The sequence below is a fragment of the Primulina tabacum genome, chromosome 9 (assembly GCF_025594145.1).
Source record: "Primulina tabacum isolate GXHZ01 chromosome 9, ASM2559414v2, whole genome shotgun sequence".
Classification (NCBI taxonomy): domain Eukaryota; kingdom Viridiplantae; phylum Streptophyta; class Magnoliopsida; order Lamiales; family Gesneriaceae; genus Primulina; species Primulina tabacum.
In genome coordinates this window covers 19105636-19177724 of record NC_134558.1, presented here as the reverse complement: position 1 = coordinate 19177724, position 72089 = coordinate 19105636, and the positions used below count along the sequence as shown (strand labels likewise).

The 72089-nt window shown below is 37.0% G+C and overlaps 3 protein-coding genes and 1 non-coding gene across 4 annotated transcripts; 2 read left to right on the top strand and 2 right to left on the bottom strand.

Annotated features, from left to right (window-relative positions):
* Positions 1–8494: 8494 nt before the first annotated feature.
* LOC142504692 (small nucleolar RNA R71) lies at positions 8495–8603 on the bottom strand. The gene has a single exon (XR_012804316.1). It is a non-coding gene; the product is annotated as a small nucleolar RNA R71 (small nucleolar RNA).
* Positions 8604–42037: 33434 nt separating this feature from the next.
* LOC142554957 (protein ANTAGONIST OF LIKE HETEROCHROMATIN PROTEIN 1-like) lies at positions 42038–44133 on the bottom strand. Its single transcript, XM_075665568.1, has one exon. The coding sequence runs from the start codon at positions 43908–43910 to the stop codon at positions 42549–42551; it is 1362 nt and encodes a 453-aa protein (XP_075521683.1). The 5' UTR covers positions 43911–44133; the 3' UTR covers positions 42038–42548.
* Positions 44134–44414: 281 nt separating this feature from the next.
* On the top strand, positions 44415–45616 carry LOC142554958 (uncharacterized). Its single transcript, XM_075665569.1, has 2 exons — positions 44415–44733; positions 44822–45616. The coding sequence occupies exons 1-2, from the start codon at positions 44437–44439 to the stop codon at positions 45452–45454; spliced, it is 930 nt and encodes a 309-aa protein (XP_075521684.1). The 5' UTR covers positions 44415–44436; the 3' UTR covers positions 45455–45616.
* A 23863-nt stretch (positions 45617–69479) lies between these two features.
* Positions 69480–70427, top strand: LOC142556969 (uncharacterized). The gene has a single exon (XM_075668451.1). The coding sequence runs from the start codon at positions 69480–69482 to the stop codon at positions 70425–70427; it is 948 nt and encodes a 315-aa protein (XP_075524566.1).
* The last annotated feature ends 1662 nt before the right edge of the window (positions 70428–72089 follow it).

Genomic DNA, 72089 nt, shown 5'->3' with positions numbered 1-72089 from the left:
AAGGCTCAGTTGACGGGTGAGAGTGTCAGCCGATGTCCCCGCCTCCCCAGTACTGTGGTTACACGTCGATGGATCCATCGACCTTCAATTAAGAAAGTCACAATTAACGATCTGAATTCAACGAAATGAAAAATGTGTACGTATATGATGAAATGGAATATGTTTATGATAAAAGAAAAATGTTTATGTTTATGCATGTTCATGTTATGTTATGTTAAGTAAAAGTATTTTCACTGTTGCATGTGGATGTATATGTAGTACTTGTTATCATGGTTAAGGTTTGCTGAGTCAATAGACTTACTAGGTGTGATCGATACTGGTGAGCTTGATGTTAATGGAGGACATGATGGTTGAACTAGCTGGACTGAATGTGCACACAACCCGAAGACCAGCGCTAGTTTTCTGCAATTTAAGTTAAAGTTATAATTTAAGTTTACGTTAATGTTAGAGTTAGTTTTATTTTGAGTTAGTGTTAGTTTTATTTTGAAATATTGCTGAGTTTAGGTTGAGGTACCTGATAATGATGAATTTAGGTTGAGGTATTTTGGTGGAAGAGGCAGTATATGTTTGGGGGATTTGATAGTTAAAATGGATGACTATGAGAATAAGTTGGGTGAAGAGATAGACTTGGAGAAGTTGAAATTGGTCAGTCTTTTTTTCGTTACAGGTGTATTGGGTCGACAACGAAAAGATAAAATTGATACACTGGACCAAGAGTGGATTAGATTAGCTAATAATTTTGATAGTTTTACTAACTATCCATGAGGTAGAATAGCTTTTGAAGAAATACTTTATGGATTAAGAAACGATCTCAAAGCTAAGTTTAGAAGCTATGAAAATTTGGTTACACGTAGTGGGAATTATCTAGACTTTAGTGGGTGGGTAGCTTCCACATAAGAAGATTTATTCATCCTTTGCAGGTAACTAAATATTGTTCATTTTATAAATATTGTTGTTATTTGATATCATACTAATAAATGTTTTTAACTTTTTTGTGATAGATTATAGCGTATGAATATTTTCCAGCAATTGCTAAAGCATTTGCTAGACACCAGGAAGATCCTAATGTACCGATACCTCAGATGTGTCATTGGTTGACTCGGAAATGAAGTAAAAATTATGCTCCTTCCATTGATGATGTGAATAAAGCATTTAAAAATGAATATACCAAGGTATATACAAAAAATCAATTTATTTAGTTTGTATTATCTAATATATTTTTGGTTAATTGTTAACTAATTTTCATTATAATGTTTAATGTTAATAATTAATTTAGGATATTTTAGGGATGCTTATTCCCACCACGGAGGAGCTGTTGTCTGTGCATTATATGACTGACTATTTTGTTGATTCTAATCCTAATGTGGTAGTCAATCGCATTACGGAATTGATTAGCCAAACTATCAAAGTAGTGTGCAGTCAAGATCCATTGGACGACCCAAAGAATGAAGTTGGTATACAGACTGAGGATCAACGGTCTCTCCGGCCATTCGCATATACATATTCCGTGTCATCCCGAGATAAAGTCCGAAAATCTCCTCGGCCATCCACAGATGGCGGTCCTTCACACAGGAATCAACTGTCTCCTCCATTAACTGACATGGGACATACATCTATGCATATGGATCATACATCTCTAGCAGATATGTATGAAGTTCGTTAGAAAAGTTTGGAGGATAAAATTACGAGAATGCAAAAGGACCAAGCCGAAGGATTTTATCATATCATGGATGAATTGAAACATATAAAGAAAGATATCTCTAGCTCGAAAGATATGTTTGGGATATTGCCTTCAGTGAGTGCCAATATTGGTAATTTTTATCGATATTTATTTGATTCAACTATCTTGTTAGCTTAAAAAATGACAAAATTGTATGTAATATTCTCTCATTTTATGGAGAGACAACAAGAAGAACACCTGAAGAGACGCCATTTATGAGATGGAGGAGGTGGATCCAAATACACCACTTAGAGAGATGCGTCTTTGACTTGTGCTTTTGAAAAGACTTCAGGCTATAAGTTAAGATTATTCACTATTGACGAAGAGCCTATGACAGATGAGGAACTGCGTCAACTTCTTATAAATGATATGACGTCTATGTATTTTGAGAAGAGAGTTAGAATGTTCGCCAGTAGATCGTGGAATCGAGTAAGCGCTGAGATTAATTCTTACACGGAAAATACGAGGATATCTGGGATGTACTCTCTTACGAAAGAAAGTGGTTTCTTGAACTAGGGACACCTGCTTCTTGGTTGAATGAGACCGTTAGTTTTTTCTTATTTTCTTTTTTGTTTATTACATTGAGTTAGTAATTAACATATTTCACTTTATGATTTTCAGCATATTCAAGAATGTTGTCGAGGGTTACTTAAATTACAAAGGACGTACTCACATTTTTTAAGGTCTAGAAAATTCGAACGACGTAACCTGACTTCATGCAATCTAGAGTTTTGCTAAAATATGTGTTTAATTATTTTTAATGCATTAAATGTATGATTATTACATGGATGTGTTTTTTTTTCATGGTTGTTAAGATTTCATTGATTAGGGCTTTTAGCAGTATTCCGCTCTCGAACAAGGAACGGAGAACGGTGACAGTTAAGGAAAAATATTTTTATTAAATTTTTATTTTTAATTATTTAATGATATATACGTGAGAGATTTTCGAAAATGGGCTTGTAGGGTATTTTTACTCATCGAGTCATATTTTAACCGGTACGCAAATTTTAGGAAGTCAGAAGACTTTTTGAGGGTTCGGCAATATTTTCAAAAACGTACGTAAACGAATTATTTTTCGGGAGTGTTTTTGGGCTTGATAGGACTATTTTATTTCATAATGGGCCTAAAATATTTTTAATCTAATTATTTTTAATTAAGGGTCCATTAGCAATAAATATTATAATTAACCCTAAACCTTCCCAAACCCTAAACCCTACCTCCATAGCTTCGGCCGCCCCTCCTCCCCATTCCAGCAGCATTTTTGAAATCCCAGCAACCACATTCCTTGGTTTTTCTCAAGTTTCTTTCAAAAGATTTCATCCGGTGCACGTTCTACACGATTATCTTAAAGTTTTCGAGCATAAATACGCAAAGACACGCCTATATCTCGTTTTTCTCATCATCAACATCAGTATATATTGATTTGTATGTTTTTTCATGATAAATTCTTAGACCTATCATGTTGAATTGGATTTACATTGTGAGGCCCGGGGCCGAAGAGGGCGGGGGGTGATCGCCGGTGCCATGAGGTTGCATGGACAATGAGCGGCTCCTGTCAGGCTTCTAGGTGGAGGGAACATGAATGAACCGATTCCACACCGGAATGAGAGGGATTCCGAGACTGTTCAATGTAATGGACTGTACAGTTGAAGATGGCTTAAAAGATTTGATTTGTACTACTCATATCACGAAGGTGCATTTTCTTTTCGGTAGCTCATCACATAAGAACTCCAAAGTTAAGCGTGCTTGACTTAGGGATAATTTTGGGATGGGTGACCTCCTGGGAAGTTTCCCAGGGTGCGTGTGAGTGAGGACATAAGCACGCTGGAAAGACTCGTCTTGATACAGTGAGGACAGTCGTCTAATCTGGGGCGTTACAGTTGGTATCAGAGCCGACCTCTCTTAGTACGGTGTGGTTCGGAGACGAACCAAGCGGAAGCTGGTGGACATGTGAGGCCCGGGGCCGAAGAGGACGGGGGGTGATCGCCGGTGCCATGAGGTTGCACGGACAATGAGCGGCTCCTGGCAGGCTTCTAGGTAGAGGGAACATGAATGAACCGATTCCACACCGAAATGAGAGGGATTCCGAGACTGTTCAATGTAATGGACTGTACAGTTAAAGAGGGCTTAAAAGATTTGATTTGTACTACTCATATCTCGAAGGTGCATCTTCATTTCGGTAGCTCTTCACATAAGAACTCCAAAGTTAACCGTGCTTGACTTGGCACAATTTTGGGATGGGTAACCTCCTGGGAAGTTTCCCAGGGTGCGTGTGAGTGAGGACATAAGCACGCTGGAAAGACTCGTCTTGATACAGTGAGAACAGTCGTCGAATCTGGGGCGTTACATACATGGTTTTGACACGAAATATGCATACATTTTGACATGTACTCACGTTTTTTATATGTTGCCTAAGGGGATACATGGATCGAAAGCCGTAGGACTCAATTTGTGGCTAGCAGGTGGTCTTCGAAGGTTAAGATCAGATCGAGACTGGTTTGAGTGATGGTGCGGTCAGGTTCTTCCTTGTTCTAAGGCAGGTAATGGTTCAGTCGTGCGTTGTGGGAGGTGTAGTGGTGCAAGGTTTGTTCCGATATGTGGTTCATGCCCTGGTGGGTCTGACACGTGGCTTGGAGTGGTTCAAGCACGCCTGATTGTGGGCTAAGGGTAGATCAAAATGGGTAGACATGGTTAGGGCTCGGTTTTGTGGAATTCGGGTAAAACATGCTCAACAGCGTGCATGGGGATATGGTCCTTGGCTAGGTCCATGCAGGATGATCTAAAGGTGGTCTAGGAGAGGTTGGTTCGAGTCTAGTCCGGGTTGGTTGAGAGTAGGGTAGAGTTTGGCTTCGGAATTTGATTGGGGTTTTGGTTGAAGGGGGTGGCGCTGCGGCGCTGCTCACTAGGCACCGCAGCGCCCGGTCTTAGGCCCTTGTAGCACCGCAGCGCTGCTGCATGACAGTAACGCTACATTGCCAGTGCCTAAGCGCTAGTCCAGTATTTGAGGGGTATTAGGTTTTAACGCTATTGTATCGTTTGGGTATTCATATGTCGTTATGATCGAGATTAGTGAGGGTTAAATTGCGTCATACGAGGTTTGATTAGGAGTCTTTGAAATATGGTTTAAGTTTGGTTGGCTTCGGGTCGAAATTTTGAGTTCCAGGGTAAAATTGTCATTTTACACATGGGTCGAGTTAGCAGTCCTGGCAGTACCCTGAGAACCAAAACTACATGTTTTAAAATGTATATGTTAATATGAACATGAATTTGTATGAAAATACGAAAAAATACGTTGCATACTTGGATTTAAGAAAATGTACGTATATGCATGTTTTTTTTTATAGGTGATGAATACGATGACATGTTTTGAAGGAGGGGAGTTGGTTGTGACTAATACGAACACGAATACGAACATGTAAGTCCAAGGTTTAGTGGATGGGTGATATTGTCGCTGATATCATCTGTCATCGGGTACCACGATTATATGTAGATGGATCCATCATCTAGAGCTGATACGAAAGTCACAACTAATGATCTGAATTCAGTAAAAATAAATGAACAGTATACCTTGATATGATGAGATATGTTATGGATGCGTTTTTGCTTGTACAGGTTATGTTTAGCTCATGCTTTTCAGATCATGAAATGTATTTTAATTACAATACTTTTCACTGTTGCATATTATGTCTATGTACTTGTTATCACGGTTCTGGTATGTTGAGTCTTTAGACTCACTAGGTGTGAATGATGCAGGTGAGCATGATGATGTGGAGACTGGAGGCACCGAAGACTGAGTAAGCAGAACTGGGTGTGTGCACGTTAACCCGAGGGCCATACTTTTTCCGCACATTATATGTTTATGAGTCAGGAGTAAAACATTGTCATTTTTAAGCATTTTACATCATTTTGTATGCTGATGGTTTGACTGGGTTTTGATTGTTACATTTAAGTCCTTTTAAAACCATAATCTATTGATTTGACGAGATTAAAATTATTTAACTGCAGTATTTTCATTTAGTAGTAAATGATCTTTTTTAATATGCATGTGTTGATTGTAATTTTCGAAAATAGCTTAAAAAAATTCTAATAGTCTTTTAGTAGCAAAATTACAGTTGGTATCAGAGCAAAGGTCCTGTAAAGGGTTGTGCCACCGCCAGCTTCAGAAGCTCAGTCGTCAAATCTCAAGTCTGTAAGTTTGTATGTTTTAATTGTTTTGAATAGTCTAGTGCTATCATGTGCATGTTTACATGATATATGTTTTCTAGTGTATTACAGTATATGTTGAGCTGTTTATATGCTCTAAGGATTAAATTTTTTGAAAACTAGATTAAATTGTATGATGGTTTACGTTTATAATTGGACTATATTGCCTCCTAGACGAGCCCCTAAAACGGACAGGCGGGATGATAATCCTGGAGGTGATAGAGGCTTTCCACCTACCACCACCTCCAGGAGACGCAGCTACCCGAGTCCTTGAGGGTATTGCGAGGTTGATGGATCAGGGGCAGCAGGCTCGAGACCCCAGACTAACATCTATGAGCAGTTCAGACGGCTCAAACCGAAGGAGTTCGGCGGTACTTGATAAACATAAAAATTGTACATTAATTAAATGTTTTATAATATAAATATATAGTTTTTTTTATATTAAATGTTTAAATATTATATGTTTTATAATAAATTGTATAAAATATAAGTTGTTGTGTAATTACAAGTTTTTGCTATTTTTTACAGGTTCGATAAAACAAGAATAAACTTGGCGTTGCAAATGAGATTAAGATGATTCTTGGACCTGTAGAAAGTTGATGTTAATATCTACAATATTGGTGTCAAGCATGAGATAAAAATCCTCTCACAATTGGGATCAAATTAAGCAACAAATAAAGTTACCAAAGGAGTGACAGTTTTACCATGCTCTAGTATTTTGACCATATCTCTCAAATTACTTGGTCAAATGATTTGAAAAAAATACCACAACTAGACAACTCAATTATCCACATGTTTCTTTTTATGTGAAGAAGCAAATTCCAAGAAGAAGATTTTCAAAAGTGATGTGTAATATAATATAATATCTTGGAACACCAATGAAGACTTTTGTGTAAAAAAATTATATTTTATTTGTGGTTGTCCCCCCAAATTTGGCTATAAATAGGGGTTCATTGTAATGTATTGAGATATCCCTCATTCTATGAACAAACCTTTGAGTTCATAATATTTCTCTCTATATTTTTCCTTTATTTCTTCATTTAAATATAATTAGCATGTTAATTTCATATTCAAAGTTTTACACTTTGAATAATGAATAGCTAACTTCCTAAAGTTGAGATGAAAAGGTAAAACTCTTGGCATGATAATAAGGTTACTAAAAGGTAAGAATCTATGTTTTATATTATTTAATCATTATTTATTGTTTATGTTATATTTATTTCTTTAAGCATTTTTATACCCTACTTATAAGTGGGAGTTTTGATTTATTGTTGCTATATGTTACACTAAATTCTTGAAACCATTTAAATGTTAGTTTGGTGTTACCAACCATTTAAAGTGGATGCCTTGATTTATTATATATGAATATATTATAATATTGAATTCTTGGAACCATTTAAATGTTTGTTTGGTTTTACCAACCATTTAAAGTGGGAACCTTGATTTACTATATATAAATATATCATAATATTAATTTCTTGGTACCATTTAAATGTTAGTTTGGTTTTACCAATCATTTAAAGTGGGAACCTTGATTCAGTGTTTACAAATTTATATAGCACAATAAATACTTGACCACATTTATAAGTTTTGGTATATATTATATACTTATAAGATAATAATATATAACATAATATAAATATGATTATTTAATATATTGGAACCATTTTATTAAGTGGATTTCAATAATGTTCGTTAATGTTAACTTTATTAAAATACCAAGAGTGGATCCTTTAATCTCAACTACTTAAATTAAAATTTGAACAATTAAAATTTACCCATTAAAGATTCAAACAATTAAAATTAAAAAGAAACAAAAACAAAAACAAAACAAAAAGACATTGTAGTGGACTTGTAATTATCTTAGCTTCCCTGTGGAAACGATATTCGGACTCACCGAATTATACTACTTGTGGACAACCTGCTCTTGGGAGTGCAACAATCAAAGTCGCAACAAGTTTTTGGCGCCGTTGCCAGGGAAGTATAATTTAATTTCAAGTCTATTTAATTTTGTTTATAGTTTATTTTTCTTTATTTAAATTTTTATTGCTTTTGTGTGTTTTTATTTTTTTTGCATTTGCATTTGAATGAGCATTTGGTGACGTACACTTAGTGGTCGACTCATTCGAAATAACCCTTTATTTTTACAAAACATGGCGGAAGAACCCATCCAAGAAAATGAAGATGAAATTCAATCTCAACATGATCATGATAGACGAAGAACACTTAGAGATCACATGAATTCTACACGTACTAGTGCACCTTCATGTCTAGTTTTTCCCCCTGGTGCATCTCATTTCAATTTTAAGCCTGGTATTATCCAACTTTTACCCAATTTTCATGGCTTAGATTCTGAAAATCCATACATGCATTTACGAGAGTTTGAAGAAGTGTGCAACACATATAATGATCTAAATTGTAGCATGAACACCATTCGACTTAAGCTTTTTCCTTTTTCTTTAAAAGATAAAGCTAAAACTTGGCTACAAAATCTTAGATCGGGATCCATTCGAACTTGGGATGAATTGCAACAACAATTTTTGAAAATGTTTTTTCCATCTCATAGAACAAATTCTTTCAAAAGGCAAATCATTACTTTCACTCAAAAACAAGGAGAAACTTTTTATCAGTGTTGGGATAGATACAAAGAATTGCTTAATCTTTGTCCACATCATGGTTTTGAAATTTGGAGAGTTGTTTCTCAATTTTATGAAGGCTTAACACCTAAAGATAGGCAAATGGTTGAATTTATGTGTAATGGAACATTTGAAGATAAAGATCCAAATGAGGCAATTGAGTATCTCGATTCATTAGCTGAAAATGCTCAAAATTGGGACACTATAGGTACAATCGAACCATCAAACAAGATTCAATCTCCTACATCTGGTGGAGGTATGTACACTCTCAAAGATGAACATGATCTTCAAGCTAGATTTACCTCTTTGGCAAGAAAAGTTGAGGCACTTGAATTGAAAAAGAATGGTCAATTAAAATATGTTCAAGAAATTGTGTGTCACATCTGTGATACAAGTGATCATTTTACAAAAGATTGACCCACTTTTCCCACTTTTAAAGAATGTCTCCATGAACAAGCCAATGTTTTGAACAATTTCAAAAGGCCAAATTTTGAACCATTTTCTCAAAATTACAATCCAGGTTGGCGAAATCATCCAAATTTTAGTTGGAGGAATGATAATGCTGCACAATTTTCACAACCACATTTCCAAAATCAACAAAATTTTCAAAATTATGCACCTTATGTTCCTCCACCTAAAAGAAATTTGGAAGATACATTGAATTCTTTCATTGCAAAGCAAGAGTCTATCAATACTCAAACTGCTCAAACCATGACAGATTTGAAAGATACTCTTGCTAAATTTGCATCTGCACTTAATGTTCATGAAAAAGGTAAATTTCCTTCACAACCTCTGCCTAATCCCAAGGATCATCATTCACAAACTGGAACTTCTGGAACTCAATCGATGAATCAGATAAAATCTGTTATTACCCTTCGAAGTGGTAAGGTTGTGGAAAAATCCATTCTTCAACCTTGTGAAGATGATGATAAATCAACTCCAAAGGGTAAGGAAGTGGAACCCATAACTTGCGAAGAGGAGGTTCAATAGACAGTGTCACCACCATTCCCTCATGCATTGAAAAATACAAAAAAATCAAATTTGAATTCTGATATATATGATATTTTTAAACAAGTAAAAGTTAATATTCCTTTATTAGATGCAATGAAAACAGGTACCTATCATATGCCAAATTTTTGAAAGACTTGTGCACTGTGAAAAGAAAATTGAATGTGAAAAAGAAAGCATTTTTAGCCGAACAAGTAAGTGCAATCATTCAAAATAATAATACTTTGAAATACAAAGACCCTGGTTGTCCTACTATTTCATGTATTATTGGAGAACGAAAGATTAAAAAAGCCTTGCTTGATCTTGGAGCTAGTGTGAATTTAATTCCATATTCAGTTTATCAAGAACTCAATCTAGGCGAGTTAAAATCAACTTCGGTAACACTTTTACTTGCCGATAGATCTGTTAAAGTGCCAAGAGGTATGATAGAAGACGTATTGGTCCAAGTTGATAACTTTGTATATCCTGTCGATTTCATAGTTTTAGATACACAACCTATCGAAGCTTGTAATGCAATTCCTGTAATTCTGGCTCGTCCATTTTTAGCAACTTCTAATGCCCTTATAAATTGCAGGAATGGAATAATGAAGTTGTCATTTGGTAACATGACCTTGGAGTTCAATGTTTTTAATCTTTGTAAGCAACCACATGACAAAAGAGATGAAAGTGAAGATGAAAATCTTGTGGAAGAAAACATTCAAGAAGGGAGTATTCGTGATCAATTAGATATTTGTTCAATTGAAATTGTTAAAGAAAATATTGAAATTGATCTTGATGATTTTATCAGGTATCACTCGTTACCAGGATCAGAGAAAGAATTTGATGCAAAATATGAGAACAAAGACGAACCACCCATATTGGAGTTAAAATCCTTGCCAGAAGAATTGAAGTATGCATTTCTTGGAGAAGATGAAACATATCTGGTGGTAATTTCTTCCAAACTAGAAAGTGATCAAGAAGGTAAATTATTTGATATGCTTAAAAGACATAAAAATGCAATTGGTTGGACACTAAAAGATCTCAAAAGCATTAATCCACTAATTTGCACACACAAAATTCATTTAGAAGAAAATGCTAAAACATCTCAACAACCACAAAGGAGATTAAATCTACACATGAAAGATGTTGTGAAAACTGAAGTTCTCAAACTACTTGATGTTGGGATTATCTACCCTATTTCTGATAGTAAGTGGGTAAGCCCAACACAAGTAGTTCCAAAAAAATCTGGCATCACAGTGATAAAAAATGAAAAAGGTGAATTGTTAACAAGTCGAGTCCCATCTAGTTGGCGGATGTGTATTGATTATAGAAAATTAAATGACGCCACTAGAAAAGATCATTTTCCATTACCATTTTTGGATCAAATTTTAGAAAGAGTAGCAGGTCATCCATACTACTGTTTTCTTGATGGATATTCAGGTTATTATCAAATTTCCATTGCACTCGAAGATCAAGAAAAAACTACATTCACATGTCCTTTTGGAACATTTGCATTCAGAAGGATGCCATTTGGTTTATGCAATGCCCCAGCAACATTTCAAAGATGTATGCTAAGCATTTTTTGTGACATGGTTGAAAATTGTTTGGAAATTTTCATGGATGATTTAACTGTCTTTGGGAATACATTTGATAATTGTCTTGAAAATTTGGAAAAAGTTTTAAAAAGATGCGAGGAAAAAAGTCTTATTTTAAATTGGGAAAAATGTCATTACATGATTTCTTCTGGAATTGTTTTGGGACATGTCGTGTCATCTCATGGAATTGAAGTTGATAAAGCAAAAGTTGATGTCATTGCCAATTTACCCCCTCCAAAAACCATTAAAGAAATTCGCTCATTTTTGGGACATGCTGGATTTTATCGGAGGTTTATAAAGGACTTTAGTTTAATCTCTAAACCCATTTGTAACCTCTTAACAAAAGACACTGCATTTGAGTGGACTCAAGAATGTCAAAATGCTTTTGATAAAATTATTCGACATTTAACATCAGCTCCTATCATGCAACCTCCTGACTGGTCTTTACCATTTGAAATCATGTGCGATGCGAGTGATTATGCAGTCGGTGTAGCACTGGGTCAAAGAAGAAACTGTAAGCCTTATGTGATATATTATGCAAGTAGAACTTTAAACAATGCTCAAATGAATTACTCCACAACTGAAAAAGAACTACTTGCTGTAATATTTGCATTAGATAAATTTCATTCTTATTTGATTGGATCAATGACTATTGTGTTTACTGATCATTCTGCTATTAGATATTTGTTGACCAAACAGGATGCAAAGCCACGACTGATACGATGGATTTTGTTACTCCAAGAATTTGACATTGTGATCAAAGATAAAAAAGGAACCGAGAATGTCGTAGCCGATCATTTATCGAGACTAGTAACAGGATCATCTTGTGAAATGACACCAATTAACGATAATTTTCCTGATGAACATCTATTTTCAGTTACTACTACACCTTGGTTTGCTAACATAGTAAATTTTCTTGTGACAGGAAAAATGCCACCGCAATGGAGTTCCCAAGATAAAAGAAAATTTTTGAATGAGGTAAAAAACTTTTATTGGGATGATCCGTATCTGTTCAAGTATTGTCCAGATCAAATTTTTCGACGTTGCATACCCGACAATGAGGTAAGTAGTGTCATTAAATTTTGTCATTTAGAAGCATGCAGATGAAATTTTTCTTCAAAGAAAACGGCTGCAAAAATCTTGCAGTGTGGATTTTATTGGCCCACTTTGTTTAAAAACACCCACAAAATCTGCAAGATCTGTGAAAATTGTTAAAAATTGGGTGCGATTTCAAAAAGAAACATGATGCCTTTGAATCCTATCATTGAAATTGAAATCTTTGACTGTTGGGGAATTGATTTTATGGGACCTTTTCCATCGTCGTTTGGATACTTGTATATTTTAGTTGCAGTTGATTATGTTTTCAAATGGATAGAGGCAATTCCATGTCGAAAAAATGATCATAAAATCGTCATCAAATTTTTAAAATAAAATATTTTTAGTAGATTTGGAATTTCTCGAGCCATGATAAGTGATGGGGGAACTCACTTTGTTAATAAACCATTTGCTTCATTAATGAAAAAATATGGTATTACTCATAAAGTAACTACTCCTTATCATCCTCAAACAAATGGACAAGTTGAATTAGCTAATAGGGAGATAAAGCAAATTTTGGAAAAAACTCTTAACTCAAATAGAAAAGATTGGTCTCTGCGACTTAATGATGCACTTTGGGCATATCGAACAGCTTTTAAAACATCATTGAATATGTCTCCCTATAGGTTGGTTTATGGAAAACATTGTCATTTGCCTGTGGAATTGGAACATAAAGCTTATTGGGCGATCAAAACTTTAAATTCAAGCATGGATGATGCCAACAAGTTGCGTAAATTGCAACTTAATGAACTTGATGAACTCAGAAATGACGCGTATGAGAATTCAAGGATTTATAAAGCAAAAATCAAATCATTTCATGATAAAACAATTATTAGAAAATCTTTTGAGATTGGTAAAAAAGTTTTGCTTTATAATTCTCGACTTCACATATTCTCAGGAAAATTACGATCAAGATGGACATGCCCATATGTTGTAAAACATGTGTATACTTATGGAGCTGTGGATATTGAAAATCCTAAAAATGGTGATATTTTTAAAGTAAATGGACAAAGGCTTAAACCATTTTTAGAATATGAAATCTTTCAAGAAGAGTTTATTTCCCTTTCTGATCCTTGATTTTTTTTTGTTGCATTTAAGTTTGTTTGTTTTTATTTCAGGTTTTCTTAATATTTTTATTTTCCCGGTTAAATGGCGGATAACGGTACTCCGTGACTCTCATAGTCGGTTAAATCAGTTTCCCACAATTGCTGATACAAAAATAAAAAAAAATAATTTTTTTTCTTTTCAAAATGGATGAAATTCTCTCAAAAATTTGTAAATATTTTCCCTCTGTTTCTGAAAATGTTATAAGAAAAATTTATGCAGGAATGTGTGAAAGATTGAGATTGCTAATGCAAAAAGAAATTCCAGAAGATATTCGTCTTGTAATAGAAGTTAAGGTCCGATTAGGAGGAGAAGTTCCACAATCATTGCTCATTCGGTATTTGCCTGGATTAGGAAAAAGCACTTATGCGAAAAAACGAAGGGCCAAAAGTTTAGGGGTTTGTCATAAGTGTGCAAGATGGACTTGTGACAAACGATGCAGATCTTTGGGATGTGTTTCCAATAACATAGAAGATAAAATTGGTTTCATTAAGAATGGGCTGAGTAAGGAGTCTTTAGATAACATCTTATTGACTCTTGAGACGCATTCTAGTGGATATGTGCATATTGAACTTCTCCGTTTATGGAAACAATTCCAAGATGAGCGTCATAGTCTTGGGAATCCGACTAAAAAAGACCCTGTTTGCCAATTTATAAGAAAATTGGATGGGAAGTATATCCTCGACTCATAGAAGGCGTTGAAGCCGTTTCTGGACGTAAAACCAGAGGAAAATTGTGAGCCACAATCACACTACTGTTTATATGCATGTGTGTCATTATTGTTTTTACTATTTATTCTGTTTACAGCTGTGACCCATAGTTTTGTCATGATAACATATTGCTCCTATAAAATCTCTCATCTTTCTCTCTATTTTCGCATAAAAAAAAAAGAAAGTAAAAACATGGCTGGATCCTCTGCACAAACATTGAAAAATATTTGTGTATTTTGTGGGTCGAGTCCTGGAAAAAATGAAGTGTTTGTAGAAGCAGCGAATAATCTTGAAAAGATATTGGCTGAGAGAAAAATTCACTTGGTATATGGGGGAGGTAATATTGGGTTAATGGGATCTGTTTCAACATCTGCTCATCTTAGAGGTAGTCAGGTTTTGGGTATTATTCCTATAGCTTTAGCTGAAGGAAATATTACAGGTGTTACGATTGGGGAGGAATTAAAAGTTTCTTCTATGTATGAAAAAATCACTCAAATGATTGAAAATTCTAATGCTTTTATTGCACTACCAGGTGGTTTTGGTACATTAGAAGAAATTTTTCACACTGTTTCTTGGCACAACTTAATATCCATAATAAACCTGTGGGCTTGTTGAATATCAATAATTATTTTGACAGTTTGTTGACATTTCTTGATAAAGCTGTGGAACAGAATTTCATTTCAGAAAATTCACGACGGATGCTCATCTGTGCTTCGACGGCCGACCAATTAATTGATGATTTGGAAGCTTTTGTTCATAAGCCTGATCCGATGATAACAAAGATCAATTGGTCGCAATCAAGCAGTAAGAAAAGGAAGTTGGAATCATTGATTCAAAAGTCGCGGATTGGTTTGCGTTTGTTTCAGTTTGTTATCTTCAATAAAATTCCAGGTGATATCTCTTTCATTACGTACTCTTTATTAATAGTTATTTTGACATTAGGGACAATGTCATATTCTGATTAGGGGGAGAACAAACTTATAAAAAAAAAAAGAATTTTAAAAAAAATAAATAAAAATAATAATATATATTATTTTAAAATAAAATCATGTTTATTGTTGTATCTTAGTAATTTTTGCAAAAATTGTCATACATTACATGTTTGAAAGATTTAAATTAGAACATGCATTAATCTATTTAAGAATGTTTAAATTTTTATTTGAAAAAAAAAAGTCAATTTTAATATTCTGATCAATATAAAAATATGATTTATGAAATCTTTTTGAGTGATTAACCATTGTGATAATATCAGGTATTAAAGTATATGGCCCAAGATATACCTTATAAGAGTGCCTATAATTTTAAACTCACACATATTTTGTGAGTGAGTGGAGAGGACTGAGAAAACAGATTTCGAGCCTTTATTGATCATGAGAGAGACTATCTATTGTTTAGATCTTGAGTTCTTATTTTGAAGAAAAAAAAAATGATATTTCCTGAAAAAAAAAAGGGGAGAAAAATACAAAAAGAAAGATATTGAATATCTATGTAATTTTTAAGTTATATGCTACGACCCATATATCTCTCATAAAAAAAAACAAAAAACAAAAAAGAGAGAGAAATTTATTGACAAATTAAATAAATATGTGGTCAAGAAGCATAAACTTAGTCTGATTCCATGATGTTATGCAAAAAAAAAAATTAAAAAATAAAAAAATATCAGGAAAAAATATATAATAAGAACAACTAGATTTTGAATCAATGGATTTTCTATCTTTTGATTAGCTTGGCTCGTTTGTCTGTCTGCATTCTGTAAATCATTTTTCTGAGCATTTATCTGTATTCCAACTCCATGAGAGAAATCGTTGCCATAAATTGAAATATTTATTAACCTGTGAGGATATGGAATTGAGACTCTTACTAGGAATTTCTGAAGGCCGTGTACATTTAACTACCTGAAATAAGCTTTGAATTGATCATCTCAAATTATTTCATAAATTATAATTATGATGATCTTGAAATAACTTTGACAGTTTTCAAATTTAATTTAAACACTTAGATAGTTTTGATTACATTTCTATTTAAATTAATCAATATGTTTTGTATTGCTATTAACGCTTAAATTGCTAGGGACTAGCAATAAGCTGGTTGGGAGGTATGATAAACATAAAAAATTGTACATTAATTAAATGTTTTATAATATAAATATATAGTTTTTGTTTTATTAAATGTTTAAATATTATATGTTTTATAATAAATTGTATTAAATATAAGTTGTTGTGTAATTACAAGTTTTTACTATTTTTTACAGGTTCGATAAAACAAGAATAAACTTGGCGTTGCAAATGGGATTAAGATGATTCTTGGACCTGTAGAAAGTTGATGTTAATATCTACAATATTGGTTTCAAGCATGAGATAAAAATCCTCTCACAATTGGGATCAAATTAAGCAACAAATAAAGTTACCAAAGGAGTGGCAGTTTTACCATGCTCTAGTATTTTGACCATATCTCTCAAATTACTTGGTCAAATGATTTGAAAAAAATACCACAACTAGACAACTCAATTATCCACATGTTTCTTTTTATGTGAAGAAGAAAATTCCAAGAAGAAGATTTTCAAAAGTGATGTGTAATATAATATAATATCTTGGAACACCAATGAAGACTTTTGTGTAAAAAAATAATATTTTATTTGTGGTTGTCTCCCCAAATTTGGCTATAAATAGGGGTGCATTGTAATGTATTGAGATATCCCTCATTCTATGAACAAACCTTTGAGTTCATAATATTTCTCTCTATATTTTTCCTTTATTTCTTCATTTAAATATAATTAGCATGTTAATTTCATATTCAAAGTTTTACACTTTGAATAATGAATAGTTAACTTCCTAAAGTTGAGATGAAAAGGTGAAACTCTTGGCATGATAATAAGGTTACTAAAAGGTAAGAATCTATGTTTTATATTATTTAATCATTATTTATTGTTTATGTTATATTTATTTTTTTAAGCATTTTTATACCCTACTTATAAGTGGGAGTTTTGATTTATTGTTGCTATATGTTACACTAAATTTTTGGAACCATTTAAATGTTAGTTTGGTGTTACCAACCATTTAAAGTGGATGCCTTGATTTATTATATATGAATATATTATAATATTAAATTCTTGGAACCATTTAAATGTTTGTTTGGTTTTAACAACCATTTAAAGTGGGAACCTTGATTTACTATATATAAATATATCATAATATTAATTTCTTGATACCATTTAAATGTTAGTTTGGTTTTACCAATCATTTAAAGTGGGAACCTTGATTCAGTGTTTACAAATTTATATAGCACAATAAATACTTGACTACATTTATAAGTTTTGGTATATATTATATACTTATAAGATAATAATATATAACATAATAAAAATATGATTATTTAATATATTGGAACCATTTTATTAAGTGGATTTCAATAATGTTCGTTAATGTTAACTTTATTAAAATACCAAGAGTGGATCCTTTAATCTCAACTACTTAAATTAAAATTTGAACAATTAAAATTTACCCATTATAGATTCAAACAATTAAAATTAAAAAGAAACAAAAACAAAAACAAAACAAAAAGACATTGTAGTGGACTTGTAATTACCTTAGCTTCCCTGTGGATACGATATTCGGACTCACCGAATTATACTACTTGTGGACAACCTGCTCTTGGGAGTGCAACAATCAAAGTCGCAACAGTACTACCGACCCATTTGTGGCGGAGGGTTGGATACGGTCACTGGAGCTGTACTTCCAGTACTTGGATATGAGAGATGGCGACGGGGTCAGATGTGCCACGTACACGCTGAGGGACGATGCATCCCTATGGTGGGAGGGAGAAGCTCATGGGGTGGATTTGGCTACCCTTACTTAGAACTAGTTCAAGGACATATTCTACAATAAGTACTTTGTAACTGATGTCAAGGGACGCCTGACGCGAGAGTATACGAGTCTCCGACATGGGGACTTGTCTATGGCGGAGTTTATCAGGAGATTCGACAGGGGCTGTCACTTTGTGCCCCTTATAGCGAGAGATGCGGCATAAAAGTTGAGGCACTTTATGGATGGCCTCAGACTCAATATACGCTGGGATGTCATGTTAATGAGGTCGGATACTTATGATGCTGCCACCGCTTGAGCATTTCAGGCAGAGCTGGACCTGAGGGATATAAATGTGGAGATGCAACGGAAAAGGCATTAGGCCAGCAGAGTTCTCAGCCGTAGAAGAAACAGTTTAACATGACACCCAAGAATCAAGGACAGTAGAAGCCCCAGGGAAAGTTCATGAAGCCCGAAAATCAGAAGCCACCACAGGCTCCAAGGGCTCCTTAGCCGTAGGAGAGACAGCCTTGCAAGCAGTGCAACCTGTTCCACAACAGTAAGTGTATGTGTGGGACCTTCAACTGTTTCATATGCAAAGAAGAGGGCCACAAAGCAGCTGACTGCCCTAGGAACAAGGGCCCCACTACTGGCAGGGCCTATGTGATGCATGCCGAGGAGGCGGAGGCCGAGCCAGACTCGACACTGATCACTGTTAATATTTTGTTTAAAAAAATTATTTCTCGACTCGATTCCATGGAATATTATGTTGTTTGTTGGAATTATTTTTGGGATTGAGAACTTAGAATAAAATAGGTTGCATGTTCTAATAGGTGGACTTACAGTGTGAATTGACGTAATTAAAAATTTAAGGGCCAAAATGCAATAACCGAAAAACATAGGGAACTAATTGCAAAAAATCGAAAGCGTAGGGACTGTTTTCAAATTCCCGATTTATAGGGGCTGTTTTTGCATTTTCGAGATTCTTGGAATTGAATTGTTAAATTTCAAAATTTTAATACCTAAACTGACTAAATTCGAATTTTATGGGGGCTAGAATACAATTTTCGAAAAATGAGAGACTAAATTGAAGAAAGTTCGAAACTTTAGGGTAAATTGCAATTTCCAAAAATTTATAAGGGCAAATTTTGTAATTTTCGAAGGACTTCTAGGAAAATGGAGATTTTTGAACATTTTTAGGGTAATCAATTATAGAAAATTTCCTTAAGTTTCAACACGATTTGATTTGATGGTATGTTTTGCCACAGGAAGGATATATATATCAGGTGTAGCCACGTATGTATTGTTAGATTTCGGAGCTACACATTCATTTATAACCAAGTCATTTGTCAAGTGACTAGGAATCATACCAGGATTTGGATTTGGGGTTCATAGTTTCGATTCCGTCCGGAGATCAGATGTTTACCTCGTAGATAGTGAGGAGTTTGCAGCTTCGGGTACATAAAAATGTGGTGCATGCAGATTTGATTGTGCTACCGTTGCCAGAGTTTGATATTATTCTGGGTATGGACTGACTTTCTTCGAACGAGTTGCGATAGATTTTTGAGGCGGGAAACCATTTATTTTTGAGGCAGCCAGATACCAGCAGATGCCGCACATCATTTCTTGCATCTATGCTAGAAAACTTATGAGGAGAGGCTGCCAAGCATTTCTGGCGAGCATTGTGACAGTAACCGAGCCAGTGAGTCAGTCAGAGACTAGAGGATGTCAAGGTGGTCAGGGATTTTCTCAGTATTTTCTCGGAAGATGTTTCAGGCATTCCAGGAGACAGAGAGTTTGACTTTTCTATCGAGCTGATGCCATTTACAGTGCCGATTTCTAAGGCACCCTATCATCTAGCACTTGCAGAGATGAAATAATTGAAGGATTAGATTCAGGACTTGTAGACAAGAGTTTAATTCGCCCGAGTTTCTCTCCATGGGGCGTATCGGTATTGTTTGTGAAGAAGAAAGACAGCAATACGCGGCTCTGTATCGACTACAGGGAACTGAACAAGGTCACAGTCAAGAACAAGTATCCTCTGCCTAGGATCGAGGTTGTATTTGATCAACTTCAGGGAGCATCCATGTTTTCGAAGATAGATCTCTGATCGGGATACAACCAGCTGAAGATGATAGAGTCTGATGTGCATAAGACGGCTTTCATGACGCGTTAAGGGTATTATGGGTTTATAGTGATGTCCTTCGGACTGAAGAACGCGCTAGCGATCTTCATGGATCTCATGAATTGCGTGTTTCAGTCATATTTGGATCAGTTCGTCATAGTTTTCATATAAAACATCCTGATCTATTCGAAGAGCAGAGAGGAACACAGTCAGCATTTGAGGAGTGTGCTACAGACTTTACAAGACAGACAGTTGTATTCCAAGTTCAGCAAGTGTGAGTTCTGGCTAGACAGAGTGGCATTCTTGGGCCACATCATATCCCGATATGGAGTGGAGGTTGATCCCAGCAAGGTTGAGGCAGTCAGAGATTGGCCAATTCCTAAGAGTGTGACCGAGATCCGTACGTAGCTTCTTGGTATTGGCTGGGTATTACAAGAAGTTTATTCAGAGCTTTTCTTCCATTGTGGTGCCCATGAATGCCTTGATAAAGAAGAATGACAAACTCATTTCGGGATCAGAGTGCCAGGAGAGTTTTAAAAAGCTGAAGCAAGCGTTAACTTCAGCGCCAGTTCTAGCTATGTCATCATGGCAAGGAGAGTTTGTGCTATACACAGATGCTTCGAAGCTCGGTTTGGGTTCAGTTCTGATGCAGCATGACAGAGTTATAGCCTACGCGTCTAGAAAATTGAAGGTGATGAGAAGAATTCTCCGACTCATGACCTTGAGCTAGCGGCAATAGTATTCGTCCTGAAAATTTGGAGGCACTATCTCTATGAGGAGAAGTGCAAGATTTTCACCGATCACAAGAGTTTGAAGTAATTCTTCACACAGAAAGAGCTGAATATGAGGACATCGGTGATGGATAAAACTGGCGAAAAACTATGATTGCGACATTATCTACCATCTGGGTAAGGCTAATGTGGTCGCGGATGCCCTGAGCAGTAAGCATGTAGTAATCGCTTAGTTGTCGGTACAGAGACCGTTGCAGGCAGAGATTCAGAGGTTGAACTTGCATTTTATGCCAGGGGTGATACTATTAATCTTTCTAGCCTGACATTACAGTCGACACTGAGGGACATGATTCGAGCAGGGCAGACTTCTGACGAGCAATTACATAAGTGGAGGCAGAGGGATGAATCCAAGGGCCTAAGGTTCTATTCAGTTTAGGATGGCATAGTCAGATATCGTGACCGACTGTGGGTTCCTAGCGGTGATTCCCTGAAAGCGGATATTATGAAGGAGGACCACAACACCTCGTACTTCATTCATCCAGGGAGTACGAAGATGTATAAAGATATGCAATCTTTATATTTGTGGCCGGACATGTAGCGAGATATTTTGCATTTCATGTCTGAGTGTTTGACGTGTCAGTAGGTTAAGGCCGAGTATCAGAGACCTGCAGGAAATCTAGGGGTGTCAATCGGGTGGGTTGGGTCGGGTTTCGGGTCAACCCACAAATTTTTTTTATTTTTTTTTCAATCCGAACCCAACCCGAACCCGAAGCAACCTTGAAAACCCCCAACCCGAACACGAACCCGTATAACCCGACTCAACCCGTCTAACCCGTCTAACCCGTCTAACCCGAATTTTATTTATTTTTTTTAAAAAAATTAATGAAAAAAATTCAAAAAAATTAAAAATAATAATAATATTTTAATTTAAAAACATAATAACAAAATTTCCGATTTAAATTTGAAAGTTTAATCGTAGAAAATTAAAAGTATATTTACTAAATCAAATAAAAAATTGTTAAAAAATAAAAATATGCAAAATAAATATTAAATGATGAAAATTTATCATATAAATATACAATAAATTTTGTTCAAACATACAATATATAAAAATATAGGTAATATTTTCAAAAATAAAGTTCGCGGGTCAACCCGCGACCCAACCCGACCCAACCCGAAACTCGCCTAACATGGCACTAACCCGAACCCACCCAACCCGAACCCGAAATACCTCAACCCGAACCTGATTTTTTTCGTCTTGGGTCGTGTCGGGTTGACGGGTCGTGTCGTATTTTGACACCCCTAAGAAATCTGAGACCTCTCCCTATTCCCGAGTGGAAATGGGAGAACATCACCATGGATTTTGTGATAGGTTTACCGAGGACAGCTGGAGGATATAATGCTATTTGGTTGATCATGTATTCGTGAAGATCGCACCGATGAAGGGTGTGATGAGATTCGTAAAGAAGGGCAAACTCAGTCCTAGATTCATAGGACCATTCGAGATCCTAAGAGAGAGTTGGGACACTAGCTTACAGAGTTGCATTACCGTCGAATCTGGCGAGAGTTCATAATGTATTCCACGTCTCGATGCTGTGAAAGTACATGGCGAATTTGAACTATGAGCCTTTGCAGTTGACTCCGAACTTGTCTTTCGAGGAAAGACCTACCCAGATATTGGACAGGCAGGAGAGGAGGCTCCGGAACAAGGTAATCCAAATGGTCTAGGTCAAGTAGTTGAATCATTCCGAGGAGAAGGCTACTTGGGGGACCGAGATGATGAGTCGCTACCCTGAGTTATTCAGTACGTTTTAAATTTCGATGACGAAATTCTATATAAGGGGGAGGAATTGTAAGGTCTAGAAAATTATAACGACGTAACCTGACTGCATGTAATCTAGGGTTTTGCTAAAATATATTTTAATTATTTTTAATTCATTAAATGTATGATTATTACATGGATAGGTGTTTATTTCATGGTTGTTAAAATTTCAATGATTATAGATTTTAGCGTTATTTCGCGTTCGAACGAGTAACGAAACCGGGGTATTTAAGGAAAAATATTTTATTAAATAATTAAAATAACCATGAAAGATTTTCTAAAATAGTCTTGTAAAGTATTTTTACTCATCGGGTCATATTTTAATCGCACGCAAAGGGCTTCTGACAATATTTTCAAAAATGTACCAAAATGAATTAATTTTCGGGAGTGTTTTTGGGGTTGATGGGACTATTTTATTTCATAATGGGCCTAAAATCTTTTTAATCTCATTATTTTTAATTAAGGACCCATTAGCATTAATTATCATAATTAACCCTCCAAAACCCTAAATCCTACCTTCATACCTTCGGCCGCCCTTCCTCCCCATTTCAGCAGCATTTTTGAAATCCCAGCAGCCACATCCCTTGGTTTTTCTCAAGTTTCTTTCAAAGGATCCCCGTTCCTCCGGTGAACGTTCTACGTGATTATCTCACAGTGTTTTAGTGTAAATATGCAAAGGCACGCCTATATCTCATTTTTCTCATCATTCACATCATTATATGTTGATTTGTATGTTTTTGCATGAGAAATTCTTAGGCCTATCATGTTGCATTGGATTTACATGGTTTTGACACAAAATATGCATACGTTTTGACATGTTACTCACGTTTTTTATATGTTGCATAAGGGGCTGCCTGTATCGAGAGCCGTAGGACTCAAGTCGTGGCTAGCAGGTGGTCTTCGAAGGTTAAGATAAGATCGAGACTGGTTTGAGTGATGTTGCGATCGAGTTCTTTCTTGTTCTAGGGTAGGTGATGGTTCAGTCGCGCGTTGTGGGTGGTGTAGTGGTGCAAGGTCTGTCCTAGGCTGTGGTTCAGGCCCTGGTGGGTCTGAGATGTAATTTTGAGTGGTTCAAGAATGCCTGGTTGCGGACTAAGGGTAGATCGAAAGGGGTAGACATGGTTAGGGCTCGTTTTGTGGCATTAGGGTAAAACATGCTCAACAGTGTGCATGGGGCTAGGGTCCTTGGCTAGGTCCGTCCAGGATTCAAAGTTGGGTTAGGAGAGGTTGGTTTGAGTCTTGTCCGGGTTGGTTGAGAGTAGGGTAGAGTTTGGCTTCAGAATTTGATTGGGGTTTTGGTTGCAGGGGGTGGCGCTGCGGCGCTGCTCACTTGGCGTCGTTGAGCCCGGTATTTGGCCCTTGTAGAACCGCAACATTGGTGCATGGCGCCTAGGCGCTTACAAAGCACCGCAACGCTACACCTCCACCGCCTAGGCGCTAGTCCAGTATATCAGGGGTATTAGTTTTTAGCGCCATTGTCTCGTTTGGGTATTGATATGTCATTATGACCAAGATGAGTGGGGGTTAACATGGGTCATACTGAGGTTTGATTAGGAGTCTCTGAAATTTGGTTTAAGTTTGGTTGGCTTCGGGTCGAAATTTTGATGTCCAGGGGTAAAATGGTCATTTTACACGCGGGTCTAGTTAGCAGTCTTGGCAGTGCCCTGATAACCAAAAGTTCATGTTTTAAAATGTATATGTTAATATGAACATGAATTTGTAGGAAAATACAAAAAAATACGCTGCATGCCTGGTTTTAAGAAAATGTACGTATATGCATGATTTTTTTTTTATAAGTGATGAATACGATGACATGTGTTGAAGTAGGGGAGTTGGTTGTGACTAATACAAACACGAATACGAACACAAACATGTAAGACCAAGGCTCAGTGGATGGATAATACTGTCGCTGATGTCCCCTCCACCGTGTACCGCAGTTATATGTAGATGGATCCATCGATTAGAGCTAATACGAAAGTCACAATTAATGATCTAAATTCAATAAAAGTAAATGAACACGTATATGTTGATATGAAGAGATATGTTATAGATACATTTATGCTTTGATATGTTATGTTTAAGCTCATGCTTTTCAAATCATGAAATGTATTTTAATTACAATACTTTTCAATGTTGCAGGTTGTGTATATGTACTTGTTATCACGGTTCAGGTGTGTTGAGTCTTTAGACACACTATAGTATGAATGACGCAGGTGAGCATGATGATGTGGAGGCTGGAGGCGCCGAAGACTGAGTTGGCGGAGCTGGGTGTGTGCACGTTAGCCTCGAGGGCCATACTTTTTCCGCACATTATATGTTTATGAGTCAGGAGTAAAACATTATTATTTTTATACATTTTACATTTTTTTGTATGTTGATGGTTTGACAAGGTTTTGACTGTTACATTTGAGTCCTTTTAAAACCATAGTCTATGAATTTGACGCGCTTAAAATTATTTAACTACGGTATTTTCATTTAGTAGTAAATGATCTTTTTTAACATGCTTGTGTTGATTGTAACTTTCAAAAATAGCTTAAAAAAATTCTAGTAGTAATTTCATAGCAGATTTTACACATTTCATGTCACATTACGTGTTATTGATGGACGTCGAATTTCATCAGCTGGTTTTGTAAGTTCCAAAGTTTCATCCAACTGCATGCAAATCTAAGAAAATGGAAAATGCATGATTAAATCATTTTAATTACATTAATTATATGTGGTAGGCATGTTACATGTTTAAATTTTGATTTTCTATTAGAATGCATAAAACTGTGTAGGGTTATTCGAGACGCGACCGAAGAACGGAGACCATAGATTGTAAAAAGAAAATATTTTTATTAAATGATTATTTTTAATTATTTAACATATGGCATATTAAATATGAAAATTTCGAAAATGATATCTTTTGAGATGTTTTTACATGCCGAGTCATATTTTAAATCGGTAATCGATTTTTGACAAAAACAAAGACTTTTTGAAGGCTCGGTTAATACTTTCGAAAAGTTTCCTAAACGAAATATTTTTCCTACATTCTAATGGGCCTATTGTACTAGGTTTATTGGGCCTAATTAGCTAACGTATTATTTATATTAAAAGATGGAGTTTCTAAACCATAAAACACTTCATAACTCGCGATCAAAGTGTTGGATCTCGGTTTTCTCGTGCCCAAAACGCAGCGGAAGTTTTAAAATTTTTATTTTATTTTTACAATCAAAATATTTTTTTTGGGCATTCGTATGGTTTATTATCATGAAACATACATAAGATGTTAGAATTTATACCTTTGGTGAATTAATCACACGACTCCAACTATTTCGGGTTTAGCGGAGATAGCTCTTGATGAAATCCCTACGAACTTTCTTCCAGAACTTATTTCCTACAATCCTTCTAATCAGGTCCACGACTGAAAGATTTATTCCTCTTCTAATTTGCATTAGAAAAATTAGAAGAAGTTTTTGCGTTGGAGATTAAAGTTTGAGAGACGACTCAAACTTTTCTTAAGAGGGATGGCCGAAAATTTGAGGGGAGGAGGAGAAAGTATTTCGAAAATTCCAAGGTGTAGGGAGACTAGGGTTATGGCTTGATTGCAACTATTTATAATTAAGCCAAGACCTAATAATCATAATTAACATTAATGGGCTTGATTAATTAATTGGGCTAGTCCAACTAGTATAATTAATTAATCAAAGTCTATTAAGAACTTTAATTATTTAGTATTTTGGACTTGTACTCCTACAAGCCCATTAAGCATACTTCCCATCAATTTTAATTTAATATTTAATAAACCCAACTTTTGAGCTTAATAAATTAAATTCATACATTTGAATTATTATTTAAATTATAAATTCAACTCATTGAATTTTATCACCTCCAAAATTTTATATTTAATAAACTCAACTTTTGAGTTTAATAAATTAAATTCTCAAATTTTATAAATTCAACTCCTTGAATTTATTCTCCCAAATTTTAATTATCATAAATTCAACTCCTTAAATTTACTATACAATAATATAAATACAACTTCTTGAATTTATTATCTCAACGGGAACAAACGATCCAGTGCTTGTGTGACCCTCAATAGGTAAGGGATACAGCTAGCCGTGGGTTCACAACTCTTTGTGATTCAGGACATAATCCTTTATTTGAGCTTACCCTTATTTGCCCCATTCTATATATATCAACAATTGATCATGAGAATGTCAAAATCGTAATTCTTATTAAACACATCAATCATAGTAAGAGCGTCTAGTAACATCGCCCCATGATTCCCTAGGTATCACTGATAGTGTCTGCAAGAACCAGTCGATTATGATTACCGTACAGTACGGTCCTTCATATCACATATCTCGATCGAATATGCAACCATTGGTTCATTGAGGGTTGCATAATAATTCGATAACTATGTGATACATATAAATAGTGGCATCGCATGTACCATTGGAGAACTCCTTCTTCAATGTACATCTCATACTCTGGCCAGAGATTCCACGCATTATTATTTCATCAGATCACATAGGATATCCACACCCATAGGTGAGCGGTGAATTCTCGACTACAATGCACTGGCTCCTACATGTGTCGCAACTGTACCCAATCTCGCCACCTGATGACTCTTCTAGTGCCGGTAAACGAGTCAAAGCACAGTCCTAGCATATAGAGCCTCAGTATTGTCCCGGGTCGTAAGAACGAATGGTGTACAATCATAACCACGGACTTATCCTCTCGATGAATGATAATCACTTGGAAAGTCCGAGGGAGGGTTGTTCGGTATAATCATCATATGACTACCCATCTGCATGTTTGGACATCTCTATGCCCTTACCATGAAACAAAGTACACAAAATCACAGATGCTAGTCTTGAGCTCAAGCAACCTTTATCCATGTTTTAGGCGGCTGAATCGACTAGGAACAAATTTAGATCATACAGTGTTTACAAACGAGTTTCAACATCGAGTTACGATTCATTTGTATTAAAGTATAATCAAGGTCTTTATCTAAGTTGGATAACATGAGTATAAAGATAAAGAAATAGCAAACCATGAAATAATGAATTATATTAAAATAAAGATTTTTTATTACAACTGAGTCAATAAAATCACTGGCCAACAGTTGGCTTGTAGGGCATCTACTCTAACAATCTCCCACTTGCCCTAGAGCCAACTACCCATAAACTTTAATCACATTGCTTTGCAATGCTTTTCAAACAATGGTCCTGGAAAGGGCTTTGTAAGTGGATCAGCAACATTATCTGCAGAGGGGACTCTTTCGATTGATATATCTCCTCTTCCCACAATCTCCCGAATGATGTGGAACTTCCTCAATACATGTTTGGATCGCTGATGAGACCTTGGTTCCTTTGCTTGCGCAACGGCACCAGTGTTGTCGCAGTACACGGGGACTGGATCAACTCCATTAGGAATAACGCCCAACTCTTGGACAAAATTCCTCATCCAAAATACCTCTTTGGCTGCAGCAGATGCAGCAATGTATTTAGCCTCAGTGTTGGAATCCGCAACGGTGTCTTGGTTGGAACTTTTCCAAGAGACAGCCGCACCATTAAGCATGAATACAAAGCTGGAGGTCGATTTAGAATCATCTACGTCACATTGGAAGCTAGAATTACTGTAGCCTTCCAATTTCATTCTCCACCCCTATAGACCATGAACAAGTTCTTAGTCTAGTGGGGACCTGGACGCTAATTCATTTCTTAATCGTCTGTGGGAATAATTAAATCAATTATAATAAACAGGGTCTAATTTTTTTTTATATAAGTGTCAAATGCGGAACGTAATGGAATACATTCAATATATACATCGAAACAAAGTACAAGTCTTGTACCATATACAGTCATTTAAAACTAAGGTTTAACAACTACAATTCATGTGTTCAAACCCTATCTATAATCCAAGTTCGTAGTCTCCACTCTAATCACGATCTCTCTCTTCATCTCCTCGACCCTGATCCTGTCCCACCTGTTGTCATGCACACATACAAACACGACAACAGCTGGATAAATACGGTGAGAAATATATCCCAGTATAAATCAACGATACATGCAATCATATTATCAATATAAAGCATGAAACATATATCAGTAATATGTATCAAATCTGAAAACATAGTCAATATAAAATTGTCAATCAGACTCGTGACTCTACTTCTCAGACTAGACTCATTCCTAGTCTAGGGATCCCGGTTTCCAGACGTTGGTATTCCATATTGAATATCAGTAATAGAAGAAACTCCGATTTTATTCAACATCGATATAACCAAACATCTGGTGTCTTGACCTATCCGTCACAGACTTTGGCATCTCCTGCCAATCACTATTCGGTGACAATGTGCAATAGGGTCAATGACGATTCCATCACTATCAGGCCCGTCTGTCACAAGACCAATCGTCTAATACATGATTTCTATAAGTCAATAGAACAAGCAAATCAGTCTAAATCAATGCACACAATAACAATAAGTATGTGGTTTAGGGAAACCCAAGTATATCCTACTCGAGTCATTCTCCCGGTTTGACATTGACTTATACCTTTCTTTAATAGCAGTTCTGACAACGTTCAAGTCTGGAATTCGAAGTCTGTCAATACTCAATCTGGCAATGACAATATCAAGAAGTAATATCAACATACTACTCAAATCAATACCAAATCTGATCAATCTGAATCTAACTCAAAATCAATGGCATAACGGAACAATCTGAATATCCCCGTCAATACAATATCAACAGATATCAATTACCACAACTCATAATCGATAACGGTACAAATCTGATATCACATCTCAATCAAATCAACTCAGAAAATCATAACAATTTCATACGGTATCCGTTCTTCAATCTGGTTTCGATTATACGATGTCTAACATGTCAAGAACATCATATATGAACCATATCCGATTCTGACAATATCATAATTTCAAGACATATCAAAACTTAATAAAAATTACGTCTAGTTGTAGCCTGCGTCGATAGGAACATGGTACCGCAGTCGGATTGAAAATCTGACGGACGGATTGAAATATAAAGGCGTAAGGATTTTCAGCCGTTTCTCTATTCCCTTTTCTCTGTTTCTTAGGCTGGAAATGAAATGTATATGTATATATATATCCAACTTGCATGTCTATGAAACGTGGCTCATTTTCTTGAATTCCAGTCGGCGCTCGGGCGGTAAGAAAGTACCGCTCAGGGCGCGGAATGTTCTGGCCAAATATTTCCTTATCGCACATTGGCGCTCGGGCTGTCATAAACTACCACTCGGGCGCCGCATCTTCTGCCCGAAACATATACTTGTTGAACAATGGCGCTCGGGCGGTCAAAAACTACCGCTCGGGCGCCAATAATTCTGTCCAAAAGTTGTGTAATTCATATGCTTGGCCCAATCCGGTCCCGGAATGATACATCTATCATAAATATCAATTATATATTACAACATTATCAAAACTCAAAATCTACCAACTCGACCCAGTCGACCCAAAATCGACTCAAACTCGACCCAAACCCTAAACCATAAACCAAACCCCAAACTCCACCCACTCGACCCAAAATCGAGCCACTCACCACCAACTCGACCTAAATTTAAAATCCACCACAAACATATTACAATCTCTGTCCACTCGACCCAATGCCCACCCACTCGACCAAAAATTGACCCACTCACCACCCACTTGACCCAAACTTAAAAACTCAAACACATTACAATCTCTGTCAAAAAAACACAAACACATTAATAAAATTGATTGTCTTTAAAGTCAAACAAATTACATATCATTCAACCCTATCTTCTACAAAATTCTCCAGTAGAAGGAAATCTGTTTGTTTTTTTTTTCTTCCACATCTTCTCTTGATCATAGGTGGCAATACTAACATATCATCACGTGGTGACTCATTTTGATTCAGAACAAGATAAATTGGCTCTGAATAGGCTAAGGACCATATCATAATAGAATAATATTCTGAGCACAAGTAACAAAAATTAACATCACAGAAGTAACTCGCTGCAATTTCATGAAAACATGTAATCTTGTCAATATCAAATTCTCTACAGGTACATCTCTTTGATTCCAAATCCACAATGTCACTATTTGTAGCAATTCTAACATTGAACTCAAGACAGCCCAGCTCGTAAACCTTATATCCCCGACCATTATTAAACCTTTAACGAAGAATCGACTCAACAGTTGGAGTGAAATTTGTTGTTGATGTGATGGATGGCATTTTGATACCTTGAAAACCAAGATGTAGTCAGTGTCTGCATATAATATAATAGTGCAATGATTAGAAGTTGTATTTCTTCATGCAATATTGCATTTATAATTCAACACAATTTTTTTTATCATAATGTCATACCGAGATCTTCGGCTATATGCTCAAGTCCATTGATCCAATGAATCACTTTCATCCAAACACTTTGCAGCATCGGGATATATTTTCTTAAACTTTTCATACTCCACGTCAAAGTCGGTTTGTTTATAAATTTTTGCTAAACGCATAAATATTTCGGTACAATCCTTCTTTTTGCAACGAATTTTCATATTTTGAGGCAAGTGCCATATACAATGACCATGGTGTGAATTTTTTTAAACCTCAGCAACTGCAGCAATGATGCCCGAATGTTTGTCTGAGATAATCACCAACTCTTCCTCATCAACCACTACTTCCAAGAGCTTCGTCAAAAACCAACTCCATGAAGCAATGGATTCTACATCAATAACAGCCCAAGCCAAAGAATATTGATGAAAATATCCATCTTGTTCTGAAGCCACAAGTAAAATACCATCATACTTTCCTTTCAACCATGTACCATCAATAGATATGGCTTTTCTCATGCATCTATATCCTCTTGCACTTGCGTCATATGCTAAAAACAAATACTTGAATATATTATGCTCATCTACTACTAAATCTATTATACTACCTTGATTCATTATCTTGACCATTTTCAAATATGAAGGCAGAAGAGCAAAACTTCTTTTTGGATGACCTCTGAAGATATCATGAGCAGTTGTTTGCCTTTCAAGGCTTTATAATAGGTAATGTCAACCCCTCTTATTCCGCATCATTGTCATAAATAATTTTGGTTTAGGTTTTTTTTGTTGCCCCCAAAAGTTATCTACCAACATGTCACAAACGACAAATGAGCTTGCTTTTCGATGTCTTTTACGCATTTCTGTCGAGTCACAATTGTGTGTGTTGCAGTATGTACGAATCACAAAATCTGTTGAGTCCTCATGTTTTGAAGTCCAAATTCTCCAGCTGCAGCCTTTAGTCACACAACGAACCGAATAGATATTTGGGAAAGATTTGACACTCTCAAACTCAAAAGACGAGTTCAAAGAAATTTTGGATAACTATTTCTTCACTTCATTCAGCCTTGCTTGAAAATATTTGATCAATAAATAGGTTGGAACCATCGGTGAATGAATATGTATCATTGTTAGCTTGAACATGAATCTCAGAATCATGAGCTACACCGATGTGCTTGATGTAAGTTTGTTGTATGACATCATTATCATCCATGCACTGCATCTATGTCCTCCACATCATTTTCTCTACTTCAAACGTCATTCTCTTCGATATTTTGAGTTGAACAAGAATTATTTATATATTCCAATACATCATTATTGGTACAATGGTCATTTGAGACAAAAGTTTTATCAAAATAGTGATCATACAGATTTTTTTCATTATTGACACAATCGTCATTCAAATGAGTCACATTTAAATCAACGGACATGATAGCTTGCTCGACCGTAAACACTCACACTAACTCCACCCACCCACTCGACCCACAACACACTACCTACTCGACCCACACACATAGCACACTCAACCCACACTATCTTGCTCGACCGTAAACACTCACACTAACTCCAACCAAAAAAATTCTAACCAAGAACAACCAGACCTAAACCGAAACAAATCTAGTTGCTACAACATTACGATAATAGTAACAACTTTACGAGTATATACTTACTTCTCTTACAAATCTTCAAATTTTTAAATGCTATTTGATTATATTTTGTATCGTTTGCGGTGAGGAACACAAAAAGAGCTAGAATGAAACCCTGAAACCTGGAGACGAGACCAATTAAATTTTTTTTAAAAAAATGAAATCTAACTACCTAATTAATGAGATAATTAATAATATCACCCAAATAACAGAGTCAACTCTCTTTTCTCGATTTAAAAATGTTAAAATCTTTTTTATTTAATTAAATTTTAAATGGATCATATATTTTTTATTGACCCGCAATAAAACGTAGGAATTTTAAAAAAATAAATAAATAAAAAAGTTGAGAGTCATTTTTTTAAAAGCATTTCAACCCTACATTAACAATCCCAAGATTTCAAGTTGGAGAACTTATCAAAATTAATCATTAAGTTGTTGATTCACCGCTAATTGATAAGAATTTTGAAATATTTTTTTTTTTTGTGATTTTATGTCAAATGATCATGCTATGTAGTGTCGGATGGTTTATCGCTGTTACAGTTGATATAATGGTTATAAAGGATCAAATGTGTTTTTTTATGTTGGCTAATGCATTTTATTCTCTCCTTGTAGTCTTAGGTAATATCGGCTGATATTATTAAATATTGTTGAAGTGTTTTTGGCTAAAAAATGTTTAATCTTATATTTTATGGTGGCTATGAAGTACATTAAGTAGAAAACATGTCGCCTTCTTCTGTTTCGTTTCATAAGCATCGAGTCTTCGCCTTTACCAGGAAATTCCCAACCGGCAGTGATCATGTCCCATGAAGAGCTAACGATCATAGGATATGTTGCATCTGGAGAGTTATCATATATGGAAGAAAATGTGTTCTCATTCTACTCAAATGGAAGCAGTTACATGGCTATATGTACACCAACGAACAAGTAGTTATCGACCAAAAATATCTTAAAATAATTGCGCCAACTAAATATGCCAGCTGGCTTGGACTAAATTAATTACATTTTCAGTCTAATACTCCCCCTCAAGGAGGACGGTAGATATCTCGGACAGCCAACTTGGATAGTAGAGGAAGGAGCATTGTGGACGGTAATGGCTTGGTGAACATGTCGGCGAGCTGGTGCTGAGAGAGAATGGGAAGGAGTTTGAGAGTGCCATGTGTAATATTTTCACGAACAAAATGACAATCAAGCTCGATGTGTTTCGTACATTCATGAAAAATGGGGTTGGAAGCAATACGGACTGCAGCAGTATTATGACAAAAGAAAAGAGCCAGAGACGTAACTATAATGTGAAAGTTCGAGAGAAGCTGCTGGAGCCAAGTCAGTTCACATGCTGTTGTTGCTAGAGCTCAATATTCGGCTTCAGCGGAAGAACAAGACATAGTCAACCGTTTCTTGGACTTTAAGAAATAAAAGAGTCTCCTAAAAAATGCAGAAACAAGTTGTGGACTTGCGGGTTTCAGCGCAGGCTCCCCAATTAGCATCAGAGAAAGCCCGTAAATGCAATGAAGAAAAAGCAGAAAAGAAAATTCCTTGCACAAGCATGCCTTTGAGATAGCGAAGCAAGTGATGATCAGCCTGTAAGTGAGGCATTTGTGGCTTGGAAATGAATTGACTCACTTTATATACGACAAAGGTAATATCAGGGCGAGATAATGTGAGATATAACAAGCGCCCGACAAGGCGACAATATTGCGAATGATCAGGAATCATCTCGCCTTCAGTGGAACTGAGTTGAATTCGGGGATCCATGGGAGTGGAGGAAGGCTTAGAAGCTAAGAAACCAGTGTCATCAAGTAACTGTAAGGTATATTTCCTTTGTCCATTGAGACAAACAAATTCCAGTAGCAGCCCGTGCTATCTCGATACCCAGAAAATAACGTAGCATGCCCAAATCTTTGAGTTTAAAATGAGAGCTTAAGAACTATTTAAGGGACACAATTTCAGTAGAAGAAGGGCCAGTAATGATGATATCGTAAACGTAGACCGGAAAAGCGACGAAGGATGAACCCGTGCCTTTGGTAAACAAGGAATAGTCAGACTTTGATTGTTGAAAACCACAATCAAGTAAGGCTTGCGAAAATTTTGTGTACCACTGTCGTGAAGCTTGGCGGAGTCCATAAATCGATCGATTCAACTTGCAAACTAGATGATGAGAACAATGCTCCCCCTGTCGAGCATAGCCCATTGGCAAATCCATGCATACTTCTTCCATCAAATCACCATTGAGAAAGTAATTGTTCACATCTAATTGAACCAAATGCCAACACTTGATCACAGCCAAGGCTAATAAGACTTTTACTATGACTAATTTTGCAACCGGTGAAAATGTATCAAAAAAATCGACACCTTCTTGTTGGGTGAAGCCCTTAGCAACTAAACGAGCTTTGTAATGCTCAATAGAACCATCATCCCGAATTTGATTTTAAAAACCCACTTGTATCCATTAGAGTGTTTACCCAAGGGAAAAGGCACAAGGGACCATGAGTTATATGCTTCTAAGGCATCAATTTCACACTTCATAACAGCACGCCATTCAGAAACCTTGACCGTTTGATGATAAAACTTGGGCTCAACATGGGAAGATATATTATGTGCAAAGGTTTGATATCCAGATGAAAGGTTGTCATAAGAAATAGATTGAGATATGGAATAAAGAGGAGAAGTGGAAGAAATGAGAGAATAAGGGGTGTTGGGTGAGCAAATTATAGTGATATTCATGTAGATATGAAGGTGGACGGGACTGTCTGGAAGAACGACGAGGAGTCACAACATTTGAATGTGCGGAAGCTAATGGTAATGGGGATGATATAGAAGAATCTGAAACAAAAGTTGGAGGAGGCCTTGGTAGAACTAACTCAGGAAAATGATCAACAAGAGAATTAGAACATGGGATGGAATGAAAGGAAAATGTATTCGTGAAAAACGACATCCCGAGAGAAAAATATATGTTTGTTTTTGAGATCATAAACCTTTTACGCTTTTAATCCTGATTGGTAGCCAAGGAACACAGAGGTGCGATCCCAATGATGGAATTTTAAACGATGATAGGAAAGTGTCGACGCAAAAGCGAGGCAACCAAAGGTGCGGAAGAATGAATAATTGGTTGGAGAACCATAGAGAAGCCCATAAGGATAATTAAGTTTAAGCACTGGGGATGGAACTCGGTTGATAAAAAATGTAGCGGTAAGCGCACATTCATTCAAAAAATGGATAGGAACTTTGGACTGAAAATATAAAGAACGAGCCACATTTAACAAGTGTTGATGTTTGCGCTCAACTATAGAATTTTGTTGGGGACGATCCACACAAGAAAATTGGTGCAAAACTCCATGTTGAGCAAAAAAATATTTAAATTCAAGCTCTTTAGCATTGTCGGAGTGAAATATCTAGATAGTAGTATGAAACTGAGTTTGAACCATTGCAAACAATCTTGGAATGACAAAGCTCACCTTAGATTTATGTTTGAGCATAAAGACCCATGTGAATCTAGTACAATCATCAACAAGAGTCACAAAAAAAAACGATCCCCATTTTGTGCAGGTACATTGTATGGACCCCAAATATCACAGTGTATTAAATCTAAAGGCGATTCTAACATGTTATTGTGAGCAATGAAAGTTAACATTCGTTGCTTAGCTTTGGGGCAAACATAGCACGGAGACTAATGAATAGAATGAAGGTCATCACATGGCAAGAGAATCTTCAAGGCCTCAAGAGATTTTGATGAAGGATGAACAAGTCAATTGTGCCAAATGCAGGCTGACACTATTCGTAGGAACAATAATATGTGATGCAGAAGATACAGGATAAAAGATGTACAGATCGCCAACCGATCACTCTTGCCAATCATCCTCTGGGGTGAGATCTCCAGAATAATGAATTGAACACGATAAAAATGAACCATAAGTCGTGATTCTACGGTTAAAGCACTGATAGATATCAGATTAAAAGCAAATTGTGGAACATATAAGGTATCCTTCGGGAACAAGTGAGAACTCAGGCGGACATAGCCAAGTGCAGTTACTGGAATAACATTGTTATCCGAAAGTGTCACTGTAGAGTTCTGCATAGGCTTCATGTTCAAAATAGAGTAGCATCGGAACAAATATGCTTTGATGCACCAGAATCTACAATCCAGAACTTACTAGGCGTTTGAAACGTCCACTACTTGTTTTTCTTAAAAAGTACTAGAATTTTTTTTTCCTTCTTTACTTCGGTCGAAAATATATACATATATATAGACATGTATTTTTAAATTAACTTTGCACCATTTTTAAAAATAAAACAACCAACTATATTTGAAAATTCAAAGAAAGAATTCAAAACATAAAATCGTCAGCCTCTCAAAAGTATCATAAAAGTCATAAAATTTTTAACGTAAACTTAAATCATAAACTTAATTTAAATACGGAAAATGAGTGCTGGTCCTCGAGATGTGTGCACCTTCACTCCAGCAAGATCAACCATCAAGTCTTTCATTAACATCAACACCATGCTCACCTGCATCAATCAAACCTAGTGAATCTATTGACTCAGCAAACCTTAAACATGATAACAAGTAATACATATACAATCACATACAACAATGAAAATACTTTTACTAAAAATAAATTTTCATAAACTTAAACATTTTTCATTTCGTCATATACATTTTACTTTTCATCATATACATATACATTTTCCTTTTATTGAATTCAGATTGTTAATTGTGACTTTCGTATCAGCTGAAGGTCGATGGATCCATCTACATATAACCACAGTACTGGGCGATCGGGACATCAGCGACATTCTCACATATCAACTGAGCCTTGGCCTATCATGTCATCATATCATGCCGATGGCAATATGATCGTCGGGCTCCCTTTGGGCCTTTTCCAGTAAACAGGCTTTCTCTAGGGCCTTTTCCCTCACGATATCTCGAATCATATCATCATCTCATTGTATTAGTCACAATCACTTCACCTCCGCCAACGTTTCATATTTTCATCACTTATAAAAAAATTTCATGCACATATTTTTCTTTTAAACCAAGTATGCGACATATCTTTTAGCTTTAACGTTTCTTCATAAAATTTCATAAACATCTAAAATAAACATTATAACATATATTACATCATTCAGGGAAATGTCAGGACGTCTAACATTTTTCAGGTGTAAAATGACTGTTTTACCCCTAAAAACCTAAAATTCCATATTTATCCTTAGACCTCTAAACGACGACCCAAATCATTCCAAACTTAACTTATCACCTTAATATGCACCCATAATTACTTCTTAGACGTAAGCTTGTGCCCCTCGACTAATTTCCCAAATCGTTTTTAAATCTTAAACGTACCTCCCGGTTTTGACTCGTATGGACCCGAAACTTAACCAAAACTTACCAAAGTTGGAGTAAAGCTTAATAACTCACAACTAAACCTTTTCCAACCCAAACTAAGCCAATTAGAACCCTCGAACCAGCCTATCTATGTAACGTCCCAAAAATTTGAAGGTTCACATGAACCACATGCATGCAAGATTATCAAATTTTTTATGTATTTTAATTAAATTGTTTTAATTGTATCTAGTAAATATGGTAGACATGTTTACATGTTTAAAATATGGTTTCAACTAGAATGCATAAAATTGTGTTTTAAAGGTTATTCGAGACGCGATCGAGAACCGGGGACTATATGAGGAAAAATATTTTTATTATATAATTATTTTTAATTGTTTAATATATAGTATATGGCAAATGTTATTTTCGAAAATAGAAACTTTTGGGGTGCTTTTACACACTGAGTCGTATTTTTAAATGGTATTCGATTTTCGAGAAAACATGAAGTTTTCGAGAACACGGCTAATATTCTCACAAACTTTCTTAAACAAAATATTTTATATAATGACTAATGGGCTTAATGGGCTTATTATACTTGACTAATGGGCTCAAGTTTGCATCATTTGTTTTAATTAAAATAAATAGCCTAAAACTCCACCCCAAACCCCATAATATACACGCCCCTTCCCATCACAAAAACACTAGGACTCTCCCCTCCTCCAAAACACACATACCCACGAGATTTTGAAGGGAAAGCCATGAAAATCTCGAGGAAAAATTCAGCAAGGTTCTCTCCGTCGATGTCCCTCGAATCGCCAAAATGTTTTCGTGCGTAATATACGCAAAGGCACGCCTTAATCTTCCTTCACTCATCTTTCACACCATATTATGTGTTTGATACATTATTGCATGAAAAACATGATACACTTTATATATTTTCGTTTTTATGGTTATATATGCACAAAACTAGTGTTTTCATCTTTTAAAACTCCTCCTAATGATGCACAAAGGGGCTTCCATGGTAGCGGAACTTGAAGGGATGTTTTCCCACATGTTTAAGGGTCCATATATTCATGTTAAAGGGGCTGGACAGTAGGGGTGCAAGGATGAACGAAAATTGGGAAGCATATGGAGTTAGGGTTCGGCTAGGGTTTCATAGAGGGGCTTGCGGCTTTTTCAGCTGATAGGGCACGACCAGGGGACTCTAGGGGGCTGTGTGAGGATCCTAGGGAGGCTGCACGATGCTAGGTTAGAAGGGATAGGTGATCGTGTGAGCTTGGGGGCCGCGCTTGCTTGGGGAGTTGCGGTTTTGAAGGGCTGCTTGTGTTAGAGCTCTTAGGTTTGGTCCAGCGGGTTCCTTAGCAGTTGGTCATGGTCTTAGGAGGGTCAACTAATGTCTGGACATGTGGCTAAGGGGCTGGAGTCGAGATTAGCTTAGGATCGAACCAAGTAGAGGCTAGGTGTAACGTCCCGAAAATTTGAAGGTCCACGTGAACCACATGCATGCAAATTATCAAATTTCTTATGTATTTTAAATAAATTGTTTTATTTGAATTTATTAAATGTGGTAGGCATGTTACATATTTAAAATATGGTTTTCTACTAGAATGCATAATACTGTGTTTTAAAGGTTATTCGAGATGCGATCGAGGAACGGAGACCGGGGGCCATATTAGGAAAATATTTTATTAAATAATTATTTTTAATTGTTTAATGTGTGGTGTATTTTAAATGGTATTTTTGAAAATGGGGTGTTTTGTGGTGATTTTATACGTCGAGTCATTTTTTAAACAACATTCGATTTTCGACGAAAATATGAACTTTTCGATAACTCGGCAATTATTTTCACAAACTTTCTTAAGCAAAATATTTTAAATATTTACTAAAGGGCGTAATGGGCCTATTATACTATGATTAATAGGGCCTAAGCCTACACTTGAGTTTTAATTAAAATAAAAAGCCATCAAACCTCACAAATACTCAGACAACTCACACACACCACACACACAAACACAAGGACTCTTCTTCCACCAGCCAAGCACACACATACACGTAATTTTGAAGAAGAAAAGCCATGAAATTTTAATGAAAAATCAGCAAGGTTGAATCTCTTGTCTCCCCGCCGACGTTCTTCGCATCGCAAGCCGTTTTTCGTGCATAATATACGCAAATGCATGCCTTAATATTCTTTTACTCATCTTTCAGACGATATTATGTGTTTGATACTTGATTGTATGAAAAATATGATACAATTTATATATTTTCGTTTTTATGGCTATACATGCACAAAACTAGTGTTTTCATCTTTTAAAACTCCTCCTAATGATACACAAAGGGGCTGCCATGGTAGGGGAACTTGAAAAGATGTTTTTCCACATGTTTAAGGGTCCATAGATGCATGTTAAAGGGGTTGGACAATAGGGTTTCAAGGATGAACAAAAATAAGAGTCCTAGGGGCTAAGGATTCTTCGGCTAGGAGTCCTTGTTGGTTATGGTTTCTAGCTACTGTTAGAGCATGACTAGGAACCTAAGAGGGCTGCATGATGTTCATAATATGGTGGCATGAGGGTGGCTCGAAGGTCAAGGTCGATGTGCATGCACTTGGACGGGTTTGGGTGGAAACAGGTGCATGCGTTTGGACGAGATTGAGGGGTTGTGGGTGTAGGATTCCTAAGCTCGGTCCAGTAGCGTCCATAGGGGTTCAGTAGAGTCCTAGGGTGGTCAACTAGGGGCTGGTCGAGTTGCTTTAGTCCTAGGAGCGAAGGGATGCATGGCAAGTTAGACTAGGGTTTTCGAAAATAAAAGATAGAAATTCAGTAGGCTTGTAGGGAAGTTCCGAAGGTGTTAGGTGGATTGTTTGGGTTGAATATGGTTTATTTAGGTATTATTAAGCTTTGGGTCAAATTTGGTAAAGATTCATTAAGTTTCGAGTACATACGAGTCAAAACCGGGATGTACGTCTAAGTTTTAAAAACGATTTGGGAAATTAGTCGAGGAAATTTGTCTAAGCCTAAGAAATATTTAATGGAGTGTTTTAAGGTATTAAGATAAGTTTGGGATGATTTGGGACATTTTTCCGAGATCTAAGGATAAATACGAAAAATTATGCTTGTAGGGGTAAAACGGTCATTTTACACCTAAATATAATAGACGCCCTAGCAATGCACTGAATGCTGTATTATATATTAATATGATTATTTTAAATATTTATGGAATTTTATGATGAAACGCTAACATTAAAAGATATGTTGCATGCTTGGTTTAAAAGCAAAATGATATTTATATGCATGGATTTTATAAAGTGATGAGAATATGAAATGTTGAAAGATGTGAAGTAATTGTGACTAATTCGAATACGATGATATGTTAATATATAAGGCCACGGCTCGGTTGACGGGTGAGAGTGTCGCTGATGTCCCCGCCGCCCAGTACTGTGGTTACATGTAGATGGATCTATCGCCCCAATACGAAAATCACAATTAACGATTTCAATAGAACAAAAAAGGAATATTTATACGTATATCATGAATATGAATATGTTTATGATGATATGAATATGAATATGTTTATATTGATATGGAAAATGTATAAATTTATGCATGATTATGAAAATGTAATTTAAGTAAAAGTATTTTCACTGTTGCATGTGATTGTATACGTATTATTTGTTACAAAGAATATAGTTTGCTTAGTCTTTAGACTCACTAGGTGTGATCGATGTAGGTGAGCATGATGTTGATATTAGTGGAGGTCTTGATGGTTGATCTTACTGGACTGAAGGTAAACATAACCCGAGGACCAGCGCTAGTAGTTTTCCGCACTTATGTTTATGATCTAGGATTTTAAGTTTATGATAAAGAATTTTACGACTTTTATTATGATTGATTTTGAGTGGTTTTTGAGAGGTTGATAGTGTTAGTATATTTTGAAATATTGATAGTTTAGGTTTGGCAGAACCGTTTACGATTTCATGTTTTTAATTTTTCTTTTGAGTTTCAAATATAGTTAGTTGTTTAAATTCAAAATGGTGTCAAAATATATATGTATATATATATATATATATATATATGTATCGGCCGAATTAGGAGTAGAAAAAAAAATTCTAGTACTTTTTAAGAAAACGAGTAGTCGACGTTTTACTAGGGTTTGTGCAGAAATTTCCAGCAGCGTGCTAGGCTTGATCGAGGTACTTAATTGGTTTGGTTTGGGTTGAATATGGTTCATTTAAGTGTTATTAAGGCCATCTTCAACCCATATCCTCTATTTTTCATCCTCTATCCTCTAAAATAGAGATTCATGATCTCTATTTTCAAAAACCTTCTCCAACCCATATCCTCTAAATATTACCAAATACTCTATTTCTTTAATTTATTTCATTTTCAACCCATTTTCTTTAAATATTAAGAAATACTCTATTTTTTTAATTTATTTCATTTTCAACCTATATCTTTTAAATCTTACCAAATATTTCATTTCTCTAATTTATTTCATTTTCAAATACACACACATATATATAATTAATTAATTTCATAATGTATTATTTAACTAAACTTAATTAATTCGCTAAAGATAACACAACTACATGTGTATTCGACTCGTTTATTTAAAACAATACATTTATTTTGTCATCAAATTGCAAACAAAAGACAACATTTATCAAACAGACATAAAATATAAATCAAGACAAACATAAACGACACATGATTTAAAGAACAACACACAAATTGACCATTAAAAATACTAATATTCCGAATTACTGTACTCCTCCCACAAATGGTCAATAAGAGAATCTCGGAGTGCATAGTGAGCCGATTTATCTTTTATTTTACGATGGCGTGCAAGAAACTCTTGAAATCGGACATGCTCATCCTGTGCCATTTCAACATCTGGGATGGGTGCCTCGCGATAATCTGTGACTGGCACATTCAATTCTCTTTCATCTTCAATAATCATATTATGCATTATAATGCATGTTGTCATGATATCATGCAGCACTTGTTTGCTCCAAACTCGTGCAGGTCCAGTGATTATCGCCCACTTTGATTGCAATACTCCAAATGCTCGTTCAACATCTTTTCTACAACTTTCTTGTCGTGCTGCAAAATATTTCTTCTTTGGACCTTGTGGATTGTGGATTGTTTGCACTAGAGTAGCCCACTTTGGATATATACCATCTGCTAGGTAGTATCCCATGGTGTATTCTTTTCCTTGTATGACATAGTTAGCAGGGGGAGCTACACCATTGGCCAAATTAACAAAAAGATGAGATTTTGATAACACATTAATGTCATTGTTTGAACCTGGTAAACCAAAGTATGCATGCCATATCCACAACTCGTAATCTGCTACGGCCTCCAAAATGATGGTTGGTTTTCCGCTACGACCAGCATATTGTCCAGCCCAACCTGTTGGACCGTTTTTCCACTTCCAATGCATACAATCTAGGCTTCCTAGCATCCCCGGGAATCCACGTTGTTTTCCAATAAGGAGAATCCTTTCAATGTCCTGAGCATTTGGAGACCGAAGATACCAGTCACCAAAAACCTCCACCACAGCCCGACAAAATCTTTTTAAACTTTCAATCGCAGTAGATTCCCCGATTTTAATATACTCATCCGTTGAATCTGTCGCCATACCATATGCTAAGATACGCATTACAGCTGTTATCTTCTGGTATGGGGACAACCCGAGCCTCCCCAACGCATCTACTTTCTGTACGAAGTAATTGTCATATTGTTGAACTGATTCCATAATTCGCAAGAATAACCGACGAGACATTCGAAAACGTCTCTTGAACATTGATTCATTGCACATTGGAGACTCAGAAAAATAGTCATTGTACAAGCGTTGTTCGGCAGCTAATCTGTCTCGATTAATCACAACATGGCCAGTGATCGAGCCTCGACGGTGCAAATTATCACTTTCTTCGAAGTAATTGGAGACAACGGTAGCACTGTTTATGAGTTGGCTTAAAACCATTTGTTGTTCGTCAATGCGATTAAACTCATTCTGTATGTTGGCACTAGGTTGATCTTCGTCGTCAGATGACGACGAGGACGCATAGAAAGAAAAACTTGAAGGACCTCCTTCATGAAAATTCATTTATGAGGAAGTTGAGTAAATTATCAAGAAGTCACTGGTCTTTAAATAAGTGGTGACACTTATTAGTTTAGTTATGTTAGATATTTTAATTTAATTTTAATATTATATGGAATAAAAGCCAACTCATTTTTTTTTGTCACGGATTGTGTATTTCAATAAAGCCAACTGAGATGCATTTCAAATAAAAGCCATGTGATGGGTTGTCTAGTGGTTTCTAGTCACAATCAGAGACAACTCAATAGCCCACTCTTGTCTATATACTAGCTGTCACGGGTTGTGCATTTCAAAGCAAAGCCATGTGATGGGTTGTCTAGTTGCTATCATCTAATAATGAAACTCTATAATATGTCAGAGATGCATTGTACATTTAAAATAAAGTTCTTTCAATACACACCTTTAGATCAGATTTAATTTTAATTGAGACCGTTGATCCAGATTTTTTTATTAAAATGTTTTTGCTATAAATTGAAGCATCATACGAAGCATTGAAACTACTTCTACAAATTGAATAATTATTTACAATCAAATGACTTCATCTAAACGTGGTGCTGCCTTCTCAATCGAGGAGGACAAACTACTCGTGATGGCTTATCTTGATGTCTCCCAAAATCCAATAATTGGTATAAACCAATCACGCGATAGGTTATGGTCACGAGTGGCAGCTACATACAACGAACAACTCGCTGGTAACTCAACAGAGCCTCGAACTACTAAGGCCCTCCAATGTCGCTGGTTCAACATAAACAAGATTGTCCAAAACTTTAGTTCATGTGTTAGCCAGGTGGAACTTAGTCGTCCAAGTGGTGCTTCTGAGAAAGACATTGTGAGTAATTAATTTTTTTTATCATATTTATGTGAAACTATATTTTTTTACTTTATGTGACTAAGATACAATTCATACCGTATTATAGTTGGATCAAGCAAAAGCCTTATTTAAGCAATCAGCTGGGTCGACTTGGCGGTTGGATCATGTATGGTCTTTGCTTAAGGACCAAGAGAAGTTTAGGTCATCAAACGCTATTTTACCGAATTTCATACCAAACCGCGGGAATATCGACTCATCCCAATCTGACTATTCTCCCAACACAGAATCACAAACACCCGATTCTGGAGGGCTATCTGGGTTTGCTATAAACCTGGATGAAGATAATCCATCAGGAGGGAGTTCTCAGCGTCCAATTGGCATAAAAAAGGCCAAAGCCAAAAGAAAAGCTACTGAAGAACACTTGAAGGACATTTCCACCATGGCCAAATGTACTGAGAAAATGGTGGCTGTTATGGAGAATGCTGAGGTACATCGACAACAACTCGTTGCTGTTGAGAAACAAAGGAATGCGATAATGGCTTTTAAAGAAGAAAACAAAATACTAAGGATGAACCCTATGTGCGTTGATGAATCAGTCCGTGCATACTTGATCAAAGAACAACAAAAAATTTGGCAAAAAAGAATGGAGACGGGGGATGGCTCCGACGGAACTTCTACACCATTTGGACAGTTCTTCGGAGGAACTTCACCATCCGGGTCCAACCTTCCACCATACTAGTGTTCTCTCATGGTTGCAATGAAATAAGAATGTGTTTATCTTTATTGTTGTGTGTGTGTTTTTTTTTTATTTTTGGTGATATGTTTATCTTTATTGTTGTGTGTGTTTCTTTATTGTCTACTTTATTATGTCTACAAATATTGCATGTTTATCAAGTTAAGTTAAATCAATAATAAATGTTTGTAGTAAATTATGTTATGTAATTTTTTTGTCATTACATTGTTCATTAATTCTATTTCGTGACTACTATAAATTGTAAATTATAAATAATTCATGCAAGAAAATAAAACAATTAAAATAAATTTTTTATGATTAAATAATTCGAAATATAAAATATAAAATGGACAAAAAAATTATTTAAAATTAAAAAATTCAAAAAATTCGAAATTAAAAAAAGTGGCCAAAAAAATATTTAACATTAAAAATAAATAAAAAAATTCAAAATTATTAAAAAATTAGCCAAAAAAATTGATAAAACTACAAGGGTTATATTGCAATTTTCATAATGGCAATTCTGTAATTAACCCATCCTCCATTTGAATAGTTATCCTCCATTTTTAGAGGATTACTATTCCTTCCTCTAAAATGGAGTAGAGGAATAAAGATGGGTTGGAGGAGAATCCATTCTCTATAATGAAGGAATACTCCATTTTGGAGTTGGGTTGGAGATGCTCTAAGCTTTGGTTCAAGTTTGGTTAAGTTTCGAGTCCATACGAGTCAAAATCGGGATGTACGTCTAAGTTTAAAAAAACGAATTGGGAAATTAGTCGAGGGCTTAAGTTTACGTCTAAGAAATACTTATGGGTGTATTTTAAGGTGTCATGTTAAGTTTGGAATGATTTGGGTCGTCATTTAAAGGTCTAAGGATATATTGAGAAAGTTATGATTTCAGGGGATAAAACGGTCATTTTACATCCTAAAAATGTTAGACGTCCTGGCAGTGCCCTGAATGCTGTAAATAATGATAATATGCTCATTTTAAATGTTTATGAAATTTATGATGAAACCTTAACGCTAAAAAACGTGTTGCATGCTTAGTTTAAAAGAAAAATGATTTATATATGCATGAATTTTTTAAAGTGATGGAAATATGAAAAGTTGAAGAAGGTGAATTGATTGTGACTAATATGATGATATGATTGGAGATATCGTGAGGGAAAGGTTCCCAGAGGGAGCCCGTTTACGAGAGAAGGTCCTAGAGGGAGCCCGAAGATCGTATTTCCATCAACATGATATGATGATATGTAAGGCCAAGACTCACTTGACGGGTGAGAGTGTCGCTGATGTCCTGCCGCCCAGTACTGTGGTTATACATAGATGGATCCATCGAACTTTAGCTGATACGGAAGTCAAAATTATCGATCTGAATTCAATAAAAGGAAAATTTATACGTATATTATGAAAAGAAAATGTATATGATGAAAATAAAAATGTATATGATGAGAGGAAAAATGTTTAAACTGTGCATGTTAATGAAAAGCTATTTTACGTAAAAGTATTTTCACTGTTGCATGTGGATGTCAATGTATTACTTGTTGTCATGGTTAAGGGTTGTTGAATCATTATACTCACTAGGTGTGATCGATTCAGGTGAGCATGTAGATGATGGAGGCCTTGATGGTTGAACTAGCTGGACTGAAGGTGCACACAACCCGAGGACCAACACTAGTTTTCCGCAATTAACTTACGTTTATGACTTATGCTAATGATTTAAGTTACTTTTAAGATTTTATTGATAATGATGCTTTTGAGAGGTCTTTGAGAGGATGTTAGAGTTAGTTTTATTTTGAAATATTGCTAAATTTAGGTTTTGTAAGCGATTGACGATTTATGTTTTAAATTACTTTCCTTTAGATTTTCAAATAATAGTTGTTGGTTTATTTTTAAATGGTGCAAAAGTATTTTAAAATATATTCATATATATTTCCGTGGGTTCGGCTGAATAGATAGAAAAAAATTTCTAGTATATTTTAAAGAAAAACGAGTAGTAGACGTTTCAAGCTACCTACTGAAATTTCTAGTGTTTCTATTTTCTAAAACCCTAGTCCATATCATGCAAATTTTCGATCCTAGCCTTCAAGCAACTTGACCAGCCCCTATGAGCCCCTCCTAAGACCATGACTGAACCCTTATGGACCCTACTGGACCGAGCCTAGAAGACCTAGAAGCCCCAGCCCTTCAACCCGTCAACTAAAGCATGCGCATGCCACCCTACTCTCACGCGATTCTCCTTGCCCTTCGAGCCAGCCCTCGTGCAGCCATCTTAGGACCCTCATGCAGCCCTCTTAGGTCTCCTAGTCATGCTCTAACAGTAGCTAGAAACCATAACCAACAAGTACTCCTAGCCGAAGACCCCTTAGCCACTAGGACTCTTATTTTCGTGCAAGCTAGATATCCTCCATGTCCAGCCCTTGTGCAACCGTATATAGCCTCCTAAACCCTTTGAAATTCATCCCTTTTTATTTCCCATAGCATGTCAGCCCTTTTATGCACCATTAACAAGAGTTTTGGATCATTAAAACATGAGTTTTTGGTCATAGCATGTCAAAAAACAAAAATAAAAGACGCGCATCATGTTTTTTATGCCAGTATAACTAAATACTCAGAATATGGAGTGAAGATTTTTGAAAGAAAGTTAAGGCATGCCTTTGCATTTATTATGCACAAAAAATGGCTTGAGATGCGAAGAACGTCGGCAGGGAGACGAGGGATACAACCTTGCTGATTTTTCCTTCGAATTCCATGGCTTTCCTTCAAGAATTTCGCGTTGTTTGTGCTGCTGATGGAGAACAAGAGTCATAGTTCCTTAGATGGGTTGAGGACGTGTGGTATGTATTTTTGGTTAGGGTTTTAGGGCCTAATATTTGATATATAACACAAGGTACAAGCTTGGGCCCATTAATCTAGTATAATATGCTCATTAAGCCCATTAGTAAATATTAGAAAAAAATTTTTGTTTAGGAAAGTTTGTGAAAATATTAGCCTAGTTCTGGAAAAGTCGTCGAAAATTGAATACTGTTTAAAAATACGACTCGGCGTGTAAAAACACCTCAAAAGTTGTCATTTTCGAAAATACCATTTAAAATATATCATACATTAAAAAATTAAAATAATTATCTAACAAAATATTTTACCCTCATATGGTCCCCTAGTCTCCGTTTCTCGATCGCATCTCGAATAACCTTTAAAACACAATTTATGCATTCTAGTTGAAAATCATATTTTAAATATGTAAACATGCCTACCACATTTAATAAATGCAATTAAAACATTTTATTTAAAATACATAAGAAATTTGATAATTTTGCATGTATGTGGTTCACGTGAACCTTTTCAAATTTTCGGGACGTTACAATCTTCTCTCCTTAAAGCGAGTTTCGTCCCCGAAATTTGCTTATCCTCGATCATCAAAAAAATTTGACTCTTAATTCTTGTATCCCAATAATCCACGCTTCCACTACGCCACTCTGATAAAATAAGTTTTAGGTTGTTCTTATGTCTCCTCAATCCTAATTAAATTTGTCTTCTAAATCCTCGTTTACGAATTGCAATTTAAAACGACCAATGATGACTTAGTTCTATGTTACTATAACCTTGAATTCTGACTTTTCTTACAATTGTCAATATTAGAAATGGAGGTCCAAACTTATCGTAACTTACTTTCCTTATACTATACCCAAGTCGTTCATCAACCTATTAAATTTCAACATTAAAATCCCAAAAACATCATTTCTTAAATTTATTTAACTCAAGGTATGCTAAGGCTTTAGATCAAATATTAGCATTTGTGTAGTTCAACTTAAGAGATTAAGAGCACCAAAATTTACTAATCGACTTCTATCCTGGTAATATCTTTAACAGTTGAACATTATCTCGACCCCATCATAATATTAGTTTAAGATCCTTGAATCGAATATTTATCTTGCGGCACCAAAATAACGTAGCTTAACTAGGTACAAGTGCATCTCAAATATAAAATTGTTCCAAATCTTAAATTTCGCCCAAACTTTTCATACAAACACCCATCTCATAGACTTGTGATTCAATCTTACACAACCCAAATAGTCTTAGATAATTTTGTTACACATATCCATTTAATCATAAGTTTCTTAGTGATTTTCAAAAGTTCTCGATTTTGACTTTTTATTACCTTTATTGACTCGAACTAATCCCATAGTATCATATAAGCTTAAATTTGACTTCTAATATTTTTCTTAGACGTAAACCCAAGCTTTTCGATTTAATAACTTAATGACTAAACCATGAATTGTTTTTAACCCGAATATACTCAAAACTTAATATTTTCTTCTCAAATTTTAAACATAAACTTTTCATCCCTACACTTAACTAATTGTTCAACTTTACCTTAAATTGTCATCACTCTAAATTTCTTTACTTTGCCACAACATCATTTCACTAAAGCTTAGATTTTCAAGCCCAATATTGATTCACCCTACAATGCCGTTGATTATCATTCCTTATAACATTATAACCAAGTTATTTCAAGTTCTAAATATTCCTTCAAGCCTAATTCACCAAAAATTCATATCTTTTAAACCATTGAACTTGCACTTATTGTTAAATTAGTCCCCAAATTTCTATAACAATTGCAAAGCAAAATTAATTCCTAATTTCCTCGAAACTTATCCAATTGGTCCTTAATTTCGAAAATTTTACACTTAACCAATAAATTCTTGACATTCCTAATTCCAATTTATAGGTTTCTCGCAACATAAGGTTCAATAATTTTAAGCTTATTAAACTCAAAATTAATTCTCATAACCTATCTTACCTTTCCATCAAGACCTATAATCCCAAATTATACATTTTTGTTCTTCTAAAGACCGACGCATTTTCGAATCGTCATTCCTTAAATGTAATTCTCAAAAATTAACTTAATTAATAACCCCGAATCATCAGTATTTTCTTAGAAAATCTACATGTCCCAAAAGAATTCAAAATCTTCATGATTAACTTATGACTTAAAAGTAGAACATCAGTACTATAACTCAAAAATCAATATGGTCAAATAATTTTCAACCTTTCCCAAAGCCCATTATCCAAATTCTTAAACATGTACAATTCCACAACAAAGCCAGCATGCATGAAAATCATATAATTTCTTGTTCCATATCGTAACATGCATAAAAGTTCTAAAGCATATAATTTTTTACCTTAAAAAATCATGCAACGATGCAGGTTTAATCATAAAAATCATTCATCATGAAAACTTAAACATAAATGTCATTTAACTTCAAAAAGTGTTTAATCATGTAGCTTAAACATATAAACCATGTAAACATACATGTGATAACATTACAAACATTTAAACTTACAGAGTTGAGGCTTGACGACTGAGCTTTCCAGAAATGGCGGTGACACAATCCTTTGCAGGAACGTTGCTCTGATACCAACTGAAACGTCTACTACTCGTTTTTCTTAAAAAGTAGTAGAATTTTTTTTCCTTCTTTTACTTCGGCCAAAAATATATACATATATATAGACATGTATTTTTAAATTAACTTTGTACCATTTTTAAAAATATATCAACCAACTATATTTGAAAATTCAAAGGAAAGAATTCGAAAACATAAAATCGTCAATCGTTTACAAAACCTAAACTTAGAAAAATTTCAAAATAAATTAACTCTAACATTCTCTCAAAAACCTCTAAAAAGCATCATAAAAATCATAAAATCTTTAACGTAAACATGCGAAAAACTATTGCTGGTCCTCGGGTTGTGTCCACCTTCAGTCCAGTAAGATCAACCATCAAGTCCCTCATTAACATCAACATCAACATCATGCTCACCTGCATCAATCACACCTAGTGAATCTATTGACTCAACAAACCTTAACCATGATAACAAGTAATATGTATACAATCACATGCAACAGTGAAAATACTTTTACTTAAAATAACTTTTCATAAACATTCATAAACTTGAACATTTTTCTTTTCATCATATACATATATGTTTTCCTTTTATTGAATTCGGATTGTTAATTGTGACTTTCGTATCAGCTGAAGGTCGATGGATCCATCTACGTATAACCACAGTACTGGGCGGTTGGGACATTAGCGACACTCTCACCCGTTAACTGAACATTGACCTATCATATCATCATATCATGTCGATGAAAATACGATCTTCGGGCTCCCTCTGGGGCTTTTTCTATCACAAAATCTCCATTCATATCATCGTATTAGTCACAATCACTTCACCTCGTCCAATGTTTCATAATTTCATCACTTATAAAAAAATTTCATGCACATATATATCATTTTTATTTTAAACCAAGCATGCAACATATTTTTTATCTTTAACGTTTCTTCATAAAATTCCATAAACATTTCAACATATATTACAGCATTTAAGACACTGTCAGGACGTCTAACATTTTTCTGGAAATGACCGTTTTACCCCTAAAACCCTAATTTTCCATATTTATCATTTGACCTCGAAACGACGACCCAAATCATTCCAAACTTAACATATCATCTTAAAATACACTCATAATAACTTCTTAGACGTAAGCTTGTGCCCCTTGACTAATTTCTCAAATCGTTTTTAAAGTTTAAACGTACCTCCCGGTTTTAACTCGTATGAACCCGAAACTTAACCAAAGCTTACCAAACTTGGAGCAAAGCTTAATAACATACAACTAAACCTTTTCCAACCCAAACTAAGCCCATTAGAACCCTCGAACAAGCCTAGCTACCTACTGAAATTGAAACGTCCACTACTCGTTTTCTTAAAAAGTACTAGAGAATTTTTTATTTTTTTCTTTAAACTCTCATACTCTCGGCCAAATAAATGAAATATTTTTTATCCCATTTTTTAAAAATAAAACAATCAACTATTATTTAAAAATCAAAGGAAATAGTTTGAATCGTAAAATCTTCCAATATTTACCAAACCTAAAAGCAATATTTGAAAAGTATAGCACATACTATCAACATCTCAAAAACCACTCAAAGCATAAATGAATAGTCGTAAAATCTTTGACATAAATCATAATCGTAAGTGCGGAAAAATAGAAGCGCTGGTCCTCGGGTCATGTGCACCTTCAGTCCAGCAAAGTCAACCATTAAGTCCTCCCATATCATTATTTTCAAACTCACCTGCATCAATCACATCTAGTGAGTCTAAAAACTTAACACAACATATTTTTGATAACAAATAATACTGTATAAAATCACATGCAACAGAAAAAATACTTTTAAGTAAAATAATATTTTTATGACATGCATAAACTTAAACATAATCATTTTCATATTGACATTCATATTCATCATAACCATATTCATATTCGTATTCATGTTCGTTGAATTTAGATCATTGATTGTGACTTTCGTATTCGTATTCGTATTGGGCGATGGATCCATCTACATGTAACCACAGTACTGGGCAGTGGGGACATCGGCGACACTCTCACCTGTCAACTAAGCATTATCCTTACGTATTAACATATCATCGTATCACGTGTTCGTATTAGTCACAATCCCTTCTCATCCTTCAACATTTCGTATTTCCATCACTTTTTAAAAACATGCATATAAATATCGTATTTCTTTTAAACCAAGCATTCAACGTATCTTTTAAATCTCCATATTAAATCATAAATATCCATAAACATTTAAAATAAACATTTTAACATATGAAACAGCAATCAGGCACTGTCATGACGTTTACTATATTCTAGGTGTAAAATAACCTTTTTACCCCTAGACTTAAAAATCTTCGAATTTGACTTTTTCTTAATTCCATTGACTCTAACATGTCCCAAATAATTATTTAAGCTTAAATTAAATTTTTCATAATTTTATTTAGCTTAAATACTAGGCTTTTTAATTATTCCATAATTATTCATTTTTATTGCATTTTAATCTCAAATTAATTCAAACTTTAATATAAAATTCTCAAATTAAAAACTTAGACTTTTTATATTAATTTCGCCCTTGTGAACCATGACTCGACCCTCGTGAGCCATGTTTCAACTTTAAAACCAATAGAAAACCCTAACCGAACCATCTAGCCTACCCTTGAGTCATGTTCATTTTTCCATGAGCCAAGCTCGAGCCATGCTGGACCAACTTCAAGCCAGACCCCCTATGGACCCTACTGGACCCTTAGCACCCAAAGAACCTGACCATAGCCCCAAAACCAAAGCCCCCAACTCAGCAACCAAAACCAGCCGAGAGCTCCTCCTCGCCTAGGACTCTTCGAACTCGCCCCTGGACCAGACCCATGAGCACCCTCTTAGGACCCTAAGGACCTAACCTATCCCAGCCTAGAGCCCACTGGCCGAGCCCCTGAACCCTTGCGCGTTGCTGCTCACAAGCGCGCACATGCGCTGCCCTCTCGGGTTGGAGTCCTAGCAGCTAGGACTCCTTCCCACCCCTGGTGTTCGAGTCCTAGCATGGCTAGGACTCCTTCCCTGATCCCTCACGGACCCTAGCTAGCCCTGGTCCCAGCCGAGCCCAAGCCAAGCAACAATTCCCATAAAACCGAGCCCCTATGACCAACAAACACACGATGGGTTCCAGCTTTTGTTATTCATGTTGTGCAATGTTTTTGGTGTGTGTTATAGGACTCTAGTATCTTGTAAGACACCCTTGATCATATCCTAATCATTGAAGCCCCTTCTAACACATAAAAACATGTTTTTGGAATAAAAAATCAAGAATTTAACCCACACATATGCATAGTTACAAAAATATCATGATGTGTAACTTGGTTTCATTCAAAACATGTTCAAATAAATATTATGGTGTGATAGATGATTGAAGGAAAGAATATGACGTGCCTTTGTGTATTTTATGCATGAATATACGTTGACGATTGAAGAACGATGACGAGGAGGACCTTGGCTTTGAAAACCTTGAAGAACTCGATACTTTTCCCTCGAATATGAGGTGTGTGCCATGTGTTGTGTTGAGATTAAAGTTTGGAGTGAATAAGAGAAGTGGGCGTGGGAATTGTGTGCATGGGGTAGGGTTTTAACATTTTAAATATTAATTAAAATCCTAATCAAATACTAATTGTTATCTTAGGCCCATTTAGCCCATTAGTGTTTAATTAAAATATTTTTCTTGATAAAATTTGTGAATTTATTAGTCGGATTGCCAAAAAGTTCGTATTTTTGTTGAAAATCCAACATGGATAAAATTTACGTCCCGACGTATAAAATCACCTCAAAACTTTTTATTTTCAAAAATAGCAAAAAGCATCAATCATATTTTAAATAAATTAAAAACAATTATTCAAAAAAACATTTTCTATCTTTTTCAGCCATCGGTTTTCGTTCCTCGATCGCAACTCGAATAACCCTTAAAAATACGTTTTAATGCATATAAGTAGAAAAACTACTATAACATCATATAAATATATCACATAGTCAATTAATCAATTAAAATCAATTAATTAACTATTTTCCATATTTCCTAAATTTGCATGCAGTTGGATTACGTCGTCTTAATTTTGGACCTTACAGAAATTTCTGGTGTTCCTATTTTCTAAAACCCTAGTCCATATCATGCAAATTTTCTATCCTAGACTTCAAGCAACTCAATCAGACCCTATGAGCCTCTTCTAGGACCATGACGGAATCCCTATGGACCTTACTAGACCGATCCTAGAAGACCTAGAAGCCTCAGCCCTTCAACCCGTCAACTAAAGCATGTGCATGGCACCGTACTCTCACGCGATTCCCCCTTGCCCTTTGATCCAACCCTCGTGCAACCATCTTAGGACCCTAGTGCAGCCCTCTTAGGTATCCTAATCATGCTCTAACATTAGCTAGAAACCGTAACCAACCAGGACTCCTAGCCGAAGACCCCTTAGCCACTAGGACTCTTATTTTCCTGCAAGCTAGATACCCTACATGTCCAGCAATTGTGCAACCGTATCTAGCCTCTTAAACCCACTCAAATTCATCCATTTTTATTGCCCTAGCATGGAAGCCCCTTTATGCACCATTAATAAGAGTTTTGGATCATTAAAACACGAGTTTTTGGCCATGTCATGTCAAAAAACGAAAATAAAAGATGTGTATCATGTTTTTCATGCAAAGATAATTAAATACACATAATATGGTGTGAAAGATGTTTTAAAGAAATTTAAGGCGTGCCTTTGCATTTATTACGCATGAAAAACGGCTTGAGATGCGAAGAACGTCGGCGGGGAAATGAGGGATTCAACCTTGCTGATTTTTCCTTCAAATTCCATGGCTTTCCTTCAAGCATTTTGCGTGGTGTGTGCTGCTGATGGAGAAGAAGAGTCATAGTTTCTTAGAGGGGTTGGGGATGTGTAAGGCCCGAGATTTTAATTACCGTAATCCGAGATTAATCTGAAATGATTTATTGATTAATTGAGATGATTATGGATGAACAGATCGGACCGGGAGAGCCGAAAGAAGATTTGACATTTTGTGCAAGAAGAGTTCGGTGCATATGCGCGACGTGTATGGGTGCACATGCGCGAGGAAGACAGAACCATGCGCGCACATGCGCGGCGGAATGCGCGCACATGCGCGGAACGTCCAGAGAGTTCGGCACACATGCGCGGCGGAAGGCGCGCATATGCGCGAGCCATGTGGGAAGCCAAGGAGAACTCCAGAGAGTTCGGCGCATATGCGCGACGTGGATGGGCGCATATGCGCGAGGTAGGCAGAACATTGCGCGCACATGCGCGACTTGAAGGCACGCACATGCGCGGGGTGTCCAGAACGTTGGGCGCATATGCGCCGAGATAGTACGCGCATATGCGCGAGAGCCACTGTGAAGACACGCGCGAAGACTTAGTGTCTCGCGCATATGCGCCGAGTGATGTCGCGCATATGCGCGAGACGTGGATTGCAAAGAAGCAAGCCACTTGCCTTAATGCATGTAACGTATATATATATATATATATACACATGTCTTCTTAAGTTTCAGAAAGAGGAAACCGAAGGAAAATTGATTTTGGTGCTTCAAGTTACAATCGTTCAAAATCCGTCTGTCCGAATTGTAATCTGACTTCAGTACTGCAATCCTATCGACGCAGGCTACAACTGGACGTAAGTTTTACTACGTTTTGACATGTTCTGAAATTATGATGTTGGTGGAATTGAATACACGTCAGATATGATGTTCTTGACATGTTAGACATCATAGAATCGAAGTCAGATTAAGAAACGGAATGATTATGTAATTGTTATGATTTTTGTAATTGATTAATTGAGATTCGATATCAGATTTGTATTGTTATTGAAATTATGAGTTACATCGATATTGATTATGAGTTCTGGTATTATATCTGTGGTGTTGGAATTGACGGGGTTATCGAGACTGTATTGTTATGCCGTCGAAACATCCGTAAATTGATATTGATCAGACTCGGTATTAGTTGAGATGGTATTGTGGTATCATATGTCGATTGCCATTGATCAGATTATGTTTTGATTTGAGTATTAATCAGAACAGGTTTTGAACTGAGTTATATACTGATATTGTATCTATTTGATTGTCATTATCAGATTGGGTATGGACAGAGTTGACTTCAATACTTCGTCTTCGTCGGACCGAGAAGACAAATGTATAATTTAATGTTGAGTTGGGATTTCACAACTCGAGTGAGGTTTGGCTCGAGTTTCCCTAAATCACATACTTTACCTTATTGTATTGATTTGATTGATGTACTTGTTCTCTTGATTTATAGACAGCAGGTACTAGACGAGTAATCTTGTGACAGAAGTGTCTGATAGTGGTGGGATCGCCACGGGCACATTGCACGATGTCACAAGATAGTGTATTGGCGATAGTGCCAAAGTCTGTCACCGGATGATTGGCTATCGATGTGGATAGAAATGTGGCTTCTTCTATTACTGGTGATCGGTACTGTATCGATGTGGATAGAATGTAACTCTTCTATTACTGATGATCGATATTATATCGATGTGGATAGAATTGGAGTTTCTTCTATTACTGGTGATCGATACTATATCGATGTGGATAGAATCAGAGCTTCTTCTATTACTGGTGATCGATACCCTATCGACGTGGATAGAACTGGAGTCTTTTCTATTGCTGTTGGTCGATATGGGAATGCTAACATCTGGAACCGGGATCCCTAGACTAGGATTGAATCTAGTTTTAAATGTGAAGTCATGAGTCTAATTGACAGTTTATATCGAGTTATGTTGATTATGTTCCTGAATATGGTACATGGTGAATTATGTTCCTGATGATGGTACATGTTTAGAATAGGATTTATTCTTGATATGGATTTATATTCTGATTTGAATACATATTAGACATATCTGTTATATGCTTTTATATTGTTTTTATGATTGCATGTATACATGATTTATACTGAGAATGTAATTCTCACCGGAGTTATCTGGCTGTTGTCTTGTTTGTATGTGTGCATGGCAACAGGTGGGATAGGATCAGGGTCAAGAAGAGAAAGAAGCTGGACTAGATAGCGTGGAGATCCGGGCTTCGAATCAACCAAGGATTCAGCACTTATATATAGTTGAACCTAGTTGAATTCTTGTATATAGTACAAGATTTATATGTTTATGTTTAGTATGTAAGCTGAATTGAATTACATTACGTTTCCGCTTTGTATTTTAAAAAAAAATTTAGACCCTGTTTATTATAATTGTATGAATTATTCCTAAAGACGATTAAGGAATGAATTAGCGTCCGGGTCCTCACAACAGGTGGTATCAGAGCATTAGGTTCCAGAACAGTAGGTTCTTGAGATTGAGATAGAAGAGAGTGAGCGGGGTAGATTGAGTTTTCTTTCCTGCTTTTGATTGCTAGCATGTGATTTATTATAATGTTGACTTACATCGTGTATGCTAGCATGATATTATGTTTACTGCTTTTAAATACATGTTACCTGAATAGCTGAGTTGATTTGGTAATGTATTTGATTTGAAAATGAATCAGAACCAATTCTTGATCAGAAGGTAAGCTGATCCGGAAGGGACTGAGATTGATTTATCTCATGTGGTACTAACCCTTGTGGTAATCAGATATCCTTCCAAGAAGAATTCGAGAATTGGGTAGTACTTCGATTGATCAGATGGATGAGATAGAAACTTTGATGGAAACACAGATGAAGAAGTTTAAGTCGTTTCAACCGCCGATTCTGAAGGGTAATGAGACACCAGTGGAGTGTGAGAATTGGTTAGATGATATAGAGATACTGTTTGATTCACTTGATTATCCAATCGAACAGAGAATTAAACTGGTGCCCAATCAGTTACACGAGGTAGCTAGGAGTTGGTGGATTACAACCAAAAGAGTATTAGAACAGCGGGGTACGGTGATTACGTGGGAAGTTTTTAAAGCTGAATTTTATCGAATATTCTTCTCAGGATCGTACCGAGAGGACAAGAGAGCAGAGTTTGAGAATTTGAGACAAGGCCAACTGAATATTGAAGAATATGTTGCTAAATTCTCTACTCTACTGCGTTTTGTTCCTCAGATTGCTGGAAATGATGAAGCTGTAGCTGATCAGTTCATCAATGGATTAAATTTTGAGATAATTGCCTTGATAAAGGTAGAACGACCCCATCAGTTTGTTGATGCTTTGAATAAAGCAAAAAGAGCTGAGGCGAGTCTGATTAGACAACAAGAAAGGTTGTGTGCAATGCCACCCCAGACACAATAATTTCCTCTCTGATTGGATAGTGGCAATACGAGTGGGAAGCAAGATTTGTTGAAAGCTCGAAAGAAACCGTTCAAGAAGTTAGGGAGCGGTTCATCTAGCTCCAGTGGTTCTAGCCCGAGTTATACTGGAGTTTATTGCAGGACTTGCGGAGGGAGACATCCCATGGAGCAGTGCCAGGGAGTGACTGGTAGGTGCAATATCTGTAAACAGCAGGGACACTTTGGTAAAGTCTGTCCACAGAGGGGTTCCCGAAGATTTCAGGGAGCAGAATCATCTGGTGGTAGTGATCGAGGAACAGACCCAGGAGACACGTGATGATATAGTGGCAGGTAATATTCTTTTATGATTATGTTGCATATGTATTGATATATACTAATGCATTCCCTACGATTATCTTTGACTGAGTTGTATTGATATATATTGTACCTGCTGGGTCTGTATTACTGTAGTATTGATCTTTGTACCTTTTGGGGAGAGGAATTGATATCAGTGAATTCTGTGATATATTGTGTACTGCAGTAAGATGAGAATTTGTCCTTGTGTTATCTGATTCTGACTACATTATTGATATTAACATGTTAACAAGTACAAAACTAGTACAGATTCTTGCCAAAAGATGGTAAGATTCGGACCTGAAATGGCCGATGAACGAATGATATACGGTAAGGATTCTCGATTTTGAATTTCTTGATATCCGTATTATGTATGATTCGATGATTATCGAAAAGAATGGAGTAATTCCTTATGTATTCAGTTGATTACTGAAGTTGAGCCTATCTGGAAATGATTTGTCAGTAGCAGGAGAGTTGCTATAGTCGTTCCAGATGAAATTCCGGGTTTGTTTTATATCAGGGAGGGCGACTTCAGCCTTGATTTGATATCAGGTATGGATTTCATTTTAGACTTCTGTACAGAATGATATTGATTGAATTGAAAGAATTGAAATGTATGTTAGAAGATTTACTGCCTGAGAGTTAGAGTTACATCTGATTATGTGTTTCTCTGGAGAATACTTCAGTTCTGTGTATGGGTTGATAAATCCTGTGTTCCAAAGTGTTCTGATGACCTTATGCTCGTTTTATCTATGATATTTTGATATATTCGCAGCGTATGATTGATTGAATCGAACAGTTGAAATTTGTAATGAATATTCTGGGAACTGAGATTGTTGTATACAGAATTGTTCGGCTATGAATCCAGATTGCAACAGATGGTATTCAGGGTCTGTGATATCTGAAGATAATATACTGATAAATTGTAGCACGGTTGAAACAGTGATCACTGGCTGAAAATGACATTAATAATGGCAGAACTTCAGAAAGTTTAAGCCGGCTCAGAGCTGATGTTGAAAATTACAGCAGTTCCGAAGTTTGATCAGATTGTTCAGAACTTGATTTCGATAGTCAAAACAGTGTGTCAATCAGAATACCGGGTAGGTAATGCTTTATTTTATATAATTAGCTAATTTGTTTGTGCCAGATATTTCGAATTTGAAATGACAGGTATTGTCAGATGCACACAATAGTAGATTCAGTATTATTATGGTAACACGAGATATGTGATAATTCGAACGGACAGTTTGGATGTAAATAAACGAAATCAGTTTTGTCAGAATTTGTATTGAAATGTCTAAATCGCTGACAGATGAGGACAGGAAGATAGAAACCAGGAGATTGGTTATACAGATTATCGATTCCTGAATAGAAATAGGAGTACAATTCTATGGATCTGGTGATAGACTTATCGAAATCGTGCCACGAACGTACCAGGATATGGTTATGATGAACGATTTTTCAAATCGGCATATGTATAATGTACAGGATGACGTACAGATATGACAAGACGACTGAGAGGTATGTCAGAAAAGTGATCAGATTGTATTGAATGCTAGAGTTGATTATATCATACCATGATTTTTGGTTGATTTTATACTTTTGGCAGAATGTATAGCATGATTTTTATCTATGAATTATAGATTGACGGATAGTCGGAGCGAACTATCTAGATACTGGAGGATATCCAGGAACTGTAGTGCTGGATTTTAGCACTAGTGATCTGATGTCTTGTCACTTTATGAATTATTGTACAATAATAGCTATTAGATGAATATCGAAATAGTTTATTCGAGGCATTGTATAGTGAGTACTGCAGATTTCCTCTGAATGGGAATGATATTACGGTGATATCTAAGATTGCATTTGATAACAGCTGATGATATTGATTGGGTATGAGCTGTTGATTGGTATATACGGATGTTGTATAGCCAATATTTGCACTTAATTTTATCAGAATGGTTTGGTAGAATGAGTTTGCTGAAGTAACCTCTAGTATACATTTCTTCTTTATCTGATTTGATTGCCTGTGATTTTGAGGACGAAATCATATCTTAGAGGGGGAGAAATGTAAGGCCCGAGATTTTAATTACCGTAATCCGAGATTAATCTGAAATGATTTATTGATTAATTGAGATGATTATGAATGAAACGGATCGGACCGGGAGAGCCGAAAGAAGATTTGACATTTTGTGCAAGAAGAGTTCGGCGCATATGCGCGACGTGTATGGGCGCACATGCGCGAGGAAGACAGAACCATGCGCGCACATGCGCGGTAGAATGCGCGCACATGCGCGGAACGTCCAGAGAGTTCGGCGCACATGCGCGGCGGAAGGCGCACATATGCGCGAGCCATGTGAGAAGCCGAGGGAGAACTCCAGAGAGTTCGGCGCATATGCGCGATGTGGATGGGCGCATATGCACGAGGTAGGCAGAACATTGCGCGCACATGCGCGACTTGAAGGCGCGCACATGCGCGGGGTGTCCAAAACGTTGGGCGCATATGCGCCGAGATAGTACGCGCATATGCGCGAGACGTGGATTGCAAAGAAGCGAGCCACTTGCTTTAATGCATGTAACGTATATATATATATATATATATATGTACACATGTCTTCTTAAGTTTCAGAAAGAGGAAACCGAAAGAAAATTGATTTTGGTGCTTCAAGTTACAATCGTTCAAAATCCGTTTGTCCGAATTGTAATCTGACTTCAGTACTGCAATCCTATCGACGCAGGCTACAACTGGACGTAAGTTTTACTATGTTTTGACATGTTCTGAAATTATGATGTTGTTGGAATTGAATACACGTCAGATATGATGTTCTTGACATATTAGACATCATAGAATCGAAGTCAGATTAAGAAACGGACTGATTATGTAATTGTTATGATTTTTGGAATTGATTAATTGAGATTCGATATCAGATTTGTATTGTTATTGAAATTATGAGTTACACCGATATTGATTATGAGTTCTGGTATTATATCTGTGGTGTTGGAATTGACGGGGTTATCGAGACTGTATTGTTATGCCGTCGAAACATCAGTAAATTGATATTGATCAGACTCGGTATTAGTTGAGATGGTATTGTGGTATCATATGTCGATTGGCATTGATCAGATTATGTTTTGATTTGAGTATTAATCAGAACAGGTTTTGAACTGAGTTATATACTGATATTGTCTCTATTCGATTGTCATTATCAGATTGGGTATGGACAGAGTTGACTTCAATACTTCGTCTTCGTCGGACCGAGAAGACAAAGGTATAATTTAATGTTGAGTTGGGATTGCACAACTCGAGTGAGGTTTGGCTCGAGTTTCCCTAAATCACATACTTTACCTTATTGTATTGATTTGATTGATGTACTTGTTCTCTTGATTTATAGACAGCAGGTACTAGACGAGTAATCTTGTGACAGAAGTGCCTGATAGTGGTGGGATCGCCACAGGCACATTGCACGATGTCACAAGATAGTGTATTGGCGATAGTGCCAAAGTCTGTCACCGGATGATTGGCTATCGATGTGGATAGAAATGTGGCTTCTTCTATTACTGGTGATCGGTACTGTATCGATGTGGATAGAATGTAACTCTTCTATTACTGATGATCGATATTATATCGATGTGGATAGAATTGGAGTTTCTTCTATTACTGGTGATCGATACTATATCGATGTGGATAGAATCAGAGCTTCTTCTATTACTGGTGATCGATACCCTATCGACGTGGATAGAACTGGAGTCTTTTCTATTACTGTTGGTCGATATGAGAATGCTAACATCTGGAACCGGGATCCCTAGAATAGGATTGAGTATAGTTTTAAATGTGAAGTAATGAGTCTAATTGACAGTTTATATCGAGTTATGTTGATTATGTTCCTGAATATGGTACATGGTGAATTATGTTCCTGATGATGGTACATGTTTAGAATAAGATTTATTCTTGATATGGATTTATATTCTGATTTGAATACATATTAGACATATCTGTTATGTGCTTTTATATTGTTTTTATGATTGCATGTATACATGATTTATACTGAGAATGTAATTCTCACCGGAGTTATCCGGCTGTTGTCTTGTTTGTATGTGTGCATGGCAACAGGTGAGATAGGATCAGGGTCAAGAAGAGAAAGAGGATGGACTAGATAGCGTGGAGATCCGGGCTTCGAAGCAACCAAGGATTCAGCACTGATATATAGTTGAACCTAGTTGAATTCTTGTATATAGTACAAGATTTATATGTTTATGTTTAGTATGTAAGCTGAATTGAATTACATTACGTTTTCGCTTTGTATTTAAAAAAAAATTTAGACCCTGTTTATTATAATTGTATGAATTATTCCTAAAGACGATTAGGGAATGAATTAGCGTCCGGGTCCTCACAGGATGTGTGGTATGTATTTTTGGTTTTGGGTTTTAGGGCTTTACATTTGATATATAACACAAGGTACAACCTTGAGCGCATTAACCTAGTATAATAGGCCCATTAAGCACATTAGTAAATATTTAAAATATTTTGTTTAGGAAAGTTTGTGAGAATATAAGCTGAGTTCTCGAAAAGTTCATATTTTCTTCGAAAATTGAATACCGTTTAAAAATACAACTCGGCGTATAAAAACACCTCAAAAGTTGCGATTTTCGAAAATACAATTTAAAATATACCATACATTAAACAATTAAAATAATTATTTAATAAAAATAATTTTCCCTCATATGGTCATCGGTCTCCATTCCTCGATCGCATCTCGAATAACCTTTAAAAAACAGTTTTATTCATTTTAGTTGAAAACCATATTTTAAATATGTAAACATGCCTATCACATTTATTAAATGCAATTAAAACAATTTATTTAAAATACATAAGAAATTTGATAATTTTGCATGCATAACCTTCAAATTTTCGGGACGTTACAGCGCTAAAGCATGGTTTAATGGCTTAGGTTTGGGCTCATAACCAGGAGGATACCCATGAATTTTATAGCAAGTATCAATCATATGGCCATTAAGTTGGCATTGAGTACAAAATGGACGCTCCCTTTGCGCACCTCGAGTTCGAGAACCAAAATCAAGACCAGAACTCCTACTTCCTTTAACAGCGAAGGCCAAGTTATTTGACATAGAGGTGTCAGCACCAGATTGCGAGCTTAGATTTCGTTGGCGTTCCTCTTGTAATAACAACGAAAAGACCTTGTTGATAGGAGGTAAAGGATCCAAGAGTAATAATTGTCCACGAATTTGTGTAAATGATTCATTCAACCCCAAGAGAATGTCAAGACGTATTCATGATGAGAAAACACAGCAAGATTTTTTACGCCTCCGCATGTACACTGGCCACAAGTACAGCTAGGAAGAAAATTTGACATCTCATCCCAAAGAGATTTAAGTATGGTGAAATAGACAGCCGCTGATTGTTGATCTTGACTAGATTTATCAGTTCTTGACGCAATTGAAAAATGGGTGGTCCATTCGATTGTTGGAATCGCTCGTGCAGATCATTCCAAATCTCATATGTGGAATCAGAAAACAGAATGCTTGTAGAGATGTCCTTTGAAACAGAATTTAAAATCCAGGAAATGACAATATTGTTGTTACGAATCCAAGATGAGAAATTCATATCTGTATCTGCTAGCTTCGCAATCGATCCAAGAACCCCAATTTGTTTTTGACAGTCATAGCGATGATCATAGCTCGACTCTAGGAGGCATAGTTATCTCCTGTCAGCTGTTTGCCATGAAAATCGAACTTTGCAATTTGATCCCTATTTACCTATAGAGAAAGAAGTCAGTGAGCAGACGAAGGGGAGAGATGATGTTACATCCGAATAATATTGAAACATTTTAAGAGCAGCGATTCAGTAGCCAATAGGGAATGCTTACCACGTCGTATATATACACCGAATAAACCATCAACCGACCCGGTGTAAATATACTTTTGGCCGGTGCTGAAAGAGTCATAGAAATATGCTATGTGATACCCCCCATAAGGATCCGGGTCATGAATGACCTGGGATATTAATTGGATAGCCCAGATCAGAGCCAATATGTCGAGTACTCTCCTCACTACCCGAGCACTTCTTCCTCTCCCGGATAATCAACAGCCCAGACCCTCATACAAGCACCCGGGTACCTTACCACCCGGGATACCTCGATAATTGCACCACACTCGAGTGTGATTGATACAGGCTGTCTAATCTGTCAGAGCAACATGGGTTTGAAGTGTTCTTAAAATCATCAAAAGCTATAGTATGGGCAGCCGACTTGCCATACTTAGTAGGTGGCACTGGAAAAGAGGTACCTACCCCATTTTCTACTATAAATAGCAGGTATACATCTCATTTAATGATTCTGAAATCTTTGAACTCTCAAGCACTTACATAGATTCTCACGTATATTCGCTTGTGTTCATCTTCAACCTGCTGACTTAAGCATCGGAATGGCTACGTCGGACACTCCTCCAGCGCCCATTCACGAGCTCTTTTCTTGTTTGCAGGTGTTATCGAAGCTATTATCTTCACTCAAATTCCTAAACACTAAATTATTATTGATTTGGTCTAGTGGAGTCCCTTACCCGGCTCATCCCTTTCACTAAGATCACATCATTGGCGCCGTCAATGGGAACTTGAGACTAAGACGTTGATATGGCTCCTACAAGAAGAACTAATCAGGACACTTCCCGGGCTCCTGGAGATGGTGCACATACTTTGGGACAAGGTGGTGCTCCTTCCACAGGACATAACCTTATCACTATGTCTCCGGAAGATCTGACTCAAATTCTATCTGATACAGTGCGAAAAGCTATGGCCCAGAAAGACCCCTCGCATCATGTTACCCCTCTAGAGAGGGAGCAGGAGCAGAATCAAGGAAGGAGGGAGGAGGAGGAAGTAAGAAAGGAGGACAGGGAATCTAGTGCTGGGTCCAAATCTCAAACTGTGGCGGAAGAGTTGATGGAATTAAGACAGAAGATGAAGGTCTTGGAAGGACAATTGGAAAGCCGGGGTACTTCTCGGGCAATTTCCAAGGGATGCCCATTTGCTGAAGTCATTGTTCGGGAACCTCTTCCCGGAAACTTCAAATCTGCCAAAGTGAAAGATTACGATGGAAATGTAGACCCCGAGGAGCACCTGGCCAGGTTTGAAAATATGGCCATGTTACATTGTTACCTGATCGAATCAAGTGTAAGGTGTTCCTGATAATGTTGGTGGATTATGCTCAAAGAAGTTTCAGGGATTGGCTCCTCAAAGTATTCATTCCTTCAAGGACTTTCAGAAGGTGTTTTCACACCATTTTAGCAGCAGCAAAAAGTACAAAAAGACTGCATTTAGTTTTTATGAAGTCAAGCAGAGCCCGGAGGAGAGTTTGAGGGTTATATCAGGAGATTTAATAGAGTGGCACTGGATGTTCCCACATGTGCCACCGAGACAAAGACAACTGCCTTCACCCAGGGTTTGAGGGAGGGTGAGTTCTTTCGATCATTAACCAAGAAGGTGCCCGGAGATTTTGAAGACTTATTGTCCCGGGCAGAAAATTACATTAACATGGAGGAAGCACAGATGCAAAAAAAAGGAGGGGAGGAAGGAGAGGGGAGACCGGGTGGTAAAGCCCGAGGAGAGAGGGCAGAGGAAGATCATTCAAGGGCATTTTTCTCATCACGTGCCCCTGAAGATTATCCAGGACCGGAAGGTCCAGGGGTGTAGTAGGGATTTGTTGCCGTCCCAACAGTTCGTGAGGCCTGAAAAGAATCGATTTTGTACTATTCACGGGGTGTGTTACCATAATACTGAAAGCTGTAAAACCTTGAAGAGAGACTATGTCCCGCTCTCTGCCCATGGACATAGCCAATCCAACAAGAGGCCGAGAGTGCCACCTTGGACTTCTCGGCAACCAGGACCCAGCACCCGGTGAGATTCGGGGAATGCCCCAAGAAGTGATGCCGGTAGGAGGAGAGAGCCGGAAGTTGAAAGGAAGAAAGCCTCGCCCCCCGCTGCGGGTTTAATAAAGATGATATCGGGAGGCTCCACTGATGGAGACTCCAACCGGGCAAGAAAATCAAGAAGTAGGAGGGATTGCATGGAAGTGGAAGGGATGACGGGGAGTGAGGCGGTGATCAGTTTCGGCCCTGAAGATTTAAAGGGGGTAAATCTACCCCATAATGATGCCCTAGTTATCCAAGCCCGGGTGGAAAATTTTGATATTCTGAGAGTCTTCATGCACTCGGGCAGTTCCGTGAATGTTATCTTTAAGGATGCCCTGGTGCAGATGGATTTGTAAGGATTTCGGCTGGAGACCGTAGAGACGACACTTTTTGGCTTTGCTGGCCATGTTTATCCGGAAGGGGAAATTGTCCTGCCATTGACTTTGGGCTCCCAGGATCTTAGAAAAACAGTGATGACCACATTCACTGTGGTAGATTCCCCATCATCATATAAAATCATTCTGTGGAGGCCCGCCATGAATGAGCTGAGGGCCGTGGCATCCACTTACCATCAAAAAATCAAGTTTCCAGTGGGTAGCCAGGTGGTTGAAGTCCGGGGAGATCAACCCTCCTCCCGAAAATACTATGTTGAGGCAGGCCGGGTAGATCAAAGTAAATCCAGGAAGGAAGGGAAGAGGGCAAGAGTTGATGAAGTAGGGGGGGAGTAGTTGAGAAGGGGGAAGTGCATTTTGTAGCAGAAGAAGAGCAGGAGGTTGTGGAGATCGAACCAGGCCAGCAGATCCGGTTGGCTCGGGACCTCAACTCATCCACCCGGGTCAGTTTACTTAACTGTTTAAAAACTAATATTCATGTTTTTGCCTGGTCCTAGCAGGAGTCGGCAGGGATCTTACCCCTAATATCCGAGCATCATTTAAACATTCTCCCGAGATCTCACCCGGTGAAGGAGAAGAAAAGGCACTTTGGTCTGGAGAAGGAAAAAGTTATTGATGTGCAGGTGAGAGAATTGTTGCAGGCCGGCCACATTCGGTAAATCCAATTTCCTACATGGCTCTCGAATGTGGTGTTGGTACCAAAGTCCACGGGAAGTGGGGAATGTGCGTGAACTTCTGGGATCTCAATAAAGCTTGCCCCAAAGACCACTATTCATTTCCCCGGATTGATCAATTGGTGGACTCCACCTCGGGCTATGAGCTGCTGAGTTTCATGGACGCTTACCAGGGGTACCATCAAATCCCCATGGCCAATGATGATCAAGATAAGGCCAGCTTCATCACCTCGGGAGGTACGTTTTGTTACGTTGTAATGCCTTTCGGGTTGAAGAATGCCGGGGCCACCTACCAGCGTCTTATGAACAAAGTCTTTGAGAATCAGTTAGGCCGGAATGTGGATGTATATGTGGATGATATTCTGGGCAAGTCTAAAGAGGTTGCGGCCTTCATTGCTGATTTGGAGGAAACATTTTCCACTCTGATGCATTATGGAATCAAACTCAACCCTGCCATGTGTATCTTTGGCGTGAAGAGTGGCAAGTTTTTGGGTTTTATAGTGACAGACCGAGGGATTGAGGTGAATCCAGAGAAAGTCAAGTCCGTATTGTGCATGCCATCTCCCCAATCTGTCAAAGAAGTGCAGAAGCTGGCCGGGAGGATTGCTTCTCTTTCTCGATTTATATCCCGATCAGCACACAGAAGTTACCCTTTCTTTCAGGTCCTAAGGAAAGCCCAAGAATTTGGATGGGATGAGAAGTGTGAGCAGGCATTCCAGGATTTGAAGATCCATCTAGCAGAGCTTCCTGTACTAGTAAAGCCGGAGCCCGAGGAGAAATTGTTTGTTTACTTATCTACTACAGAGTATGCTGTTAGCTCAGTATTGATAAAGGAAGAAGGCTCTGATCAGAAGCCTGTCTATTATGTCAGTCATGTTCTGAGAGGTCCCGAGCTTCGGTACACTGAAGTAGAAAAGATTGCTTTGGCTTTGGTTATGACTGCTAGGAAGTTGCGACCATATTTCCTGTCACATCAGATCATAGTGCTCACCAATATCCCTTTGGGGAGAATTATGACTCACTCATAGGTATCCGAGCGAATGATCAAATGGACAGTGGAGTTGGAAGAGTATGACATTGAGTACAAGCCTCGGGTAGCCATTAAAGCACAGGCCTTATCAGATTTTTTATCCGAGATGATTCAGCCTAATAAAGAGGAAGTATGGAGAGTTTTTGTGGATGGGGCATCTAGTCTTTCAGGATGCGGGGTAGGAGTGGTGATCATAGCTCCCCCAGGAAAAAAGATTAAATTGGCACTAAGAATTGACTCTCAGGTGACTAACAACGAAGCTGAGTATGAAGTTGTTCTCTTCGGTATCCGAGCGGCCCGGGAAGTTGGAGCTTCTCGGATCATTTTGTATTCTAATTCGCAATTGATCACTCAACAGATAAAGGGTGTTCATGAGGTTAAAGATGACAGGATGCTTAAATATATACAGCTTATTAAAGCCCAGGTAGAAATTTTTGCAGATTGGAGCATTGAGCAAATACCTCGGGAAGAAAATGGGGAGGCAGATGCTCTTGCTAAAATGGCTGCTTCTTTATCAGAAGCAAGTACCCGGGAAGTACTGCATGTTTCTCGGCTAGTTCTCTCCACAGGAGAAGAAACATTTCCCACACCTGAGGACTCCTGGATGACACTCCTGATCAAATTCATTGTAAACAATGAATTACCTGAAGACAAAGCCCGAGCTCAAAAAATCAAGAGACAAGCTCCCAGGTTTGTTCTCTTAAATAATGTCTTATACATGAGATCATTTCAGGGACCCCTATTGAAATGCTTACCCGCGGGGGAGGTGAATTATGTCCTCCAGGAAATTCATGAAGGGTGTTGCGGTGAACATCCTGGAGGAATATCTTTGGCCCGGAAGACAATGCTTGCTGGATTCTGGTGGCCAACAATAAGCCAAGACTCTGCCCGTGTGGTCCGGACTTGTGAAGGTCTCAACATCACTCAAATTTCCAGCACAGCCCGGTCACTCCCATGAATCCTATATGGGCATCCTGCCCCTTTGACCAGTGGGGAATGGATATTGTAGTTCCCTTCCCAGTTGCCCGGGCTCAGAAGAAATTCTTGCTAGTAGCTGTTGATTATTTTTCTAAATGGGTAGAGGCCGAGCCCCTGACCAAGATCACTGAGCAAGAAGTCTTTAAGTTTTTGTGGAAAAAAATAGTGTACTGGTTTGGAGTACCCAGAAAACGAATCTCAGATAATGGGAGACAGTTTCAGGGAAGGAAGATCACATCCTGGTGCTGAGAAATGAAGATTACTCAGTCATTCACTTCCGTTGCTTATCCTCAAGCTAATGGCCAAACCGAGGTTGTGAATAGAATCATTGTGCAAGCCCTGAAGACCAGGCTACATGGCAAAGGAAAAGACTGGGTGGAGGAATTGCCCCGTGTTCTCTGGGCATACAGGACTACTCCCCGAGCACCTTCTCAAGAAACTCCCTTTAACCTGGTATATGGTTCTGGAGCAGTCCTTCCAGTTGAAATTGGACAAACATACGCCCGGGTAGAATCTTACCGGATAACAATGATAGCAGCCGGGCGATGGAGTTAGACTTATTGGAAGAGAAGATAGATCAAGCCATGATTCGAATGGAAGCATATCGAGGCCGGGTTATGAAATCTTATAAAAAAAGAGTCCGAGTCCGAGATTTTCAAGTAGGAAATCTGGTTATGAAGAAAGTTAATTCAGCCGGGGATGTGGGAAAACTTGAAACTCGGTGGGAAGGACCATAAAAAGTAACCCGGAGGGTTAGCTCGGGAGCTTTTTATCTGAAAGATGCTCAAGGACGTTCTCTCAAAAGGCCTTGGAATGTATTCCATTTAAAGAAGTATTAGGCTTGAAAGATGTAATTTTTATGTGAAGATATAATAAAAGGTCTACTTTTTCAGAAGATTTTTGTATACATGATTGTTATATCTCAAACCGGGAGGTATGAAGCCTCGGGTAATTAATAAGCCCAGGGCACTACACCCTGGCTCGGGACGCCACACCTCGACCATTCCAAAATCCCGGGACATGCTCCCCGGCCCAAGGCTCTGTACATTGGTTCTTAATAAGCCCAGGGCACTACACCCTAGCTCGGGGCACCACACCTCGACCATTCCCAAGTCCTGGGACATGCTCCCCGACCCAAGGCTCCGTACCTTGGTTCTTAATAAGCCCAGGGCACTACACCCTGGCTCGGGGCACCACACCTCGACCATTCCCAAGTCCCGGGACATGCTCCCCGGCTCAAGACTCAATACCTTGGTTTTTAATAAGCTCAGGGCACTACATCCTGGTTTGGGGCACCACACCTCGACCATTCCCAAGTCCCGGGACATTCTTCCCGGCCCAAGGCTCCGTGCCTTGGTTCTTAATAAGCTCAGGGCATTACACTCTGGCTCGGGGCACCACACCTCGACCATTCCAAAGTCCCGGGACATGCTCCTCTGCCCAAGGCTCCGTACCTTGGTTCTTAATAAGCCCAGGGCACTACACCCTAGCTCGGAGCACCACACCTCGACCATTCCCGAGTCCCAGGACATGCTCCCCAGCCCAAGGCTCCGTACCTTGGTTCTTAATAAGCCCAGGGCACTACACCCTGGCTCGGGGCACCACACCTCGACCATTCCCAAGTCCCGGGACATGCTCTCCG

Excerpts from the sequence above, each read along its gene's own strand:
- LOC142554957 (XM_075665568.1), bottom strand. The coding sequence starts at position 43,910 with ATGAATTTTCATGAAGGAGGTCCTTCAAGTTTTTCTTTCTATGCGTCC.
- LOC142554958 (XM_075665569.1), top strand. The coding sequence starts at position 44,437 with ATGACTTCATCTAAACGTGGTGCTGCCTTCTCAATCGAGGAGGACAAA. Across the intron at positions 44,734-44,821 it reads GTGCTTCTGAGAAAGACATT|TTGGATCAAGCAAAAGCCTT; the intron begins GTGAGTAATTAA and ends ACCGTATTATAG.
- LOC142556969 (XM_075668451.1), top strand. The coding sequence starts at position 69,480 with ATGATCAAATGGACAGTGGAGTTGGAAGAGTATGACATTGAGTACAAG.